General features: G+C 57.6%; 5 protein-coding genes across 7 annotated transcripts in view; 3 read left to right on the forward strand and 2 right to left on the reverse strand.

Annotated features, from left to right (window-relative positions):
- Positions 1–738: 738 nt before the first annotated feature.
- Positions 739–14990, reverse strand: MAU2 (MAU2 sister chromatid cohesion factor). The gene is made up of 19 exons (XM_032712031.1): positions 14804–14990; positions 14541–14558; positions 14043–14108; positions 13352–13447; positions 12059–12153; positions 11451–11478; positions 9696–9851; positions 9130–9276; positions 8412–8502; positions 7903–8006; positions 6977–7054; positions 6203–6268; positions 5849–5932; positions 4741–4790; positions 4440–4517; positions 3686–3797; positions 3116–3206; positions 2260–2387; positions 739–879 (listed from the first exon to the last, which is right to left on the reverse strand). Exons 1-19 carry the CDS (start codon positions 14891–14893, stop codon positions 805–807), a joined length of 1653 nt encoding a protein of 550 aa, XP_032567922.1. The 5' UTR covers positions 14894–14990; the 3' UTR covers positions 739–804.
- Positions 14991–16352: 1362 nt separating this feature from the next.
- On the forward strand, positions 16353–42646 carry SUGP1 (SURP and G-patch domain containing 1). Its single transcript, XM_032712032.1, has 15 exons — positions 16353–16409; positions 17936–18107; positions 20226–20329; positions 21562–21783; positions 25172–25295; positions 26654–26757; positions 29047–29173; positions 31825–32074; positions 32226–32334; positions 36795–36901; positions 37881–38058; positions 38243–38349; positions 39237–39382; positions 40481–40610; positions 41602–42646. Exons 1-15 carry the CDS (start codon positions 16385–16387, stop codon positions 41626–41628), a joined length of 1932 nt encoding a protein of 643 aa, XP_032567923.1. The 5' UTR covers positions 16353–16384; the 3' UTR covers positions 41629–42646.
- Positions 42647–44712: 2066 nt separating this feature from the next.
- On the forward strand, positions 44713–49726 carry TM6SF2 (transmembrane 6 superfamily member 2; the record flags this gene model as incomplete). Its single annotated transcript, XM_032711664.1, is given in 14 exon segments — positions 44713–44819; positions 46757–46863; positions 46985–47079; positions 47397–47500; positions 48022–48104; positions 48238–48346; positions 48348–48363; positions 48455–48556; positions 48663–48689; positions 48691–48756; positions 48844–48963; positions 49294–49332; positions 49335–49532; positions 49595–49726. Coding segments are annotated over 14 exon segments (1290 nt in total), but the record flags the coding sequence as incomplete, so codon positions are not given.
- A 2827-nt stretch (positions 49727–52553) lies between these two features.
- On the forward strand, positions 52554–58553 carry HAPLN4 (hyaluronan and proteoglycan link protein 4). Its single transcript, XM_032712285.1, is given in 5 exon segments — positions 52554–52635; positions 52638–52670; positions 53612–53974; positions 55680–55982; positions 58160–58553. Coding segments are annotated over 5 exon segments (1128 nt in total). The 3' UTR covers positions 58507–58553.
- A 1329-nt stretch (positions 58554–59882) lies between these two features.
- Positions 59883–67324, reverse strand: part of NCAN (neurocan) — a 17616-nt gene continuing 10174 nt past the window's right edge. The window contains exons 6-16 of one of the 3 annotated variants that reach the window (XM_032712283.1): positions 66431–66724; positions 65468–66135; positions 65224–65431; positions 63968–65146; positions 63601–63717; positions 63013–63126; positions 62653–62811; positions 62475–62557; positions 62251–62395; positions 61002–61184; positions 59883–60749 (exon numbers count right to left, since the gene is read on the reverse strand). In XM_032712283.1, coding sequence (XP_032568174.1) covers positions 60559–60749; positions 61002–61184; positions 62251–62395; positions 62475–62557; positions 62653–62811; positions 63013–63126; positions 63601–63717; positions 63968–65146; positions 65224–65431; positions 65468–66135; positions 66431–66724 — 3341 coding nt within the window. In that variant the 3' untranslated portion in view covers positions 59883–60558. Of the gene's footprint in view, positions 60754–61001; positions 61185–62250; positions 62396–62474; positions 62558–62652; positions 62812–63012; positions 63127–63600; positions 63718–63967; positions 65147–65223; positions 66136–66430; positions 66725–67324 lie in introns of all 3 variants that reach the window. The other 2 variants (XM_032712282.1, XM_032712284.1) reach the window with 2 other exon arrangements.

Consider the following 67324-nt stretch of genomic DNA (forward strand, 5'->3'; position numbering starts at 1 on the left):
TCTGTAAATCCTTAAGGCACAGGTGCCTTCACTGCCAGGCTGCAGCAAAGATGCAAAAGGCTGGGGTTTTTTTCCCAGCTGTTTGGCCCATGAAGGGATCAGACAGGAGGAGAGGAACGTTCCTGCTTCCACAAAACCCACAAAGCCACGGAGAGAGCTGTGGTTCCAGGCCAGGGAGAGGGAAGGGAGGCCCTCACAGGGACACAGTGGTGGTGGGACCTGCCCCAGCTCCTCCTTCCCCAACAACAGCACAAAAAAAAAAAAACCCCAGGAGAATTATTCCACCTCAGAAACTACACTGGGAACTTCGGGGCACCCCAAAAATCCATCATGATTTCACCCCATCACCCCCAGGGAGGGCACAAGAGCAGGATCACACTCCAGGGGAAGGGGGGAGTGGATCCAACGTGGATCCAAGTCGAGTCCTCTTCGCTTCCCGGGAGCTCCCAACCAGGAGGGATCTGAACAGAGTGAAGGAACACGAGTCCTTTGGACTAAAAACCTCAATTCTCAGCCAGAGGGGGAGCAGCTCAAACCAGCAGCTCTACACACACACACACCAGGACATTCCCACCTGGAAGGAGCAGCTCCTGCTGCCCTTCCCACCAAGGGCTCCTTGTCCTTCTGCCACCTCTCTCCTGCCACCCCTCTCCTAGCAAGGCCTCCCTCCCAGAGGAATCTGCTGCCTTTTCATGGATTTTTTTTTTTTTGTGTGTGTGTGTGTGTCTTTTTTCTCCTTTTTTTTTTGTTTGTTTGTTTTTTGGCTTTGTTTGGTGGAGGTTTGTCCTGAATAGTTACTGTGGTTCACAGGAGGCTGGCCAGGCTGGTGGTGGGGCCGTTCTGGGCCTGGAACTGCACGGGGGGGGGTCCATCTGTCCACTGCAAGAAGAACACACACCGTGAAAATCCCGGGAAAAGCCTCCCTGGGAAAAGCAGGGCTGGCCACCCAGAGCTTCCCTGAAACTTGGGGGATCCCACGTTTCACCCCCCCACATGCCAGGTTTGGGTTTTCCACATCCCTGGAACTGGTGTTTCTTTGGGAGCCCCTCCACACACCCACCATTCCCAACCCAGGGGAAGCAATTCCTGCTCTTCCCGGGACAAACTGGACCCCTGAACACAGGAAAGCACAAGCAGGGACCCACCTGGATGTGCCAGAGGCTCCCAGGGCAAGGCAAAGGGTGCTCATTTCGTTGCTTATTTCCCCTCTCACCTCGGCCAAAAATCTTCCCAAATTGGGTATTTATTTATTTCTTAATCCTTTTTTTTTTTCCCCCCTCCAGGTTTTTAATCCAGGGCATCTCTGTGCCTGGCTCAGGATGGATGGGGGCTCAGGGAGGCACCTGGCTCTGGGATCCCCCAAAACTGCTGCTCACAAAGCTCTCAGGCTCCCTCTGTGAGCAAAGCCAGCAAACTGCACCTCCCCACTGGCCTTTCCCTCTCCCCTTTTCCTCCCCAAAGATGCCCAATTCCTCACATCCCACGTTCCCCCTTGGATGTTCTCTCAGTTATTTCAGAACAGAATCACCTCCTGCTGTTGCTGAGGGAACTATTCTACATTTTTAAACCTGTGTTAAAATGCTTCTGACAGGAAAAACAGATAAATAAGAAGGATATTTATAGATAAACGGGGGGAGGAAAAAACCCCACTTGGGAATGCTGAAGTCCCAGTGCAAACTGCCTGGGACTGGGTTCCCAAGCCCCTCTTTTCCAGTTGCTCCTCGTTCAGGAGCTCAGGGCACTGCCAAGGGCAGGGAAAAGCATTTGGGGGCTTAAAAACTGAGTTGTTGCAACTCAGTGACTTCCAGAGGGGAGGAAAAACCCACTTGGGAATGCTGAGGTCCCAGTGCAAACTGCCCTTTGAGCTGTGTCCAGCAAAGCATTCTCAGGACAGGGCAGAGGGGATGGCCCAGAGCCTCCAATTAAGTTTAGATCAAAAGCAACAGCTGTCCCCCAAAACAAGAGGCCACTTGATCACATCCAATGGCCACAAAAGCCATTTCCAAAAACCAAACAGGAGCTCTGGGGTGGCAAGAAAACACTTTCAAGAAGCAAAACCCAGAGCCACCAACCAACCTGCACGAGAATGAACTCTCTGGGTCACCTCTCCTGCTGTCAGTGCCACCAACCAACCCTCACAAAAATCACTTTTTTGTCCATTTTCCTGCTCTCAGAGCAGTTTAAACTGCAGGGAGTTGACTGAATTTTGGGGAGCTGAGTGGGAAGGGGGCAGAGAGGGGGCAGGGGTTGTGCCCTCACCGTGATCAGGTTGTGCTCAGGGAGGCTGCAGGCCTCGATGTGGTCCTGGAGCAGCTGCTGGGAGAAGTTCTGGTGCATCTGAGCTGCCTCGTGAGCATCCATGGCATTCCCACAGGCCTTGTTGAGGTCTGGAAGGCACCAGGGGAGAGAAATAACCCCACTGCTTTGCACCCCAGTGCCGAGGGAGCAGCTCCCTTTATCCCCAAACCCCGATCCCTGGGTGGGATGGGGATCATTCCAACACCAAATCACGTCGCTCTAGAGCAAAAACCTCCCGAGGAAACCCCAACCCTTCCCTTTTCCTGCAGGATTTGCTGCTGTTTCAGCTTCCAGCTATCCAAAGGAACATCAAAGTAGGAGGAAGGAAACTCCTGACACCACTGGAAGCCCCTGAGCAGCCTGGGCTGGGATTTTCTGCCTTCCAGCCCCATCTAGTGGGACCGGGACAGACCCGCTGCTTCCAGCACACACATTCCAGGGACCAAGCATCCATCCTGGCCTTGGACACTTCCAGGGATGGGGCAGCCACAGCTGCTCTGGGAATTCCATCCCAGCCCCTCCCTACCCTCACAGCCAGGAATCCCTTCCCAATATCCCATCTCTCCCTGCCCTCTGGCACTGGGAAGCCATTCCCTGTGTCCTGTCCCTCCATCCCTTGTCCCCAGTCCCTCTCCAGCTCTCCTGGAGCCCCTTCAGGCCCTGCAAGGGGCTCTCAGCTCTCCCTGGATCCTTCCCTTCTCCAGGTGAACCCCCCCAGCTCTCCCAGCCTGGCTCCAGAGCAGAGGGGACTCTGGGTTATCCCATTCCACCTCTGGGCATTCCCAGCCATCCCCAGGAAGGCCCTTTTCCCCCTCACCTCTGAGCAGGGCTGAGGACCAGAGCTGCACAGACATGTCTGGGATCTTGCTGGCCAACTGCATGGCTGGGACCACCATGTTGTTGCTTTCCTGGGGGAGAGCAGAGGGCAAAGCAAACAAAATAAATGGGATATTTGGGGGTTTTTTTTCCACCCCTTTCACACAGGTGTCAAATCTGCCAGGAAAAATTTGCCTCCTTTAACTTGTGCCATGTTCTGTCACTCCCAGCTGGGAGCCTTTGATGGGACAACTGCCCCCAAAAAACTCATCCCAGAGCTGCCTGGGATTTGCTCCATCCTGGGAATTCCAGTGCAGCACAGCAGAAATATTCCCTGTGCTCCAGCACAACGGTGAGATTTCAGGATTGTATCCACAATTCCTCCCTGAACAATCCAGTGGAATGGTGCCACTTGTCCTTTTCCAGACCCTTTTCCTCAGGCATCATGGAACAGACACTTCAAACACCTGATTAAAGTTATTAAACGTGCAAATCCCAGATCCAAGGCAATAAAATGCCAACTATTTGTGGGGCAGCAATAAAAAAAACCCCTCTAAGGTTTATTTCTCACCCTGTGGTTGCCCAGCACGTAGAAGATGTGCCCCAGCAGCACCAGGGAACAGGCTGTGAGCCGGTTCAGATCCTCTGCATTGGACATCTTCAGGGTCTCCCTCAGGAACCGCCTGGAAAACAGGGAAAAAAAGGGGGTTGGACAACATCCCTTCCCTCCCAGCAGAGAAAAACCATCCTTGGAAAGCTGAATCAAGAGCTGAAGTAACTGGAAAACATCAGGAGTCGGGAATGAACGGGCTGCAGGTGATCTTAAAGCACTGAATTCCCAAAGCTCGGCTGCCACTTGGCAAAAAAAGGCTGTGGCAGAGCTCCCCCCTTTGGAAAACTGCACCAAGGACACGAGATTCCAAAGGATCCCACAGGAAAGAGATCCGGATTTTCAGTGGGACAGACCCAACACAGGCTGAAGTACATTAAAACTACTTTAAAACTTCAGAAGGGGGGGGGGAAACACGCAATAAATGATGGAAAAGCACAACCCTTAACTAAATTTCCTGGGAGGGAGTTGTGAATTCAGCTGATAGCTCCAACTCCGAGAGGCCTGGGGTTCTCCATGAGTTCTGGGTTCAGTTTTTGTGGGATGGGTGGGCAGGGATTAGGGGAAAGGAGGAATTAATTCAGCTTTTGGGGATCGGAGTGGAAACCCCGAGGCCTCACTTCTGCCTCTTCTCCCTGTGGGTTTCTCCTGCTTGATTCAGGGGAGGAACAGCAGGAAGCTGCTGGGTTTGGATCCCCAAGGGGTTTGTACTCACTTTGCCTCGTTGTATCTTCCCTGGAAGAAGGAGAAGAGCCCTCGGATGTAAAAAGCTGCAGCTCGGAGACAGTGGGAGCTGGGGAGGAAAACACAGGTTGGGATCTCAGCCCCGGGCAGGGATCAGGGAATCACACACGGATTGCTGGGAATCCCAACCCCCTCCCCAAAAAAATCCAGCTTCCCAACTCATTATTACACTTCAGGTCAGAACTTCTGCCCTGGAAACGAGTGGAGTGTTCTGCTCCCTCTTCCAAACCCTGCCACAAATCCCCTGTCCCTGGAGCCGCCGGAATTCTCACCTCACGGGGAAATTGTGGTCTGGATTTATCCTTTCCAATAGGCTGTAGAGCTGCAGAGTGGGAGAGGAGAGGGAATAATCAGCGTTTCTCACATGCACCCCAACAGAAAGTGCTTTTTTTTTTGAAGTGCAAGTCGAACCAGAAGGGTGCAAATGGTCCCAAACACACCCGAGTTCCCTCCCTCCGGGAGGGAATCCCTGTGGGATCAGGGCACACACACATTCCAACACTTGGGAGTTTTTGTGCCTGTTTTGATCCCCAAAATCAAGTTTTGGATAAAATATCCTCCCTCAGACCTCGGGGGATTTTCTGGATAACGATTTTATTTCCCCAGGAAACTCGTGGCTGTCGTGTCTCAGCTGTCCAACAACCCCAAACCAGTGCTGGGTCAGACCTGGTGTTTGATTCCAACCAGGATTCCACTCAGCCAAGGAAAAAATGGTCCATTTTTAATTATCATTTTTCTCTCTCTCTGAGCCTCTTCCCCCCTCCCCAAAAGTCCTTTTGTGGGTTGTGGCAAAGTTCACGTGGAGCCTCTTCACCAGACCCCTGCAAACACACCTCTGAGTGCTCCTCACACCCCTGAGAGGGTGGAAATGGGGGATTTTGGGGGGAAATTTGGGGACTGGAACGGCCTCAGGGTGAACACAACACCTGCAGGGACCTGTTTGTGGCTGCCCAGTTATTGATGGAACCTCCCCAAACCCCCGAGCAGAGAGACAGGGGAGCCAAAAGGTTGGGGGGGGGAAGGTGGGAGTAAAGCCATGATTCCCATGGGAAGCTGGGAAGAATCCTGGGGATGAGCCAGAATTCTGGGGATGAGCCAGAACACCCTGAGACCCACAACACCCTGAGACCCACAACACCCTGAGACCCACAACACCCTGAGACCCACAACACCCCGAGACCCACAACACCCTGAGACCCACAACACCCTGAGACCCAGAACATTCTGACCCAGCTGATTCCTCTCCAACTGCCTGGTGAAGGAGCTGCTGCCAGGCAAGGCTCCCACTGCAAAAACACCCAGGGAAAAGCAGAATTCCAAGGCCAGGAGGGGTTTTCCCTGCAGGGAAGGTGGTTCTGGGGGCAGGCAGGGCCCATTTACCTCCTGGTGCCTGTTGCCCTCCCGGATGTACACGCTGGCCAAGTTGGTGACAATAAATGCCCAGAGCTCCTGATGCGTCGTGAGCTGGGAGGGACAGAACAACAACAGCACAGTCACAAATTCCACATGTTCCAGAGCTTCCCCTGGCATCTGCCCATCCCATAAAAATCCCACGTTTTACACCTGATGTTGTGATGCCATAAAACCCTCCAGGCTGGGAGCACAGGAAAAATTAACACAGCAGTGAAGTTAAATACAGATTATTGCCAGGTTTCCCTTCTGTTCCCACACAATCCCAACAGCCCCACTCCCACCTGGAGCATCCACAGGAAAGCCTGGGAACAGAAATCTCACCCTCAGTGCTGTAGTGAATTGTGCTTCTGCGTTGTCCATGCAGTTAACAGAGATGCAGTAGAGGCCCTGGAGGAGAAGAAATGTAAATTATGATCCTCACAGCGAAGAAAAGCAACCCCCAAACCCACAGAAATCCCGGGATATCGCCAGGGAAAAGCCACCAACAAGCCCTGGATGTGCTTGGCTCTGGGAAAAACAAGGAATTCTTACAGAAAGCCCTTTAAAATAAGTTCATTCATGTAAAAAAAGCTTTATTTAGCTGAGGAAACCTTCATAAATGTCACGTAATGCTCAAAATTTCCTACGTGACAATTCCCATAAAAAACCACCTCCAGCTGTTTTAAACCTCCTGAATTTACCTCACTGACTATTTGTGATACAAAACCCAACATAAATTCTTTCCCAGAAAACCTGTGGATTCCCCATCCCTGGAAGTGTCCAAGGCCAGGCTGGAGCAACCTGGGATAGCGGGAGGTGGGATGGGATGGGGTGGGATGGGGTGGGATGGGATAGGATGGGGTGGATGGGATGGGATAGGATGGGGTGGATGGGATGGGATAGGATGGGATTTAAGGTCCTTCCAACCCAAACCCACTCCAGGATTCCCCAACACTTATTTCCAAAGGGTTTTAAAAGCCTCTGACAGGTGGGAGTCCCACCAGGGGTGAGTCCCCACAGGAAAGGATTCCTGCTCCTCCATTCCCTGTTTGTCCTGAGTTCCTGGGGATGATCTGGTGCTCCCAGGAGCTCCCAGGGCTAATTCCAGGCACTCACCAGGAGCGTGTGGAGCTGGGCAGCGTGGTTGGAGAAGAGCCTGGGTGACTGCTGGCACAGCTGGCACACCTGGGAGATCTGGGACAAGCACAGAGAAGCCCATTTTAGGACACTTTTCCTCCATTTCCTGCTCCAGATCCACCTCCTCCCACCCCCCCACGTGTGTCCAGGTTTCAGTGATTATCCCAAGGATCCCAAATTACGCTCCTGGGTAAAAGCTGGAGGCTGGATGTGCCCCCAGCCCAGGGACAGGCACTGCCCCACACCCCAGCTGCTTTGGAATGGTTTGCTCCAGCAGCTCCACCCCCTGCACACCAAGTCACAGATCCCTCCTGACAGACCCCAAACCTGAGATTCTGCAGGAAAACTGGGATAAAAATATTCCAGGGAACGGGTTTGGGATTGGTTTCACGAGCCAGGAGCAATGACCAGTTCTGAACCTCCCTGCTTGGGATGATCCAGCACCTCCCATCAACAGGATGAGCAGGATTTGGAAATGACTGGAAAATTGGGAAAAGGCTCAGTCCTTTCTTGCACCAAACAACACAAACCCTCCCTTGCTCTCCTTCCACTGTGCAGGAGGAAAGCACAGGAAGGCAGGAGGTCTGAAAGCTGGGAAATGCTTGGACAAGGAAGAGGAAGGAGCCACTCTGGGAAGGGGAAAGACACCTGAGTCAGGCTGTAAATACAGCAGGAGGGTGTCAGCTGCACCAACAACCACTGTTCAACTCCAAAGTGTCCTGAAAATACTGCAGAGGAGCCAATCCCACAGCTCCTGAGCTCCATCCATCCATCCTGGCTGCACCCATCAATAACTCAGCAGGAATTCCTGTCTGGGCCCAAATATCTCCCCCCAAACAGGAATTCCCACGTTTTAAAGGCCACCCCCATCCCCAGGGAATGCTGGAATCCCACCCCACCCTCACCTCCTGCAGGGCTGTGGCTTTGTGTCCCGTGACCAGCCGGCACATGATGATGTGTTCCAACAAAATCACTTGGAATGAGGACAGGATGGGGCTGCAGTCCAGCACTGGAGAGGGAGGGAAAGGAGCACAGCAAGTGGAGTTACCTCAGGAATTTACAACCCAGCTCACTGACTCACAGCAAAACCCCCCAAACTTGACACTTTAACAGTAACAATATCATTAACAATATTACTAATAATAAACAAACTACTGATTTTTGCATTCAAAGCAGTCAGCTAAAAGAATAAGAGTGGAAGCAGTGAAACAAACAGTGGGAACAAACAGTGGGAAAGGTTGTTATTCTCAGTAGTATTTCTGTATTTAAAGCAACCACCCAGCCTTAAAACAGAACAAAAGTCTCAGTCTGGTCTTTGACTGACCAGGGAGCCAAAAAAGGCTGTGTTTGGTTTAAATTAGCAACAAATACTGCAGGTTTGCAGCATCAGCTGAATTCCAAGCCTTCTCCTTACTTTTTAGCTTCTCCAGCTGCATGAGGGCTTTGTCTGTGTACTTCTGGGCCTTCTCCAGGTACCCTGCCTGCATGGAATGCATCACTGTCACCTGCAGGGAGACACAGCACGGCTCACTCACCTTCCTCAGCCTTCCCAGGAGCACTGGGATGCAATTCCCAGACAAACTGGGCACGTCCCAGTCCCTGGAAGTGTCCAAGGGCAGGTTGGAGCAGCCTGGGACAGCAGGAGGGGTCCCTGCCCGGGGCAGGGGGTGGCACTGGATGAGCTTTGAGGTCCTTCCAACCCAAATTGTTCCAGGATTATCTAAAAATTCCTCTGTGCCAAGAGGGAAGGGCTGGCAGTTCCCACGAGGCCTGGGAGTCCTCACAACTGAGCTTTTTTAGCTCACTCTTGACAACATTTAGGATTTTGAGTCACATTCAAGTAGTGGAACAACCAGTTCCAGAGGCCTGGAGTCCAACTGTCACAACACTGGTAAAACTGAGCCAAGGTGGCTCCTCTTCCACAGATTAATCTCTTTTTCTTTGAGTTGGATATTAATAGAGTTTAATTTCAGTTTTTGGGCTTCTTTCCCCTCTTTCCCCACGCTGGTGGTGCCAGGGATGCCGTGGCAGGATCCAGCTGCTGGTGCAGCACCGAGGATCCACCCCAGCCAACCCCAGTTTTTACCCAAGCCCTCGTTAATTAGCAACTAATTAGCAACCAGAGCTCTCACCAGGTAGACCAGCACACACATGTGCTCCTTGGGCAGCCAGTGGAAGAGGTCAGCGGGGTTGCTGGGCAGGATCTCGTCGTCGTGGAGCGTGGAGATGGTCTGGATGCACTGCTGGAGCTGCTTCAGGCAGGGCTTCACACTCTTCACCTGGCAAAGCACACGTTCCAGAGGCACCATTCCAGGGGGGAAAACCTCCCAGGTCACAAATAACCCCCCTCCACCAAGTCAGGGAATTACTTCGTGCCCAAAGCGTAACAGGGATGAACAACACTCTGCCATTTGTGGGTGAAAATCTGAGCAAAGTGTTCCCCAAAATTACAGTTTTTTGGCTGGTGGGTGTTAGCCCCCCCACCCCAACAGCACAACACGGAAGCAAGAGAGGCCAAAGAGTCCAAAAACATCCCAGAAAACCTTCCCTGGAGGAAGAAATTCAAGTAGTTTTCCCCCTCGTTTCCCTTGTGACGAAAATCGACAGAAATTCAGTTTTGCTCCCCAAAAACCCCCCCCAGAGGTGTTTGTGGAAGCAGTGCTGCTCTTCCCAGTGTTCCCTGGGATCTCCCACCTACCTGCCCAGCATCCAGGTAGTGTGTGACCTGCAGGACCAGGAAGAACACCCGCAGGGATTCCTTCTGGATGGGGTTCCCCTGCCAGTTCTCCACGATCTGCCCGCACAGGGTCAGCAGAGGGTGAACCTCCTGCAGCTTCCGCTCCATCAGGAGCAGCTGCAATTCCAGAGGGAAAAGAAGGAAAACGTGGCTTTGGTGCTGAACAGTCTGAACACCCGGAGAACCACGGCACTGGGAGGAAGTGGGATGGAATTCCCAGGGAAGCTGTGGCTGCCCCGTCCCTGGAGAAACCTGGGATAGTGGGAGGTGTCCCTGCCCGTGGCACTGGATGGGCTTTGAGCCCCTTCCAACCCAAACCACTCCAGGATTCTCATTCCAGGCACATTCAGCTCATTGCCAGAGCCCTTTCCCACAGCCACAGCTTCCCCTCCCTCCAGTGACAGTTTCCAGTCGCCCTTTTCCCACTTCCAGTCGCCCTTTTCCCACTTCCAGTCGCCCTTTTCCCACTTCCAGTCGCCCTTTTCCCACTTCCAGTCGCCCTTTTCCCGCTTCCAGTCGCCCTTTTCCCGCTTCCAGTCGCCCTTTTCCCGCTTCCAGTCGCCCTTTTCCCGCTTCCAGTCGCCCTTTTCCCGCTTCCAGTCGCCCTTTTCCCGCTTCCAGTCGCCCTTTTCCCGCTTCCAGTCGCCCTTTTCCCGCTTCCAGTCGCCCTTTTCCAACTTCCAGTCGCCCTTTTCCAACTTCCAGTCGCCCTTTTCCCGCTTCCAGTCGCCCTTTTCCCGCTTCCAGTCGCCCTTTTCCCGCTTCCAGTCGCCCTTTTCCCGCTTCCAGTCGCCCTTTTCCCGCTTCCAGTCGCCCTTTTCCCGCTTCCAGTCGCCCTTTTCCCGCTTCCAGTCGCCCTTTTCCCGCTTCCAGTCGCCCTTTTCCAACTTCCAGTCGCCCTTTTCCCACTTCCAGTCGCCCTTTTCCCACTTCCAGTCGCCCTTTTCCCACTTCCAGTCGCCCTTTTCCAACTTCCAGTCGCCCTTTTCCCACTTCCAGTCGCCCTTTTCCAACTTCCAGTCGCCCTTTTCCCTCCCAGAAATCCTTTCACAATCCTTTTACAATTCCCAATTATCCTTTCCCCCCCCAGAAATCCTTTCACAATTCCCAATTATCCTTTCCCCCCCCAGAAATCCTTTCACAATTCCCAGTTATCCTTTTCCCTCCCAGAAATCCTTTCACCATTCCCAGTTATCCTTTTCCCTCCCAGAAATCCTTTCACAATTCCCAATTATCCTTTCCCCCCCCAGAAATCCTTTCACAATTCCCAGTTATCCTTTTCCCTCCCAGAAATCCTTTTACCATTCCCAGTTATCCTTTTCCCTCCCAGAAATCCTTTTACCATTCCCAGTTATCCTTTTCCCTCCCAGAAATCCTTTCACAATTCCCAGTTATCCTTTCCCCCCCCAGAAATCCTTTCACAATTCCAAATTATCCTTTTCCCTCCCAGAAAATCATGTCACACTCCAGCAGGAAAACCAAAACCCCTCAAACCTATTCATGAGGATTCCACACCAACCCTGCAGACTCAAAGCTTATCCCAAATATATTTTAGTGCCCTGCTTGCTCACAGGGCAAACAAGAAGATAAAAAAGCACAAAAAAAGGCACACAAGGCACCTTAAAAATCAGTTTATGGCCAGGCAAGTCTTGTTCATTTGCTCTGGAACTTGCATTAAATGAGTGAGGAGGTTATTTAAAAGAACATCCAACTCACCATCCCCTTGCTGAGCAGGAACAACGCTCTGAAATGGAACAAAACAAAGTTATGCTCACAGAGAGTTGCTCAAATCACAATTATACAGTAAAAAACAAAGAGGAAAAAATAAGGATATGCTTTTCTCCCCCCTGAAGAGCAGAAGGAAAAGAGTATTAAGGGACCTGCCACAGGAAACCTGTTTAAGAGCTAAGTGGAACAGGTCAATTAGAGCTGCAGGAATCAGAATTCCAGCCTCAGCTTTGGGCAGTTCCAGCTCCAAAAGTTTCTGAGCTCAAACCAGACAAAATTCAGTTTAAAAAGCTCCTCCAGAGTCTTAAAAGGACATGATTGGGTTTAATGGTTTTAATGGTGTGGTGGAAGGTTAGAACTGGAGGATCTTTAAGGCCCTTCCAACCCAAACCATTCTGGGATCCCGTGAGCAGGGAAAGGAAAGAGCTGGAAAAACCCCCCCCAGAGCTGGAGAAACCAACTCAGAGACGTGATTTCCAGGTGGGTTTTAGAGGCAAACCAACACCTTCAGATAAAAACCAGGGCAGCTCTACCTAAAAGAGTAGAGGAAACTGGGATTTTTTCCGTGGGGAGGGAGGGGATCCCAGGGATCTCACCTGGTGTACTCGGAGCCCACCACCCTGGCATACTCTGCTCCCACCCCCAGCAGGTCACAGGCAGACACCAAGTCCTTCTCCAGGGTGTGGAGTTGCTGCAATGACAAAAAAAAAAAACCCACCCAAAAGGTCAGTGTTTGCTCCATGAAACCCATTCCTGAGCTCTCCCAGTGTCACTATCCCTGGGCTTCCCATGTGCCAAAACATGAAACCATAAACTTTACATCCACACTTCATAATCTACTTATACATTCAATTTATATATATTTTTATACAAATACACTTTATATATATATTCATTTTATACACACTTGTGAGCATACCCCAGAGCAGGAATTCAATTTATATATATTTTTATATAAATACACTCATATATATATATATATATATTTATTTTATACACACTTGTGAGCATGTTCCAGAACAGGAACAGTAACTTTCCCTGGACACCTTTCACCTGCTCCTTTCCCCCCTCCCACATCTCCCAAGGCAGCAGAAAAGTTTAAAAGGGCGTTTAAAAAGAATTTTAAAAAGGCATTTAAAAAGAATTTTAAAAAGGCATTTAAAAAGAATTTTAAAAAGGCATTTAAAAAGAATTTTTAAAAGACATTTTAAAATACACCTTTGAGAAATTTTAAAAGACATTATTTAGAGACATCTTAAAAGCTATTTAAAAACCCCAACAAACCCTCAGAGCCTGGCAAACCCCAATTCCAGGAGGATTTCAGACCATTCCCTGGCAAACCCCAATTCCAGCAGGATTTTGGGCCATTCCCTGGCAACCCCAATTCCAGCAGGATTTTGGGCCATTCCCTGGCAAACCCCAATTCCAGCAGGATTTCAGGCCATTCATTCCCTGGCAAACCCCAATTCCAGCAGGATTTCAGACCATTCCCTGGCAAACCCCAATTCCAGCAGGATTTCAGGTCATTCATTCCCTGGCAAACCCCAATTCCAGCAGGATTTCAGGCCATCCATTCCCTGGCAAACCCCAACTCCAGCAGGATTTCAGACCATTCCCTGCATGCCACAAAATTCCTCCTTTTATCTTTTTTCCTGCTCCACCTCTGCACCTGTGTGTTCCTGCTTCCCATGGGATGATCCCTGCTGCTTCCTCCCCCCCCTGCCCTCGTTCCAGCCCCAGCAAACCACGGATCTGTGGCCCCGATTTCTCTTTTCCCTCCCCGTTAACAGCCACAGCTGAGGGGTGAGGGGGGGGTGAAAAAGGGCATCCAAAGGGAATGCAGGGCTTTCCCAGGCCTTTTTCCTGCTGCAGGGGCAGGGATCACTTACTGCCAGCTGGAAGAGCAGGCGGCAGTGCCAGTAGGGAGTCTGCTGGGAGATCTGGATGGCTTTTCGCAGCAGGGGCTTCGCCGTGTCCACGGAATTCTGCAACACAAAGCCGGGACACTGGGAACCCAACCCCTCACAAGGAGCTGCAAAGCAGCTCTGCAGGGTGCTGGGTGGTGGAGGTGAGGGATTTAAAAGCAGGGAAAGCAACAGAACCAAGAGGGGAGAGCTTGGAAGAGGATTCCCGGAGAAGCTGCGGCTGCCCCATCCCTGGGAGTGTCCGAGGCCAGGCTGGAACAACCTGGGATAGTGGGATGTGTCCCTGCCCGTGGAGGGGCTTTAATGCCCTTCCAGCCCAACCCCATTCCATGATTCCAAACCCCCCTGAGGAAAAACCCTCTGCTCCCCTCCCACCCCCCAAAATCGACCTTTGCCAAAGCGAGGCCTCACTCTGGCCAAGGAAAACTCCCTTTGGAAAACCCACGTTGCAATTCCAGCAGCAGCTTCCAGAATAATAAAAAAAAAAAGACAAAAAGCCCTTCATGCCTTTTTTTTTTTTTCTTTTTTTTTTTTTCTTTTTTTTTTAACTACTCCGTATTTACACCCCGACCCTAAAAATCCCATAAAATTGCCCCATTAATTGGAATCAACTGCTCCAGGGTCTGGAAAGGCAGCTCCTGGTGGTGCCACTCACCTCCTGGCAGTAGAGCTCCGACAGCAAACTGGCTGCCTCGAACTTCACATCTTCAAACTGGGGGATCTGGCGCCAGAGTTAAGGAATAAAGGACACAGGGTGGAAGACAGCACCAGCCTGGCCCCCAAAAGCTCTGAACCCCTCAGGAAAGCTGGGATTAGATGGGCCTTAAAGTCCCTTCCAAGCCAAATCATCCTGGGGTTCAATGAAAAGAGGCCCCCAGCGATGAAAGAGTTTAACAATAGATTTAAAATAGATTAAAAGCATCAGTTAAACCCCCACCCCCGGCCCTTGAAGGTGCTTAAGGAGTTTCCATGGAGGTGTTTTGTGCTCAGCACCTGGAAAGGACAATTAACTCTCCCTTCAAACACCTCAAGGCTCTTTGGGAGGGAATTCCTCAGCTCTTCCCAGTGATCCACCCGCTCCCTGGATGTGCTCCCACCCAACCCAGCAGGAGCAGGCAGGAGGAGCAGCAGTGCTGGGCCAGGAGAAGGATACCTGCTGGGATATCAGCCACTGCAAGGGAACACAGGGGGTTAGTCTGGGACCAGCACCCACCGGGACCCCTCCACCAGCCCCTCCCTCACCCCCTCCATCCCACTCACCGCCTTCTCCAGGTGCTGGGACACCCCCATCGCCTCCCTCCCTTACTCCAGGCCTCCCCCGTGCCCCCCAAACCCCACTCACCGCCTTCTCCAGGTGCCGGGACACCCCCATCACCTCCCTCCTCTACTCCCCCGTGCCCCCCAAACCCCGCTCACCGCCTTCTCCAGGTGCCCGCGGGCCTGGTCGCCGTTGCGGGTGTGGTGGTAGAGGACGGAGCCGAGCTGGAGGTGCGTGCGGGCCTCCATTCTGGCGGGGGGCTTGCGGGGCAGCACGGCCTGCAGGCAGTGCACGCAGAGCCGCACCTTGGGCGGGCTGGACGTGCGGAAGTGCTCGGCCAGGCCCAGCAGCGCCAGGTACCACGACTCGCCCGCGGCCGCGCCGCCGCCCGACCCCGAGCCCGGCGCGGGCCCGGCCGCGCCGCCGCCGCCTCCGCCCGCGCCGCCGCCGCCCCCGGCGCCACCAGCGGCTCCCGCGGCGTCCCCGGAGCCCGTCCCGCCGCCTCCCGCCGGCTGCGGCGGCTGCTGAGGCGGCGGCGGCTGCTGAGGGGCCGCCGCGCCCGCCGCCACCGCCGCCATCTTGGGGCCGCCGACAACACGGGCGGGGAGCGCGGGGCAGGCCGGGAGGTGTAGTCCGCGCGCGGGGGCTCATGGGAGTTGTAGTCCCGCGCTTCGGGCTTAGGCGCGGCCTAAAGAGCGGGGTCGGGGCCTGTTCGGCCCCGTTTAAAAGTTCTCTTTCTTTAAAACTCCTTTTAAAATATCGCTAAAATGTCTTTGAAAATTTCTCTAAAACCTCTTTTAAAATATCTTTTAAAATGTTTTTTTAAAACGCCTTTTAAAACTCCTTTAGAACGTCTATTAAAAAAACTCTCTAAAACGCCTTTTAAAACGCCCTTTAGAATTTCTTTTAAATTTTTTTTTTAAAAATATATTTTCTAGGCGTTTGAAAAGTTTTTTTAAATATATAAACCCCTTTTTAAACGGAAAGCCCTTTGAAAATTCAAAAATGGCATTTAATAGACGGTGTTTAATATATAATACGTAATATATAATACGTGATATGCAAGATATATAAATTATATGTAATATGTAATATAGTATATTATATATTCTAATATATATTATATATTATATATTATATATTATACATTATATATACTAAATTATATATAGTATATATAATACAACTATGTGATATATATATAGCATATATAATATACATACAGTATATATAGCATATATAGTATATATAGCATATATAGTATATATAGTATATATAATACAACTATGTAATATATAATATGTAATACTACATATATAGTATATATATACACTATATATATAACATGTAATACACAATATATGATAGATAAAATTTTTATATAATATAAAATATATAATATCACACATAATATACAATACACTGATATATAATATGTAATATATGTTACATAAAATATAGTACATAATATATAATATTTCTCTCTCATGCTTTGCTCACTGTAGCACCTCAACGTCGATTCAGCAAAACTTAAAGTTCTCCGAATTTTCCCAAATTTCCCCCGAAACGCCTCGCTCCGGCCGGCGATTAATTACGCAATTAACCGCCAGACTTAATTAACCGGCGTCCTTCGCTGCCCCCCCCTCCACTTAGAGACTACAACTCCCAGCAGCCCTTGCGGCGGCGCGGCCCTGGCGCGGTGCGCCCGGCGCGGGGCACGCTGGGAAGGGGACTCCAAAATGGACAACCACCGGGATGCTCCAGGTACGGCCCGGCCCCGCCGCCCTCCCCGGGCCCGCCGCGCTCCCGCCGCCCCGGCCCTTCCCTCCCGCCTCCCTCCCGACGCTCCGGGAGCCGCGCGTGGCTGCCCGTGCCCCAAAGGGGGGCTGTGTGCCCGTGGGGTGCCGTGGCTTCGCTCCCACCCCCACCCCCCTTCCTCCTCCTCCGTTGATTTCCTTCTCCCCCCTCCCCGGTTTTCCCGCTGGGAAGGCGGGACGCCGGTTTGCGAGGGTCCCTCCGTTAAGATTCCCCTCGGCTTTTCCTGCAGGGCAGGCGAGGCGGTGGTTTGGGATGACCCCTTCCCTCCCGCTCCGTTAGTGTTCTCCTCCCTTTTCCCATAGGGAAGGCGAGCCGGGGATTTGGGAGACCCCGCTGTTGATTTTTTTTCCCCCATTGAAGACAAGCTGAAGTTTCGGGGTGACCCTCCCCAGGTTAATTCCTCCCCCTTTTCCCCGGGGAAGCCCAGTCAGTGATTTGGGATTACCCCCATTAATTCCCCCTGTTTTTCCCCAGGAAATCTCAACCAGTGATTTGGGATTTACCCCCATTAATTCCCCCTATTTTTCCCCAGGGAAGCCCAACCAGTGTTCCAGGATGATCCCCATTAATTTCCTCTCTTTTCCCTAGGGAATCCAGCCCGTGTTCCAGGACGATCCCCATTAATTCCCCCTGTTTTTCCCCAGGAAAGCCCAGCCAGTGATTTGGGATTAGCCCCATTAATTCCCCCTCTTTTTCCCCAGGAAAGTCCAGCTGGTGTTCCAGGACAATCCCCAATAATTCCCTCCCTTTCCCCAGGGAAGGCCAAAGTGTTCCAGGCCAATCCCCAATAATTCCCCCTGTTTTCCCCCAGGGAAGGCCAGAGTGTTCCAGGCCAATCCCCAATAATTCCTGCTGTTTTCCCCCAGGAAATCCCAGCCAGTGATTTGGGATTTACCCCCATTAATTCCCGTTGTTTTCCCCAGGAAAGTCCAGCTGGTGTTCCAGGCTAATCCCCAATAATTCCCACTGTTTTCCCCCAGGGAAGGCCAGAATGTTCCAGGCCAATCCCCAATAATTCCCTCTGTTTCCCCAGGGAAGGCCAGAGTGTTCCAGGACAATCCCCAATAATTCCCTCTCTTTTCCCCAGGAAAGTCCAGAGTGTTCCAGGCCAATCCCCAGTAATTCCCACTGTTTTTCCCTAGGGAAGTCCAGAGTGTTCCAGGCCAATCCCCAGTAATTCCCATTGTTTTTCCCTAGGGAAGGCCAGAGTGTTCCAGGCCAATCCCCAGTAATTCCCGCTGTTTTTCCCCAGGAAAGTCCAGAGTGTTCCAGGACAATCCCCAGTAATTCCCACTGTTTTTCCCTAGGGAAGGCCAGGGTGTTCCAGGCCAATCCCCAGTAATTCCCACTGTTTTTCCCTAGGGAAGGCCAGGGTGTTCCAGGCCAATCCCCAGTAATTCCCACTGTTTTTCCCTAGGGAAGTCCAGAGTGTTCCAGGCCAATCCCCAGTAATTCCCGCTGTTTTTCCCTAGGGAAGGCCAGCCGCTGGTTCGGGGTGTCCCAGTCCAAGGCAGCCAAGACGAGTGTGAACATCCTGCAGCAGGAGGAGCTCATTGCCCAGAAAAAGCGGGAGATCGAGGCCCGGCTGGAGCAGCAGGCGAGGCAGAATTCCCTGAGCATCCCCAGGCTCCCCCTGCTTGGAGAGTACGTGGAGCCCCCAGGGGCATTTGGGAAGGGAGGAGGGAAAGGAGGAGCTCTGCACCTGGAGGGAATTCCTGGGAATGTTGTAGCAAGGGGTGGTCACGGGGGCATCGGGGGTTTTCAGGCTTTAATTTAATTCAATTTAATTTAATTTAATTCAATTTAATTTAATTTATTGGAATTAAAATAACTCTTAATTCTGATAATTTAACTTAATAGAAATGCTTCTCAGAAATTGATTTATATGTATATATAAACACCTATATATATATCATTTACAACTTTATATATTATGGTTTACAGTCATCGTGTTCTATATATGATTTATTAACACATGATTTATTTATGATAGGAACTATATGTTGATATATTGATTACAGTAATTATGTGTGATTTATTAATGTATTGGTATATTTATGCTATATTTAGCTTATAAATTATATATATGGTGTATTAACATTGTTATGTTAGTGATAGAAATTATATATTGGCATACTCTAGAATGATATATAAATTTACTAATAGATTGATATATTATGGTTTATCTATTATAGAATTTATATATGGATAGGTATTTATAAGTTTATCAGAAATTATGAGTACAACCTATTAATGTATTTATTAATGTATTGATATATTATGAGATATATTATGATATATCTATGATAGAAATTATGGATGTGATTTATTAATGCATTTATTAAGGTATTGATATATTATGAGATATATTATGATATGTCTATGATGGGGATTATATATGGATATATTTATCATAGGGATTAGGGATGTGATTTATCAATATATTGATATATTACATATCTATGATAGGAATTATATATGGATATATTTATCATAGGGATTAGAGATGTGATTTATTAATGTATTGATATAATTATGATACATTTGTGATAGAAGTTATATATGGATTTAATATCCCCAGGGGCTGGGGAGGCTCCTGAGCTCCATCTCCCCCTTTCATTAATAATTCCTGGGGGTTTTATCCTGTTTTCTGCCCCCAAATCCCCACATGGGATGGGCTGGGGAGGCTCCTGAGCTCCATCTCCCCCTTTTATTAATAATTCCTGGGGGTTTTATCCTGTTTTCTGCTCCCAAATCCCCATGTGGGAGGAGCTGGAAGGCCCCTGAGCTCCATCTCCCCCTTTCATTAATAATTCCTGGAGGTTTTATCCTGTTTTCTGCCCCCCAAATCCCCATCTGGGATGGGCTGGGGAGGCTCCTGAGCTCCATCTCCCCCTTTCATTAATAATTCTTGGAGGTTTTATCCTGTTTTCTGCCCCCAAATCCCCATCAGGGAGGGGCTGGGGAACCTCCTGAGCTCCATCTCCCCCTTTTATTAATAATTCCTGGGGGTTTTATCCTGTTTTCTGCCCCCCAAATCCCCATCAGGGATGGGCTGAGGAACCTCCTGAGCTCCATCTCCCCCTTTCATTAATAATTCCTGGAGGTTTTATCCTGTTTTCTGCCCCCAAATCCCCACATGGGATGGGCTGGGGAGGCTCCTGAGCTCCATCTCCCCCTTTTATTAATAATTCCTGGGGGTTTTATCCTGTTTTCTGCCCCCAAATCCCCATCAGGGAGGGGCTGAGGAACCTCCTGAGCTCCATCTCCCCCTTTTATTAATAATTCCTGGGGGTTTTATCCTGTTTTCTGCCCCCAAATCCTGGTATGGGAGGGGCTGAGGAACCTCCTGAGCTCCATCTCCCCCTTTCATTAATAATTCCTGGGGGTTTTATCTTGTTTTCTGCCCCCAAATCCCCATCTGGGAGGGGCTGGGGAGGCTCCTGAGCTCCATCTCCCCCTTTTATTAATAATTCCTGGGGGTTTTATCCTGTTTTCTGCCCCCAAATCCTTGCATGGGATGGGCTGAGGAGCCTCCTGAGCTCCATCTCCCCCTTTTATTAATAATTCTTGGAGGTTTTATCCTGTTTTCTGCCCCCAAATCCCCATCTGGGAGGGGCTGAGGAACCTCCTGAGCTCCATCTCCCCCTTTTATTAATAATTCCTGGGGGTTTTATCCTGTTTTCTGCCCCCAAATCCCCATCTGGGAGGGGCTGGGAGGCTCCTGAGCTCCATCTCCCCCTTTTTTTCTCTCCCAACCAGCGAGGATGGATCCGAAGGCGACGCCTCCGTGTCCAACAAGTTCGTGAACGACGGGAGTTTCCTGCAGCAGTTCCTCAAGCTCCAGAAGGAAAAGTCGAGTGCTGGTAGGTCCATCCCGAGCTCCAGGCTCTGGGAAAAGTCCCTGCTCCTGCCTAAACCCCTGCTAGGAGGTTCTGAGGCGATGATTATCCCTGAAAATTGGGGTTAAAGTCTGGGTTTGGGATGCTCCGGGAAGGTTTTTCTCCTCTTTCTTTTCACCTTCCCTGTGCTGTGAGGTCGAGCAGTTCTGTTCTGGCTTGAATCTCACTTTGTGGAAAGTCATCAGCAGGTTTTTTTTTGGCTTCTATTTTAAATTAAATTAAATTTAAATTAAATGAATAATAACAGATCGCTTGAATTTTAATGTATTTAATTTAAGTATATTTATTTAAGATTTCTTAACATTTCTTAAAGCCCAGTTCCTTGGGGTCCAGTTCCTTGGGGTCCAGTTCCTTGGGGTCCAGTTCCTTGGGGTCCAATTCCTGTCCAGTTCCTTGAAGTCCAATTCTTTTCCAGTTCCTTGGAGTCCAGTTCCTTTCCAAGAATTTTGACTGGAAGAAATTTTCCTCCCAATGTTTCCTCCCAATGTTTGTTTCCTCCCAGTGTTTGTTTCCTCCCAGTGTTTGTTTCCTCCCAGTGTTTGTTTCCTCCCAGTGTTTGTTTCCTCCCAATGTTTGTTTCCTCCCAATGTTTGTTTCCTCCCAATGTTTGTTTCCTCCCAATGTTTGTTTCCTCCCAATGTTTGTTTCCTCCCAATGTTTCTTTCCTCCCAGTGTTTCTTTCCTCCCAGTGTTTCTTTCCTCCCAATGTTGTTTCCTTCCAAATTTCCCTCAAATTTCCCTCAAATTTCCCTCAAATTCCCCTCAAATTCCCCTCAAATTCCCCTCAAATTCCCCTCAAATTCCCCTCAAATTCCCCTCAAATTCCCCTCAAATTCCCCTCAAAGTCCCCTCAAAGTCCCCTCAAAGTCCCCTCAAAGTCCCCTCAAATTCCCCTCAAATGTCCATCAAATGTCCATCAAATGTCCATCAAATGTCCATCAAATGTCCATCAAATGTCCATCAAATGTCCATCAAATGTCCATCAAATGTCCATCAAATGTCCCTCAAATTCCCCTCAAATTCCCCTCACTAAATTTACCTAATAATAATTTTAATTAATCAACTTAATTAAACCCCAAACTCCGCTACTTTTACGCCGCTTTCCCCCTCAGCACCTCACATCCCCCCCCCCCCCCCGATTTCTCCCCTGAAGCATTCCCGGATCCCAGGAATCCTCTCCCTTTGCTCCCCCTCAGAGCCCCCCCCGAGCTCCAGCAGCAGCAGCAATCCCGGCCACGCTCCGGCCCCGAGCTCTGGGAAGCGGCTCCCCGGGAAGCGGCAGCTCCTGAGCCGGATGCTGCACCAGGCCCGGAGCCTCCCCCAGCCCCGGCCCGGCCCCGGCCTGGCCCTGGACAGCGTCTTCCAGGGCCCCGACGAGGACGACGACGAGGACTACGAGCAGTGGCTGGAGATCAAAGGTCAGTGATTCCCTGGGATCCATCGGTTTGGGATGCAGGAACACCCATCCTGAGATAAGGGGCAGTGTAGGGGCAGGGCTATGAGCAGTGGCTGGAGATCAAAGGTCAGTGATTCCCTGGGATCCATCAGTTTGGGATGCAGGAACACCCATCCTGGAATAGGGACTCAGTACAGGGACCTGTGCTCGAGAGCTTTGGGGTACAGGAACACCCATCCTGGGACAGGGTTTTAGTGTAGGGACAGGATTATGAGCAGTGGCTGGAGATCAAAGGTCAGTGATTCCCTGGGATCCATCAGTTTGGGATGCAGGAGCACCCATCCTGGGATAAGGGGCAGTGTAGGGGCAGGACTACGAGCAGTGGCTGGAGATCAAAGGTCAGTGATTCCCTGTGTTCCATTTGGGATGCAGGAACACCCATCCTGGGATAAGGGGCAGTGTAGGGGCAGGGCTACGAGCAGTGGCTGGAGATCAAAGGTCAGTGTTCCCTCTGCTCCAGAGCTTTGGGATGCAGGAACACCCATCCTGGGATAAGGGGCAGTGTAGGGGCAGGGCTATGAGCAGTGGCTGGAGATCAAAGGTCAGTGATTCCCTGTGTTCCATCAGTTTGGGATGCAGGAACACCCATCCTGGGATAGGGACTCAGTACAGGGACCTGTGCTCGAGAGCTTTGGGGTACAGGAACACCCATCCTGGGATAGGGTTTTAGTGTAGGGACAGGATTATGAGCAGTGGCTGGAGATCAAAGGTCAGTGATTCCCTGTGTTCCATCAGTTTGGGATGCAGGAGCACCCATCCTGGGATAAGGGGCAGTGTAGGGGCAGGACTGTGAGCAGTGGCTGGAGATCAAAGGTCAGTGATTCCCTGTGCTCTATTTGGGATGCAGGAACACCCATCCTGGGATAAGGGGCAGTGTAGGGGCAGGGCTACGAGCAGTGGCTGGAGATCAAAGGTCAGTGTTCCCTCTGCTCCAGAGCTTTGGGATGCAGGAACACCCATCCTGGGATAAGGGGCAGTGTAGGGACAGGACTATGAGCAGTGGCTGGAGATCAAAGGTCAGTGATTCCCTGGGCTCCATCAGTTTGGGATGCAGGAGCACCCATCCTGGGATAGGGGTTCAGTGTAGGAACCTGTGTTCCATCAGTTTGGGATGCAGGAACACCCATCCTGGGATAGAGTTCAGTTTAGGGACTTGTGTTCCATTTGGGATGCAGGAGCACCAATCCTGGGAAAAGGGTCAGTGTAGGGACCTGTGTTCCATTTGGGATGCAGGAACACCCATCCTGGGATAGAGGTTCAGTTTAGGGACAGGATAATGAGCAGTGGCTGGAGGTCAAAGGTCAGTGATTCCCTGTGCTCCATCAGTTTGGGATGCTGGGCTTCACTGTCAAGACAGAATTCCCTCAGGGCTCATCCCCAGTGGAGGGCTGGAGTTTTTTATTCCCTGGATTGATACTTCAGCACAGTTTTGGGGCAGATTTGGGTGTTGTGGAGTGTAAACTACACCAATTAATGCTTGGGGGGCCCCTCCAAATCCAACTTCAGCAGAGAAACCAAGGTCTGAAGGATGATATTCCTGATTTAGGGGAAATTTAGACCACATTTATCTCTACATCATTACCTATATAACAGACATGATTCTCAACAGCAACCCTATTTTTATATATTTTAATAACAGCTTGTTATTCTGTTTTTCCTCTGCTTGCTGCTTGTTCCCTGATTTATAATCCTGCCCATGGCAGGGGGTGGAACTGGAGGATCTTTAAGGTCTCTCCCAACCCAATACTGATATTTCAGGTATTTCTGACCCAACCTGAGCTCAGTGTCACTCTCAGTAGTTAGACCAGACCTAGAAATATTTGTTATTATTATTATTATTATTTATAATATTTATTATTAATTTATCAACCCAGGTGCTTGACCAGCCCATAATCTGTGAAAATAAATTGCAGAGAATAAAAATTACCTGCTCCTCATGGCCCTGGGTGGTTTGTTAGTCATAAGAATTCTGAGTTTGGCTGTTTGAATGTGTCGGGCCAAGGGCTGAGTTCTCCAGAAAATCCTGATGTTTGTGTTTAAAATGGGATTTTAGTGGTTTTAAGTGGTAAAAAAGTGAGAAATTGTGGGTTTGGGATCATAAAGGGGAAATGGTGGCTGTTAATAAATATATCATTTATCCTGCAGGGAGGTGGGACCAGGTAAAACCCAAATTCCTGCCTCTTTTCCCGAGTTTCAGTAAAAAAAATCTCACCTCAGGGTCCTGAGTGCAGGAAGTGGGGTAGAAACCCAAGGAATAGGATAGAAAAACAGGGATATTACAGTACTTATCCAAGTTTATCTGGATAACCCAGGGCAGATTTGCCTTGTGATCTGAATTTCATGGGGGGGTGTGTTAATTAATCGAGCCTGAAACGAGCTTGGAGTTGCCCAATAAGTCACAATGAGCTTTGTGCCATCCTTTATTTCGTGACACTTCTCCAAAACCCTATTCCTGGGGGGATTTGGAGAAGCAGGATCCTGGGAATTCTGAGCTGGAGCACGAAAGGCACCGGGATGAACTGGGAGAAGGGGCTGTGGGGAGCAGAGGGGGGGTCATGGAGCCCAAATTTAAGGGTTGTGGGGCTGATCCCATGGGCTCAGTGGGGCTGACTCTGCTCTTCCCACTGCCCTTCCCGAAAAATACTCTCTCCTGGACGAAAGGCCGTGTTTGGTTCCCACTGAACATCATCCCTGTTGGAGTTCCTGGGCTTTTTCCTTGGCCCAGAAGCCAAAATCCAGTTTTTTGGAAGCAGGCAGTGCCAGCAGGAAGAGCTGCTGCTCCAGCCACACAGTGGCTGTGCCCACGAGCTGGGGACAGGGAATGTCTTGGGAACTGGAATCTGGAATCTCCAGTGAGTAACGTGGCGGTTCAGCCCAAATTCCTGGCCCTCCCTGGTGTGTTTTTTATGGAATATAAACGGGCAGGAGCCAGTTATGCCACGGCTGGAGGGGGTTTGGGTTCAGCTGGGTTGAGTTGAACCTCCCCAGGGGGATGGAGCCGTGGATTCCCCACCCCTGGAAGTGCCCAGGGCCGGGTTGGAGCAGCCTGGGATAACTGGGAGAGGCGTCCCTGCCCCTGGCAGGGGGTGGCACTGGGCGAGCTCTGAGCTCCCTCCCGACCCAAACCCAGTCTGGGATCCGCATTTCGGGCTTTTCCTGGCGGGAACAACCCAGCCTGTTCCCTGCCACGGGGGGCCCAGAGCCCACCAGAGAGCTGGGAATGGGGATTCCACGCCCGTGCCCGATGGCTGCCCCATTCCCTGCTCCCTGCTCCCGCTCCAGGGGTGTGGCAGAGGTTGCTGTTCCTGTGTGGTTGTGGGTTGGCCCCAGTACTGACAGCCTGCTTAAAGTTCTGCCCCCAGAGGACGTGGAGACCCGGGAGGTGGTGGAAAAGCTGGCCAGGTTCGTGGCTGAAGGGGGCCCCGAGTTAGAGAAGGTCGCTATGGAGGACTACAAGGATAATCCGGCTTTTTCGTAAGTCCGGGATGAGCGTTCCCAGCGGAAACCTTTGCCTCTCCCCAGGGAGGAAACGGCGGCCTTGGGGTGAATCGTTGGGTCCTGGGAGGGTGGGGAGGCCCTGGAGCTTCAAACGTGGGTTTGGCATCTGTGGGCAGAGCTCTGATCCAAGGGTTTGTGTCCGAGTTTGTGTCCGGCCGGGATGGAGGGGGGATTCCCCGGCCCTGGAAGTGTCCAAGGCCAGGTTGGAGCAGCCTTGGGGTGGTGGAAGGTGCCCCTGCCCGTTGGGATTTGGTGGAACTGGATGATCCTTCAGATCCTTCCCAACCCAAACCAGTCTGGGATCTTCATTCCAGAGGGTTTTTTAAGCCTCTGATGGGTGGAAATGACACTGGGAGTGAGTGCCCCCTGAAGGGGATGATCCATCCAACCCAAAGCATTCCAGGATTCTGCATCACTTATTTCCAAAGGGTTTTAAACCTCTGACAGGCTAAGTGACACCAGGGGTGAATCCCCCAGGGATGGATGATCCTTCAGATCCCTCCCATTCCAAACCATTCCGGGATTCTGGGATCTTTTTCAATCCTCTGACAGGGTAAGTGACACGAGGGGTGAGTCCCCCCTTCAGGGATGGATGATCCTTCAGATCCCTTCCATCCCAAACCATTCTGGGATCATTTTCAATCCTCTGACAGGTGTAAATGACCCCAGGGGTGAGTGTCCCCCTCCCAGGGATGGATGATCCTTCAGATCCCTCCCATCCCAAACCATTCTGGGATTCTGGGATCTTTTTCAATCCTCTGACAGGGTAAAAGATACCAGGGGTGAGTCCCCCAGGGATGGATGATCCTTCAGATCCCTCCCATCCCAGACTATTCTGGGATCTTTTTCAATCCTCTGACAGGTGTAAATGACCCCAGGGGTGAGTGTCCCCCTCCCAGGGATGGATGATCCTTCAGATCCCTCCCATCCCAAACCATTCCAGGATTCCTTGGTGGATTTAAGCTCTGTTGGGAGTCACTGTTTTGTGGCTGAGGCAGAAGGTGCCCCCGTGGTGGTGCTGAGGAGGGAACAGAGCTCCTGTGGCACTTCCAGCACGTGGGAATGCTGGATGGGATCCCAGGAGTGGTGGGCAGAGGGTTCCCTCCCATATCAGCACAGATTGTTCCTTATTTCCCTTCAAATGAATCTGGATGCAAGTCCTTGGATCAGAGCTCTGTGTGTCCACAAATGCTAAATCCACCTTTTATTCTGAGTGATTTCCCTGTTTTTCCTTTGGGATTTGAGCTGTTTCTTTACCCCAGAGTATCAATATTTAGGAATTGCTGATCCATGGGGGTGTTTTTTTTAGCTGGTTTTTTCCCCTCCATCTCCAGGTTTTTGCACGATAAGAACAGCAGAGAATTCCTTTACTACAGGAAGAAAGTGGCTGAGATAAGAAAAGAGACTCAAAGCTCTCAGGCATCCTCTTCCCAGAAAGGTAATTCCCACTGGGAGCTGGGGGAGATGAACTTCATGGGCTCAGCTGGGTTGGTTTTGCTGCCTTGTGACCATGTCTGGGAACACTTGGGGTGGATATTTGGCTGTTAATGTGCTGCCTGGAAACCCTATTTTAACGTGGCAGGAGATGGTGACCAAACCACCACCAGGGAGTCAATTTTTGGGGCCCAAAAAGTGGTTGTTTCCCAAGCCCACAGCAAGATGTTCCACGCTCCAAAGGGGTTTTTTGGAAGAGATTTTTCCTTGCACTTCTCCAAAACCCTTGAACTGAACTCAAATAATTCTCCCCATGGGTGTTTCAGCCCTGAAAATACATTTAGGAAAAGGTGATTTGTTTTTTTTTCCCCCAGTTATTTGATTTGTTCCAAATGGAAATGATTTGGTTGCGTTTTGACCCCAATCCCCCTTTCTGCTGCTGTTTCCTTCTCTGAAACTTGGATTTTTCCCACTTGGGACGTAAATCCTTGCAAGGAAGGGAATGTTTCCAGGTGGGAAAACAGCAGGATTGGGTGATGTCTGCAGCAAATGTCACAGGAGGCTGTCCTGGATCCTTAAATTATTCCCTAACTCCTTATAAACACTGGATTTATCCTGGAAATCTCCATGGCTGGAGCCTTCTCCATGCCTTGGGAAGAGCCACCTCTTCCAGGGGAGGATTGGGATGGTTCCATGGGGAATTCCCTCTGCCTTCCAGGCGTGGAGGGACAGGTGGGATTGTTGGGAATATGGAGTTGGCCACTTCTCCAAAGGTTTTCCCGCTGCTCCTGGGCACTTCTGTGGGAAAAATCCTGAACCAGGGATCGTCCTGAGGGGTGCAAGCCTGTGGAAAAGTGCCTGGCATGGGGAAAAATGGGAACCAGGGATAATTCTGAGGGGTGTGACCCTATGGAAAAGTGCCTGGCATGGGGAAAAATGGGAACCAGGGATAATTCTGAGGGGTGTGACCCTATGGAAAAGTGCCTGACATGGGGAAAAATGGGAACCAGGGATAATTCTGAGGGGGTAACCCTATGGAAAAGTGCCTGGCATAGGGAAAAATGGACACTAGGGATAATTCTGAGGGGTATGACCCTATGGAAAAGTGCCTGGCATGGGGAAAAATGGACACTAGGGATAATTCTGAATGTTGTAACCCCATGGAAGAGTGCCTGGCATGGGGAAAAATGGAAACCAGGGATAATTCTGAGGGGGTGACCCTATGGAAAAGTGCCTGGCATAGGGAAAAATAGACACTAGGGATAATCCTGAGGGGTGTAATCTTATGGAAAAGTGCCTGGCATGGGGAAGAATAGACACTAGGGATAATCCTGAGGGGTGTGACCCTATGGAAAAGTGCCTAGTGTGGGGAAAATGGAAACCAGGGATGACTTTTGAGAGTTGTAAGCCCATGGAAATGTGCCTGGTCAGGGAGAAAAAATGGACACTAGGGATAATTCTGAGGGGTGTAACCCTGTGGAAAGGTGCCTGGCATGGGGAAAAATGGAAACCAGGGATAGTTCTGAGGGGTGTAACTCTGTGGAAAAGTGCCTGCCACAGGGAAAAATGGACACTAGGGATAATTCTGAGGAGTGTGACCCTATGGAAAAGTGCCTGGCATGGGGAAAAATGGACACTAGGGATAATTCTGAATGTTGTAACCCCATGGAAGAGTGCCTGGCATGGGGAAAAATGGAAACCAGAGATAATTCTGAGGGGGTGACCCTATGGAAAAGGCTGGCATGGGGAAAAAATAGACACTAGGATAATCCTGAGGGGTGTAATCTTATGGAAAAGTGTCTGGCATGGGGGAAAATGGACGCTAGGGATAATTCTGAGGGGTGTAACTGTATGGAAGAGTGCCTGGCATGGGGGGAAAATGGAAACCAGGATAGTTCTGAGGGGTGTAACTCTGTGGAAAAGTGCCTCGCCACAGGGAAAAATGGAAACCAGGGATAATTCTGTGGAATAATGCCTGGCATGGGGAAAAATGGACACTAGGGATAATTCTGAGGGGGGGTAACCCTATGGAAAATTGCTGGCATAGGGAAAAATGGCATCCCAGCAGGGAGGACCGAGTGCCCACCCTGGAAGGTGGCCTGGGTGCCCCCTGCCCCGGTGCCATGGGCCGTGCTGTTTGTGCTGTTTGTGCTGTGAAACTGTTTCTGTGCTGCCGTTTTCTCCCGATTAACTCCAATTTTTGCCCTTATTCTGCTCTTGGGGTCCTTAGAACCAGGTAGGCTTTGACTGTTGCTTGTTGAGTTGGGGCCCAGTACTCACGGCCTGCTTAAAGTTTCACCCCCAGACGACGAAGAGACGAGGAATTCGGCGGAAAAGGCTGGCCAAGTTTGTGGCAGCCGGGGGGGCCCGAGGCGGAGGCAATTGCCCTGCAGAACACACAGAGAGAACCCTGCTTTCAGGTACAGCAGAACCCTGCTCTTTTATCCCCCCCCCTTGTGGCTTTTGGGAAGGGGGGGAAGGACAGCAGGGTCGTGGCAAGCTCTGAAATTACAGGGGGGTGGTGGTGGTCGCGGCTCGTGCTGTAATTTGAAGTGGCGCTTTGATTTTTAAGCTGGTGCTTTAATTCTGAATGATTTTTGTGTGCTGCCCCTGGAAATGCCATTTTTTTAACGTGGCAGGAGATGGGGACTGAACCACCACCAGGGAGTCCCGTTTTGGGGCCCAAAAAAACCAGTCGTTTCCCAAGCCCACAGCGAGATGTTCCACGCTCCAAAGGGGTTTTTGGAAGGGATTTTTCCCTTGCGCTTCTCCAAAACCCTTGAACTGAACTCAAATAATTCTCCCTGTGGGTGTTTCAGCCCTGAAAATACATTTAGGAAAAGGTGGTTTGTTTTTTTTTTCCCCCAGTTATTTGATTTGTCCAAATGACAATTGATTGGTGGTTTTTGACCCCAATCCCCCTTTCTGCTGCTGTTCCTTCTCTGAAACTTGGATTTTTCCCACTTGGAACGTAAATCCTTGTAAGGAAGGGAATGTTTCCAGGTGGGAAAACAGCAGGATTGGGTGATGTCTGCAGCAAATGTCACAGGAGGCTGTCCTGGATCCTTAAATTATTCCCTGGCTCCTTATAACACCGGATTTATCCTGGAAATCTCCCTGGTCGGTGCCTTCTCCGTGCCTTGGGAAGAGCCACCTCTTCCCGAGCTTGGATTTGGGGTTCAGAGGAGCTTCCCCAAAAGGGAAGGCTGGGGGAATTGGGATTGTTCAGCTCAGGGAGGAAGAAGCTTTTGGGGTTGGCCTGACTGTGGACCCCAAAGAGCCAACGAAAGGTGGAAAGACTTTGGACAAGGGACGGAGGGACAGGACACAGGGAATGGCTTGGGTTGGATGGGATCTTGGGAAGAAATTCCTCCCCAGGAGGGTGGGGAGGGGCTGGGTTGGATCCCTGGGAGTTCCAAGGCCACAGGTCCAGGGGGAGCTGTCCCCTGCCCAGGGGGTGGGACTGGATGGTCCCCGAGGTCCCCAAACCATCCCAGGATTCCGAGATCACCAATTTAAAGCGAGGCATGAGAGAAAGAAACTTGCTTTCCCCCAAAATAAACACACAACTTGCACCCCTGCCCAGTTCCCTGCTGCACTGGGACAGCTGGAACCTTCACACTGCTCCCCATAACTGGTTTCCTGGGGGCTCCATCCACAACTCCTGTCTATTAATTAATTAATTCATCTCCTGCCTTGCTCCTTCCAGCGCCCTCACTAAGTGCAGGTAGAATTCCATCCCCCTTTAATGGGAAGAGCCTTTAGATCCCCCTTTGAGTGTCTTTTCCAGCCTTCCAGGGGAGGTTGTTCCCTCCAGTGCTCGCTGGCAGCTGGTTGATGCCTCCCCTTGGTCTCATCCCACGTCTGGTTTTGTGCCCTCCCAACACTTTGGAGCATTCCCTGGCAGGGGAAGGCAACCCTGGGTTTGTTGCTGATGTTTTTGGCATTTTATTGGCTTCCTCCTTGGCCCTCTGGAACCCTCCCCTGGGGCTGGGAATTGCCCTGGGCAGATGTGCTCGTGCCTAGAGCTGCCTCAGTGTTGGCTCCAAAACAACCTCTGTGGTCCCAGCTGAGCAGGGTCAGGTTAAACACCACCCCCCTCTGGTGGGATTCCAGCGGGATTTCCACAGGGAAAGGCCCCATCCTGCCCTCTGGAGCAGTCCTTGGGGGTGGTGTTCAAACAGAGGGGTGAGAAACCACGTTTAGGGAATTTTTGCAGCCCCTCAGAGAGCTGGTTTTGCTGCCTCTGCACGTTGTGTGGCCACAGGTGGGAAGGGTCTGTCATCCCTCGTGTTTTCCTCGGGCAGGAGGATCCCAGTGTTAAACCCATGGAGTGTTAGACTGATCCCACCAAAAGGGAGGATTTTAGGGGAGTTGGGAACAGGCAGGTTTCCCGTGTGGAGGATTTGGGGTGAGCCCAAAAACCAACCTGTTTGTAACAAACGTGTTGATTTCTCTTCCCTCGCCTGGCTGCTGGATTGAGGATCCTTCCTGCTCTTCCCACAGACCCCCAGGAGCTCTGCTTTCCCCAAAAAGCTCGGAGGTGTACCTATTTCTGGCAGGGCTGGCAAATAAATCCATGCTTTTTTTGTGGACGAGGGAACAGAGGGAGCAGTTGTGGTGTAATTAAGCAGGCTGGTAATGGCAACGCTTCCAGCTTTAACAGAGGGCTTGGGAGCAGTTTCCTCAGGCAGGGATTTGACTTTCCCACTGGTAAAATGTTTGTTTTCTCCTGTGAGCTGAAACCCAACGCTCCGGAAAACCTGGCAGGTTTTCCAGGCAGGTGGATTCTGGGGGAGGGCTTTGCCTTCCCACGAACCTTTGCAGAACCCCGGGTTCGTTTGGCACCAGAAACAGGGAACCGACCCACGGGATATGTGGGATCAGGGGGTGGGAAAAGCCCTGCACTGGCCGCGGGTGCACACGGGGAGGTGCTGGAGAGCCGGGAATTGTGTGGGAAGGCTCCGGGCACTGCGGGAAGGGAGAGCCCCGAGCACAGTGCTGGAGCCCGGCCCCGTGTGTGGCTGCCACGGCTCAACTCTTGTTTCTTTTTGGGGTCTTTTTTTTTTAGGTTTTTGTACGAGCCAAACAGCAAAGGCTACAAGTATTACAGGCAGAAGCTGGAGGAGTTCCGGAAGGCCAAGGCCAGCCCTGGCTGTGCCCCTTTCCCTGGAGAGCCCAGCCTGAAAAGGAAAACCAGCCCCGAGGCCTCGCCCTCCCCTCTGTGCTTCCCCTCCCTGCCCCTGCCCCTTCCCTCCCCGCTGCCTCTGCCCCTCCCCTGGCCCCGTCCCCTTCCCCTCTGCCCCTGCCCCTGCCCGTGCCCTCCCCTCTGCCCGTGCCCTTGGCAGTGCCCCCAGCCCTCCCCGTGCCCTCCTGCCCCTCACCATCACCATCCTCCTCCTCCACAACCCCCCCTGAGCAGACAACCCCAAACCTGGCCCCAAACCCGACCACCCCCACGGCCACTTCCGGGCACACACCAAGAAGAAGCGGAAGAGCCGGTGGGGGCCGGAGGAGGACAAGGTGGAGCTGCCCCTGCCACAGCTGGTGCAGCAGCTGGACTCTCCCTCCCCTCTCTCAGGTCAGTGGGGCCGGGGGATGCTCCTGGATTTACCCTCCTTGTCCCTCTGCCCGAGCTCTGGGTGTGGGGGAGTCCCTCTCCTGGTGGATCTCCTTGGTTGCAAGCTCTTCCCTGGGGGGGATCCAGATAACCCACCTCGCCTCCCCGGCACCATGGGCTTGATCCCATCGGATCCCATCGTTCCCCTGCTGTCTGGAAGCCCTGCTGTGCTCTCACAGCCACTGCTTGGGGCTGTTCCACTTCCAGGAGGAGGGATCTGTCAGGAACCAGCGGTCAGAGCTTGTTCCCTGTGCTGGGATGGATGGAATCCCTGGGCAGCACTTCCACCCCTCACTGCTGGGCTGGAATGGCTGTTCCCAGGGATGGAATCCACTGGGCAGCATTTCCATCCCTTGCTGCTGGCTGGGAATGGCTGTTCCTGGGATGGAATCCTTGGCAGCACTTCCACCCCTCACTGTTGGCTGGGATGGCTGTTCCATGGGATGGGATCCCTGGGATGGAATCCCTGGAAGCACTCCACCCCTCACTGCTGGCTGGGAATGGCTGTTCCCTGGAATGGAATCCTTGGGCAGCATTCCCACCCCTCACTGCTGACTGGGAATAGCTGTTCCCTGGGATGGAATCCCTGGGCAGCACTTCCACCCCTCACTACTCCCTGGGAATGCCCTGTTCCCGGGTGAGGCTGGACTCGAGCAGAACTTGGGTTTTTGACCTGTTTGGCTCATTGAGGCTCACAGGCCTTACCCAGCTCGTGCTGCTCCCCCTGCCCAAGTCCAGTCCCACTCTTTCCAAGTGCTGGAATATCATCCCTCCAGCTGAGGCACTTCTGGGGAGCTCTGGAGGCTGCAGCTCCACCTGGGCCTGGCAGAGAGTAATTGGTGTTGGGGAGGGCAACAAACCCAGTCACCGGTGAACACAGACACTTCAACGGCATCTTTGCCCAATTAGCCTGGAATGGGAAGGCAGATGGGAGAAGAAAGGGAAGCCATGAGGCAAATTAAGAGGATTGATGGCCCCGGGGTGGAGCCACAGTAAGAGCAAGAAGGACCTTTTGAAAGAGCAGTAGCAGAACTGCTGGAGTAGGACAAGGGATGGGAAAAGCTCTAATTTTCAGATAATTTGCAGTTCGTTCTCTCCAGCAAGTCCCTGGCACTGCTCCTGGGGGCTGGAACTGCTGCTCAGCATTAATCCTGGGATCAGGCTGGCTGGCTCTGCTGGCCCTGGTCCTGCTCAGGGAGGAAAAAGGAGGGATCCTGCCCCTTATCCAGCACTCCCAAAGCAGGTGGAGGGGAGTTCCTGATCCCTCTGATCACAGCCCTGCACAGAAACCCTGGCTGTGCCTCTCCCACGGTGCAGTCACTGGCCTGGGGTTGCTGCTCCTTGCAGGGCAGAATCACATGCAGAAATCTCTCCTGGTGGTTGTATTTCCAGTAATTTTCCCTCTCAGACGTGGCTGAAGCTGAGCAGGGGCTCTCAGAGCTGCAGTGGGGGGGGGCGCAGGGGTATCCATGTGCTGGAATTCCCCTGGCTCCCTCAGCACCCCCCCTGATGGGACAGGGACATGCTCCTGGTGCTGCTGCTGCCTTTGCTCAGGGCTTTGTGTCAGGCAGGAGAAAAGGACAGCAGCCACTTTGCCAGGCAGAACAAATCAGCCCTTATGCTCTGCAGGGGAAGGATTAATTCCTGCTATCAGTTCAGCTGGACTAATCCCTTTGGAATTAACAACCTGGACCTGACAGGTGAAAGGGAGCTGCCAAATTGCTGCCTCCTGTGGAAGGGGAGAGCTGCTCTGGTACCTAAATGTCCGTGTCTTAGTCCTTTATCCTTAGCAATTGTTTTGGATTTGGGGGAGGATTCTCTTCCTGGTCCTCCCTCGGTGATAAATCAGGATGTGGAGAGGAGAAAGTGTGGCCCTTTCTGGAGAGAGAGAGAGACAAGGCTCCTCTTCAATAATATTGATACCCACACACTTCCCTGGCTCCCTGCAGGGTCTGAGGGATCCCAAAAGCTGAGGCCAGAGGTGTGTGATTGGTGAACTCTGGGGGTCAGTGACAAATCACAGGCTGTCACTGGAACCTCCCAAACCCCGGGTTTGGGTCTGATTATCCTGGATTCAGGTCTCCAGGCTGGGAAGGAGGGAAGCCTCTGAGCTGGGGTTTCTCCTGCTGGTCCTCCAAGGACGTTGTTCCCTTCTCCTGTAACAAGCTGCTGCTCCTCAGGCATCTGGGAGAGGGATAAAGCTTCGGGTGCTGCTCTGCCAACGCTGCCAGACACACTGCACCATTAACCCGTGGGCAAGCTGATGTCACTCCAGGCAAGAAAAGCGATTTTTTCCCCCAAACCCTGCTGAACCTGAGGCTGAGCACCAGCACCCTCGTCTTCTGCATAGTATTTACCTGGTGCCAGAAAGCTTGGGGGAGCTTATAGAACCTTATCTATCTTTCCATGCAATTCCTTGGTGCTGTTTATGACACTTTCCATCTGCAGACGGAGCTTGGGGTGGAGCTTTTCCCTTTTTTTTTTTTCCCCCAACTTTGCCCATGGTGATCCTTTGGGCCAAGGCCACAAAAAAACCACCTCTCAGGGCTGAATTCCTGCAGTCCTGCAGCCCGGGGGGGGGGGGTGGTTTTGGGAAGGGGAGGAGTGGCAGGATCTCATTCCTGGCAGGGGGAGGAGGATGCTCAGCCTCACCTTTAAGGTTTGCTGGGAAGGCACTGGAGCCTCTGGAGCTCCCAGCTGGGTGTTCCTGCAGCTCACAGGGAGCTGCTGTGACCTCTGTGAAGGGCAGAGCTTTCCTTGGAGCACTCAGGGAGAGCTTTCCCGTGCCCTGAGCAGGGGGGGTGATGCCAGAGTGCCCACACATCACATGTGGGGCCAGATCCTTTCCCTGGATCAGCCCTGGTGTGTCCATTAAACCCATTCCCAGCTCCCCCTGCTCCCCCAGGCAGGAACCAGGCTGGCTATCAGCGAGAAATAGGTTTATTCTCCTGTTTGCTCCCGTTCCTGGGGAGCTGACAGTGCACTTCCCAACGCCACACTCCATCCCCTGCTCCTGGAAAACCTCTTTATGTAAAGAGGGGTGAGTCTGCAGGGCCTGGAGCTTGGGAGGGGGGAGTTCAGGAACTCCTGGAGTTCAGGAAACCTCCTGGAGATCTGTGGGGAAGGGGAGGGGGCTCAGAGTGCTCAGAGGGAGGGAGACACCGACCACCCCCCCACGGGGCAGTGAACAACGATCCTCTTCTAATTGGGGCTTCATAATTAATAGATCATGAATAATGAATGAAGCATCACTTAACTGGAGGCTGGCCCCAGCTCACACACACACACAGGGGGCTTGGCAGGTCGTTAGGAAGAAGAAATCCTTCCCCTTGTATTGAAAAATGCAGCTCTGAGGCTTCTTTTAAGCCTTTAAATATTTTAACCGGTGGCATCTGAGCTCTGAGGTGCTTTGGAGAGGAGCTGCCAGCCCTGCTGGAGATGCATGAACCAAGTTTGCAAGGCAATCTCTCCTGGAAATCTCTTTTTTTTGCAGCCCCAGCAGTGTTTTTATTACTTCCCTTCACGCTGCAGCCCTTTATAAATAGGATTCTTTTCCTTTCCCCCCTCCTCTCTTCCCTTTAACTTGCCCTCTGAACCTGATATGGTCACCTCAAATCACTGAGTGCCCTGCCCAGGTAATGAGAAGATTAATTTCGGGGGTTCAGCTGATGAAACAGCAGAAATAATTCCAGGGGGGGAGCTTCCAACGGGAGATGCTGCAGGGAAAAAGTGCCCCTCTCTGGGAGCAGGGGTGACATCCCTGGGGGTGCTGCTGCTGCTGAGCCTGGACATGGACACTGAAACCTCCCTGGGGGATGGCACCTTCCAAGGGCAGGATAATGTGGGAGTTTTGTTCTGATGTGGGAATTTTGTTCTGATGTGGGAATTTTGTTCTGATGTGGGAGTTTTGTCCTGATGTGGGAATTTGCTTTTCATCTGGGGAGGAGCTGCTGTTGGGAGTCCTGGGCTGGTGGCTCCACTTGGATGATGAATTATCACTTTTTGGCATGGTTGGGGTTCACCAGGAGCCTTCTGGGGAGAAGGATCTTAAGGAGAAGGGATTTTTAAAGCAAATTTCCATGCACTGTGACCCTCCTGGGAGTCTCCCAACACCTCTGGGCAGAGCTGTGGGCTGGAGTGAGGGAGGCAAAGGAGCTGCTGCCCAGTGACTTCCCTGCTCCTGTGATTCCCAAATCCCTCTGGATCGAGCCTCTCCAATGCTGGAACCACGAAATGAGTGTAAAAACTTGGGAACACCCCCATCCCTGGGCGACCTGCTCTGGTGGGAGCTGTCCCTGCCTGGGGCAGGGGGTGGCACTGGGTGATCCTTCGGGTCCCTTCCAGCCCAAACCAGGCTTTGGGATTTGCTCTCCCTGGTCTCTCGGGTCTCTAACGAGCCTTTTAACCCCTGTTTGTCACAGTTCAGGACCTGAAGGGCCTTGGCTACGAGAAGGGGAAGCCCGTGGGGCTGGTGGGGGTGACTGAGCTCTCCGAGGCCCAGAAGAAGCAGCTGAAGGAGCAGCAGGAGGTGAAGCCCCGAAACGGTTCCCAACATTCACGGGAGGTGGAGGGGGGAGCGAAAAGGAACCTTTTGCAGCGGCCACAAATAAATCTGTGGGATTTGTGCTGGATGCCTGGGAAGCACGGGATGCTGCAGTCAGCAGGAACAGCCCTGGGGCTTTGGGGAATAAGGGTGGAAGCAGCCAATTGCTGCCCTCCCCACCTAAACCCAAAATCTATAAGGTCTGTGGTGTCACAGCTGCAGCTGGATCAGGGCTGCTCGGCACTGGAGGGGGGGAGCTGAGGGGGTTCCTGCAGGATTTGGGGGGGGATGGGAGCAGAACTGGCTCTTGGGGATGCTCAGGGGAACAGTGGGAACATCCCAGGGCTCTGCTGGAGGAACCAGCCCGGGAATGTGCTGTCTGAGGGGAGGGGGAGCAGCAGCTCTGCCCTGGGGGGTGTGAGGCTGCCCTGGGCTGTGTTTTGGGGAGCAGGGCAGGGCTCTGAGCAGGACAGGGCAGGGCTCTGGGCAGGGCTCTGGGCAGGGCTTTGGGCAGGACAGGGCAGGGCAGGGCAGGGCTCTGAGCAGGACAGGGCAGGGCTCTGGGCAGGGCTCTGAGCAGGACAGGGCAGGGCTCTGGGCAGGGCAGGGCTCTGGGCAGGGCAGGGCTCTGGACAGGACTCAGGGCAGGGCTCTGGGCAGGGCAGGGCTCAGGGCAGGGCAGGGCTCAGGACAGGGCTCTGGGCAGGGCTCTGAGCAGGGCAGGGCAGGGCTTTGGGCAGGACAGGGCAGGGCAGGGCTCTGGGCAGGACAGGGCTCTGAGCAGGACAGGGCAGGGCTCTGGGCAGGGCAGGGCTCAGGACAGGGCTCTGAGCAGGACAGGGCAGGGCTCTGGGCAGGGCAGGGCTCAGGACAGGGCTCTGGGCAGGACTCAGGGCAGGGCTCTGAGCAGGACAGGGCAGGGCAGGGCTCTGGGCAGGGCTCTGAGCTCTCGGTGCCCCCGCAGATGCAGCAGATGTACGACATGATCATGAAGCACAAACGGGCCATGCAGGAGATGCAGCTGATGTGGGAGAAGGCCATCCAGCAGCACCAGCATGGCTACGACAGCGACGAGGAGGTGGACAGCGAGCTGGGCACCTGGGAGCACCAGCTGAGGCGCATGGAGATGGACAAGACACGAGGTGGGTGGGTCAGGACCCTCCCCGGGGAGAGCTCCGGCTTCCCACGGCGGGATCGGGAGCTGCGGGGTCACCTTTCCCTGAGTGGGGGTGACAAATGTCCATCCCTGTGCTCCACAGCCCCCCTGAGACCCCAAAGAACGCCCTGCTATCCCTGCTATCCCTGTTTCCTCTCGTCTCTTGGCAGAGTGGGCCGAGCAGCTGACCCAGATGGGCAGAGGGAAACATTTCATCGGGGATTTCCTCCCGCCCGACGAGCTGGAGAAGTTCATGGAGACCTTCAAGGCGCTGAAGGTGACACAGCAGAGGCTTCCTGGGGTGGTGGCAGCACTTCCAAGGCCAGGTTGGAGAAGGGAAGGCTCCAGGGAGACCTTGGAGCCCCTTCCAGTGCCTGAAGGGGCTCTGGGAGAGCTGGAGAGGGATGTGAGACAAGGACCTGGAGGGCTCCAGAGGGCAAGATTAGATGGGATAGTGGGAAGAAATCCTTCCCTGTGAGGGTGAGGAGACCTTGGAATGGATTTCCCAGAGGATTCCCCATCCCTGGAAGTGTCCAAGGCCAGGTTGGAGCACCCCTGCTCCAGTGGAAGGTGTCCCTGCCCCTGGCAGGAGGTGGAACTGGGTGGGCTTTAAGGTCCCTCCCAACCCAAACCATTCCACGATCCGACAGTTTTTGGGGGTCTCTGGAATTCCAGACAAAAGCTCTCAGACCACCCTCCTGCAGTTCCTGTTTGGGATAAGTGGCTGCTGATGCCAAGCCAAGGGAAATTTGAATTTTTATCCAGATGATTGCAGCAAAGTGGAAAATACAAAGCCTGCAAAGAGCTTATGCAAAGCACTCCAGTACCTGCCAATTCTTCCCAAAGCCCAGAACTCCTTGATGTTGGCACATCCCTCCCCGTTTCCCTGCATCCTGGAGGGTTCAGGCTTAAATAAGAACTGGATCTGCAACTTGATCCATCGAGCAACTTAAAATTCAGGAGCTAATTGTTCCCCAGCCTGATATCCCAGCAGCTCCGGGCAGGGCCTGGTTCCCTCCCCTGTGCTGCTGCAGAGCCAGAATCCCAAGGAATCCCGGGGGTTATTGGCCAAAACCAGCCTGGCTTTGGGTGCCTGGAGCTGCTTTTCCTCCCCTGGAGTGGGAAATGACCCCCAGGAAAACTGCTCCCTCTGTGCCCCTGCAGGAGGGCCGGGAGCCGGATTACTCGGAGTACAAGGAGTTCAAGCTGACCGTGGAGAACATCGGCTACCAGATGCTCATGAAGATGGGCTGGAAGGAAGGAGAGGGGCTGGGATCAGAGGGGCAGGGCATCAAGAACCCCGTCAGCAAGTAAGCACAGCTCTGCTCTCCTCTCCTCCTGTCCCTTCCCTCCTTCCCTCCCCAGGACTGGGTCGGTGCTTCTTGCCCTGGGGTGCATCACGTGGGGATTCTTGGGCACAGGAGGGAATTCCTGCTGTTTTCTGGGCTCTCTTTCCCCCCACGGAACCTGGCTTTGCTGCTGGAGCTGTGGGCTGAGCCACAGAGGCTGAGTTCCCCATCCCAGCCTGCACAGGGAGGTGCCTCCCCCAGCTGGAAAGAGAATAGAACACCTTTTATAAAGATAACACTTGTCTACACCTCCCATCCCTCCAGGGTTAAGTCTTTAAAGGCATACATTTCCTGAGGTATTAAAGAGCAGTGGCAGACCCAGCCAGAGCTGTGTGTGAGGGGTCTCAGCCCAGCTCAGAGCTCTGTGGGGTCCTGACAAACCTTGACACTGCTCTTTGTGCCCAGAAATGTCCTGGTTTGATCACACTCTGTGTGTTACACAGCTCTGGGAGTGGCAGAGTGTCCCCTTTTTGGGTGGAATCATCTGCTGGTGACATATGTTGGGCTTCAAAGCTGAGCACTGGGGAGGGGGAACACTCCTTGAGTTGGTTTTTAGGGATGGATCCCGGTGGGAATAAGTTCCCTGTTTGCTGCACGGCAGGAAACGTCTGTGCAAAGCTCTGGGGATGTGGTTGTTGGTTCAGAGGTGTTGCCTGGGGTAAAAGGTGGGAAAAGCCAGGCTCAGATTCCTGGAGGGAAGGCAGGATGTGGCCGTGGACCGTGTCAGAATTGCTGGGGAGGGAAGGGATCAATCCCACTGGAGTGACAGAGCAGGAGGCAGGAATGTGGCTTCCCCATCCCTGCACCTCCAGGGAGGGAGGTGTTCCTGCTCCTGCTCCCCTGTGGGCATTCCTGCTTCCCTGTGACAACAGGAGACCTCCTGGATCTGGGCAGGGGATCTGGGAATGTGGCAGCGGCCAGAGCAGCTCCGTGTGGGATGAACCCCACGGCAGCAGGATGAAATCCCACAGCAGCAGGATGAACCCCACAGCAACAGGCTGTTCCTGGGGGAAGGAGCTCTCTCTCACCTGCTTCCCTTCCTTCCCCCTTCCCACCCAGGGGAACCACGGCTGTGGATGGGGCTGGATTCGGGATCGACCGCCCTGCTGAGCTCACCAAGGAGGACGACGAGTACGAGGCCTTCCGCAAGAGGATGATGTTGGCCTATCGCTTCCGACCCAACCCCCTGGTGAGGGGGCACCCAACTGGGGGTGGGAGAGAGCCAGGGGCTGCCAGGGACCAGGGACAGGGCTGGGAGAGACCAGGGACGGGGCTGGGAGAGAGCCAGGGGTGAGGGAGAGACCAGGAACAGGGCTGGGAGAGATCCAGAGGTGAAGGAGAGACCAGGGATAGGGCTGGGAGAGATCCAGAGGTGAAGGAGAGACCAAAAACAGGACTGGGAGAGATCCAAGGGGTGAGGGAGAGACCAGGAACAGGACTGGGAGAGATCCAGGGGTGAAGGAGAGACCAGGGATAGGGCTGGGAGAGATCCAGGGGTGAGGGAGAGACCAGGAACAGGACTGGGAGAGATCCAGGGGTGAGGGAGAGACCAGGAACAGGACTGGGAGAGATCCAAGGGTGACGGAGAGACCAGGGATACTGGGAGAGATCCAGGGGGCAGGGAGAGACCAGGAACAGGACTGGGAGAGATCCAGGGGAGGGAGAGACCAGGAACAGGACTGGGAGAGATCCAGGGTGTGGGAGAACCAGGAACAGGACTGGGAGAGATCCAGGGGTGAGGGAGAGACCAGGAACAGGACTGGGAGAGATCCAGGGGTGAGGGAGAGACCAGGAACAGGACTGGGAGAGATCCAGGGGTGAGGAAGACCAAAAACAGGACTGGGAGAGATCCAAGGGGACGGAGAGACCAGGGATAGGACTGGGAGAGATCCAGGGGCAGGGAGTCCCAAAACCAGGACAGGAATAGGGACAGATCCACTGGTGGGGGAGAGTGCAGGGAACAGGGAAAGGACAGGGAGAGATCCACTGGTGAGGGAGGGTCCCAAAAACAGGGCAGGGGCAGGGACAGGGACACCTTTTGAGCTGTAATTTTGGGGCAAAGCTCAGGTTTGCAGCGCGGAAATGACACATTTTCAGCGGCTTTTTTGGGGGCAGTCGAGCTCAGCTGCTGGGCAGAAACCCCCACTTGAGATGGTTTTTCTCCTCCTGCTTCCCCACAGAACAACCCACGGCGACCTTATTACTGAGGAGGCTCCAGGGCCGGGCTCTGGGAGAGGAGTTTTGCTCCCTGACTGTGAAATGTTACGGAACCGCTTCATCCATCCCTTCCTTCCCGGTATTGTCCCAACTCCCCGAGGCCACAGCACCCCCCTCATCCCAGGGGAAAGGCCTGGGAGCCCTCCCAGGTGCCCCCACAGGGGACAGGGACGGGGGTTTTCGGGGAGGGAACGTGGCAGGGCAGCACCAAAGATCCCACAGGAGGAGTTCAGGGGACTCCCCCATCCGTGCTCCCGCCTCCCCAAGGAGCGTGGGGGTGGTTTTTTTGGGATAACAGCTGGTCTTTCATTGTCCAGACTCGAAGCTTGTGCTGCTCTGGGGTTGTTTTTCTGTTCTCCCCCTGGATTTTATGTTTAAATTTCCCACCCAAGGGACTGTGTCCTCCCCCCAGAGCAGGGTCAGGACGTTGTTCAGACGGTGCCAGAGGTCTGACCTCCAGCTGACATTGCACCCCAGTGCCTCTGTTTTCCCTCTGCATGGGGTGGATCATGGATTCCAGGATTTTAAAGGGGGTGCAGGGGGAGTTCACTCCACCCCAGGGGTCCCAACCCCCTCGTTTTCTGAGCACTACCAGAGACTTGCCAACAACACACCTCCCGTGCTCTGGAGGGGGAGGAAGAGGAACCAAACCCTCAACCACAGTTTGTCAAAGGCCATTAATTTGGGTTTTGTTGTCGTTTAAAAGAAAAAACACAAAAAAACCAAAAGGAACCTCTGAACTAACGAATTTTCTTCGTCGAGTCTGTAAATAAAATAAAACTTGTTTGTTCCTTACTTTTAATGGGAGGATTTTCGGGAAGAGAGGGGCTCCTGTGGGTTTTCTCAGGTCGGGAGGTTGCTCTGGAGCTCTTTGTTCCAAGGATTTTGGGGAAAACCAAGTTGGAGTGGGTCGATTTGGCTCCTTCTCTGAACACTTTGGGGGGTGATTCTGTTTGACTTCCCTTAACGACCTCCAGTTAGCTCTCAATAAAAACACCCCGAGTGGTCCATTCAGTGGGTTCAAGGGGGTTTTATTCAGAGAGAATCCGAGGTGTGGGCACCTGGAACTGGACCTGGTGGTGTTCCAGTCAGGAATTTGGGAAGACTGGGAAATCCAGGTGGGAAATCTGCCAGGGATTGAGGTCGCTGTGCCAACCTGGGGGGGCTGGGACACCCCTGTGCTCTGTGCCCTGGCACAAGCTGTTTTTCCAGGGTGACCAGAAGCTGGAGAAACCCCAGGGCTCTCCTGAGCTTTCTGTGGGAGCCTGGAGGTGTTTTGCAGAACCACTTTTCATGCCAAGTGTCCTCAGCACAGCAGGATTCTGGCACCAGGGGCGTGGAATCACTGGGAATTCCTGCTGCTCCTGGTGGGCATTTAAAGCTGACTGGACACTTCAGCCAGCCCCGTGCATCCCATGGATGTCCCGTTGGCAAAAGTGGTTTGATTCCTTTATTTCCCCAGACTGGGCCCCCCCAGCCCCCTCTCCCCACCCCTGCAGGGAGAGTTCGGTGTTTGGGAGGAGCTGAAGGTGATTGCAGCAAAACACCTCCAATTGCCCACTTTGACCCCTCTTCTCATCCTCATCACGGGCTGTTGTGCTGCTCTTTGTGCCTTTTTCCTGCGCTGCTGGGTGGTTTCTTCAGCCCAAGCCCCGAGTCTGACCCCCCCCTCCGCTCCCGGGCGTGTTCCCTGCTGGAATTCCCGGGTCATTCCCCTCTCCCTGTGCTGTCCCAGCTCCTCCCCGGGGGAACCGGCACCGAGCCCGGGGCAAAGTGCAGGTTCAGCCCCCGGCCTGTGGGGCACGAGGGCGCAGCAGTGACCCGGTGACACGTTCGGTGACAGTTTTATGAGGGAGGGGAAAGGTTCAGCGGCCGCCTCGGGGGGGGGGGGTTGATAAAAGTGCTCCGGGAGGTTTTCCCCCTGTTCCCAGCTCAGCCGGGCTCCCCCAGCGCTGCCGGGGGGTCAGTGGTGGGGGTGAGCAGAGGGGGGCCGGGGCAGCGCAGAGACCTCGGGCTGCAGCTCCTGCTCCTGCTCCTGCTCCTGCTCCTGCTCCTGCTCCCTCGTTCCGGGCGGGGATGAAGCGCTGCCTCTCATCGGCTCCGTTCCCTCCTCTCCCCCTCCCGCAGCTCTGAGCAGCCGCCGCGTCCTCTCGGCTCTTTTTTTTAAGATTTCCAAGGTGAATTGGAAAAGCGAAAAAGAAGAAGAAAAAAAAAAAAAAACACAAACAAAAAAACCCCACCAAAAAACCAACAACCTCCCCCCGAAACCTGCAGTTCTGAAGCTTTCAGAGCCCCCTCGGAGTGGTTTTCTCCTTCCCCGCAGCCCTTGGAGCTGTTTCTCGAGGCAGCCCCTGAGTGCAGAGACAGCGACCCCCCCACGGAGCCGCGCGCGCTCAGCCGGGGGGTTCCCCTCCTCAGGACCCCCTGTCCTCCCCCAGGACTCTCATCCTTCCCCCTGAGCCCTCCAGTCCCAAAATCCTGTCCTTCCCCCTGGGACCCCTTGTCCTTTCTTCCCTCCAGGACCCCCCGCCCTTCCTCTGGGGCCCCCCTTTCCTTTACCCCGGGACTCCCATCCCTCCCCCTGGGACCCCTGACCTTCATTTCTCCCAGGACCTCCTGTCCTTCCCACGACCCCTGTCCTTCCCTCCAGAGCCCCTGTCCTTCCCCAGCCCCCCGTCCTTCCCCCTGTGACCCCCAATCCTTCCCCAGCTCCCCTGTCCTTCCCTCCAGAGCCCCTGTCCTTCCCCAGACCCCCTGTCCTTCTCCACGACACCCTGTCCTTCCCCAGAGCCCCTGTCCTTCCCCTGTGACCCCCAGTCCTTCCCCAGCCCCCCTGTCCTTCTCCAGACCCCCTGTCCTTCTCCAGACCCCCCGTCCTCCCCCTGTGATCCCCTGTCCTTCCCCAGAGCCTCTGTCCTTCCCTCCAGAGCCCCTGTCCTTCTCCAGCCACCCCGTCCTCCCCCTGTCCCCCCCTCCCCGGTCCCCGCTGTCCCCCCGGGGCGGCTCTGGCTCTTTAAGGGCGCTGCCCGGGCTCGGTCCCCGCCGTCGGGGCGAAGTCCGCGGGCTCCGTTGCGGCGGCGGGGCCGGGGATGCAGCTCCCGGCGGGGCCGGGCGCCCTGGCCGCCCCCCTGCTCTCCATCCCCGTGGCCTTCGGCATCACCGGCGCCACCGCCCTGGCGGAGTGAGTGCGGACCCCCGGGGACCCCCGGGCTCGGGGTTTTGGGGTTCTGCTCGGGGAGGGGTGACGGGACCAGTCCGGGAGCGGGGGGAGAGTCCGGGCTGTCCCGGGACACGGCTCCGTCCGGGGCTGGTGGGATCCAATCCCGCCCGGGACAGGGGGCCCGTCCCGGGGTCCCACCCGGACCTGGAGAACAGGGAGCGTGTCCTGGGCGGGGGGCTGGGGCTGTCCCGGGACAGGGGGGCCATCCCGGATCGCGGGGTCCACCCCGGACAGGGGGCTGGACCTGCCCGAGATCTGGGGGGGTCCTGTCTGGGACAGGGGGCTGGATCGGGGCTGGATCTGTCCGAGATCTGGGGGGGTCCTGTCTGGGACAGGGGGCTGGATCGGGGCTGAATCTGTCCTGGATCTGGGCTGGATCTGTCCTGGATCAGGGCTGGATCTGTCCTGGATCTAGGGGGGGTCCTGTCTGAGACAGGGGGCTGGATCCGTCCTGGATCGGGGCTCAATCCCGGGGGGATTTCCCGGCGTGTTCCGTGGCTACCTCGCTGCCTTTCCAACCCCGCTCGGGCTGGTCGGGCCCAGCGGGGCTCTTTGGGGAGCAGAACGGGGCTGCTCGCCCCCCAGACCCCCTGGAACTGGGGTGATCCCGACTCTGGAGACCCCTCCACGCCCCGCTCCCCTCCCGGAGCGTCCCCGCTGCCTCCTCGGCCGCTGACGTGTCCCGGCGCGGCCGATGTCACCCCCGCACCCTCCCGGTCACCGCCGCTGTCACAACGACCGAGAACGGCCCCCTTTCGGTTTTCCTGCCCAGCGACACCCCCGTGAGCTCGGCCGGGCATCCAGGGCATATGGAACCGGCTCCCTGGGGATCCAGGAGCTCCACCATCCCTTCCTCACCCACTTTATTCCTTTTCCGTGCATCCCCTGACTGGTTCATTCTCCTCTAATTTCCAGTCCCAGCCTCCCTCCAGCTCAGGGCTTTCCCCTTGTGTTCCTTCATCCCTTTCTCCCCTTTCCGTCCTTCCCTTCCCTCCAGGCCCCTTCACCCTCCTTTTCCCATTCCTTAGGTATTTATTTCCACCAGGAGGAAGAGCTTTTAACCCAACTCCTCACCACAGAGCTGGGGGCTCTCCTGGTCACCCTCTAAAGCTCTCCCCATTTTCATTCCCAAACTTTTCCATCTCCTCCCATCCCTGCTGCAGCCCAGATCTCCAGGATCCATCCCTGGGCATCCTGCAGCTGGAGGAGCCCCCGTGCCGTGCTGCTCCACGGCGTTTGAACCCTGAATTAATCATTCCATGGGAGTAATTAGTTGTGTAGTAATTAATTATACAGTGGCAATAATGCACTGGGGCGGCCACACTTCGGTGATTTGATTGGTTTGGGGGTTTTTTCCAAGAGCATCTGGGCTGGTTTGGGTGTTTCAGGAAGGTTTGGATGTTGGGTTTTTTTTGGGGGGACACACACACTGAGCCCTGCTCAGCCACTGTCCCAATTCCTGGCTCTGGGAGAGCAATTCCAGCTGCCCAGGATGGTTTTCCCTACAGCTTCTTCGCTCTCTCAGGACACTTTTTCAGTCTCTCTCTCTCTCTCCTTGATTTTGGTTTATTATGGATTTCCCTGCTCTGGACACAGATTGGAGAGGGGAGGGCCCTGCTGGAGCTGCTCCCTGCCCTGGCACAGGAGCCTTGCCAAGGCAGCCCCTTCCCCACCCTGCTGGAATGTCAGGTTCCTCCCTTCCTTTGGGATTCACCCCCCCGGGGTTGTTTTAGACCCCAGAGGAGCCGTTTTCCCCTCTCAGAGTTTGGGCAGCGCCAGGACCCCCCTGGGGTGCGGGGCCTGATCCTGACCCTAAAGACTGGGGGGGGTGAGGAGCATTTCCCGTGGGCAGGGGGGAAATGGGGCTTGGTGCTGGACCCCCCCCCTCTGCTCCACAGCAACCCCCCACTGCTGGTGCTGACGGTGACCCTGGTGCTCCTTGGCCTCTTCTCCATCATCCTCCTCGTCAGCGGCGTGAGCCACTTCCAGGACCCCCTGTTCTGTGGTGAGAGCCCCCCCAGGCTGTGGGGGTTGGTTCTGTGTTGGGGTAGGGGGTGAGGGTTTGGGATTTGGGATCTGGGGGGAGCCCTGAGCCCCTGGCAGAGCTGCCCTGGCTCCCCCCCGCATGTTCGTGGTGTTCTCCTTCGTCTCTGGCGTCGACCTCATCATCGCCCTGGAGGATGGGTTCATCTCTGGCTTCATGGAGGTCTATGTCAGAGAGGTACTGCCCTGTCCCACCCCATCCTGGCCCCCTCCTCCCCCTGCCTGTGTGGGATTGGATGGAGCTCTCCCTGCTGGAGCTGCTCCTGCAACACCGGGATCACACACTGGGATCACACACCGGGATCACACACTGGGATCACACACCGGGATCACACATCAGGATCACACACTGGGATCACACACTGGGATCCCACACTGGGATCCCACACTGGGATCCCACCTGGAGCAGCTCCAGTTCCCGTGGAGTGCCCCGGGGAGGGGGTGGGAAGGCAGCTGCCCCCTCCCTGCCTGACCCAGTCCCTCCCCCACGGGCAGGGCGAGCCCTACCTGCGCACGGCCCACGGGATCATGATCTGTTACTGGGATGGCGTCGTCCACTACGGGCTCTACCTCACCATGGTCATGGCCATCGGCCACAGGTGAGTGGGGACCTGGGGGCTGGAGGGGCTCGGGGGGTTTGGAGCATCCCAAACTCCGTGGGGAGGGAGCCACAAGTCTGGCAGAGGTGCCAGAGGAGCTCATGAGGGTTGAAGCATCCCACACACCATGGGAAGGGAGCTCTGAGCTTGGCAGAGGTGTCAGAGGAGCTCATGAGGGTTGGAGCATCCCAAATTCCATGAGGAGGGAGCCCCAAGTCTGGCAAAGGTGCCAGAGGAGCTCACGAGGGTTGGAGCATCCCAAATTCCATGAGGAGGGAGCTCTGAGCCTGGCAGAGGTGCCAGAGGAGCTCAGAGGGGTTGGAGGATCCCAAATTCCACGAGGAGGGAACTCCAAGTCTGGCAGAGGTGCCAGAGGAGCTCAGGGGGGTTGGAGGATCCCAAATTCCACGGGGAGGGAACTCCAAGTCTGGCAGAGGTGCCAGAGGAGCTCAGAGGGTTGGAAGATCCCCAAATTCCATGAGGAGGGAGCTCCGAGGTGCCTGTTCCCGGTGTCTCTGCAGGAAGAACTACAGGAACCTGGGGCTCTTCTGGCTGGGCTCGCTGCTGATGAGTGTCGTGGTTTTCCTGCTGGGGAACATGATCGGTACGGGGGGGAGGAGGGGGCTCGTGCCCACCGCCCGTGTCCGGGGGTTTGCTGCGGGTTTGCTGCTCCCCGCGGGCACAGGAGGGAGGTGCCGGTGCTTCCTCCGTGTCCATCCCGCGCCCTCCTCCCCCAGGGAAATACAGCTCCGAGCTCAGCCCCTCCTTCCTGCTCAACCTGCCCTACATCCTCCTCCTCCTCTGGGCCGGGGCGAGGCTGTTCCAGCAGCCCAGGGAGCCGCTGCCTCCTCAGCCCCGAGAAGGTGAGTTGGGGCTGCCCCGGGTGCCCGGTGCCCCTCCCGGGGCTGGGCCGGGGGGTGGCAGAGCCCAAACCGGGGTGTTTCCCTCTCCCAGGTGGCGGAGGAGCAGCGCAAACCCCTGTACCGGCGGCCCCAGGACGCGGCCCTGGTGCTGGTGCTGCTGCTCATGGCCTCGTTCACCTTCTTCAGGGGGATGGTGAGTGCTGGGCCCCCACATGGGGGGGGCTGGAGGGGCCGGGGGGGGCTTGGGGAAGGTTCATCCGCCCCCCTACCCTCCTCCCCTCCTCTCTCCACCCCCCCAGGTGGTTCTGGACTGTCCTGCTGACTCGCTGCTTCGAGTACATCTACCAGCACGAGCCGTACCTGCGCGACCCCGTCGCCTACCCCAAAGTGCAGGTGAGTGTGGGGGGGTCCAGCTGGGGCCAGAGACCCCCCCCCCGGTGGCACCAGGGACGGGGTGACCTTCTCTCTGTCCCTCCCCAGATGCTGATCTACATGTTCTACGCCCTCCCCTTCTTCCTGCTCTGCATCTACGGGCTGGTGCTGCCCGGCTGCTCCTGGCTGCCCGACTGGAGCCTGGTGTTTGCCGGGGCCGTGGCACAGGTGAGGCCGTGCCAGCACCCGGGGGGGGCAACGCTGGGACCCCCAGGGCTGGGTTTTGGTCCCAACCAGGGGCAGGGGGGGTTGGGGCTGAGCTTGGGGGCTCAGCTCTGCGCCCGCACGTGGAGCAGCAGCTCTGCCGCTGCCTGGTAATTGCTTTGGCCCCGGTGGATTTTGCCGGGCCCGGGGATTCGCTGGCCAGAAATAGGCTGGGCCAGGGCTATAATAGGATGTGCCGCCCGTGCTGCTGCCACCACACACCCCTTTGGGGCCGGGGGGGCCGCATAAGACCCCTCCCCCTCCCCAGTTGCCACCCCTTCCCTCTGTCCCCAGGCTCAGTTCTCCCACCTGGGCTCGTCGCTGCACGCCCGGGACCCCCCTTCCCCTACCAGACCCCCGACGACGTCCTGTGGAGCTTCCTCCTGTCCAACATCCTCTACGCGCTGGGCCCGCAGCTCCTGGTGCTCCGCTGCCTGCGCTGCCCCGCCTTCTTCCAGCCCCCCGCTCCTGCCGGCCTGCTCCGGGCAAAGAACACCAGTGACGGGGCCTGCCCGGCCCGGGGGGCTGCTCTGCCCACCCTGGGGCTGCTGTTCCTGTTCTGGGGGCAGCTGTGCCCGCCCTGGGGATTGCTGTCCCCACCCTGGGGGCTGCTGTGCCCACTCTGGGGATTGCTGTGCCCACCCTGGGCGCTGCTCTCCCCACCCTGGGGGCTGATCTGCCCACCCCGGGGGGCTGCTGTTTCCAGCCTGGCAGCTGCTGTCCTCACCCTGGCAGCTGCTGTTCCTGTTCTGGGGGCTGCTGTGCCCACCCTGGGGGCTGCTGTGCCCACCCTGGGGGCTACTGTCCCCACCCTGGAGGCTGCTGTTCCTGTTCTGGGGGCTGCTGTGCCCACCCTGGGGATTGCTGTGCCCACCCTGGGGGCTGCTGTCCACACCCTGGGGATTGCTCTTCCCACCCTGGGGATTGCTGTCCCCGTTCTGGGGGCTTCTGTCTCCACCCTGGGGGCTGCTATCCCCGTTCTGGGGGCTACTGTGCCCACCCTGGGGGCTGCTGTCCCCAGCTTGGGAGTTGCTGTGCCCACCCTGGGGGCTGCTCTGCCTGGTGCCCCCCGTCCTGCTCGAAGAGCCACAGAGCAGTGGGACCCAGAGACGTCCCAGAGGGGCTGCCAGAGGTGTCCCCAGGGGTGCTCTCCTGGTCCCCTGGTGTCCCCAAAGGCTGTGGGGACCTCTGGACACTCTACAGGGACGTTGTGGCTGCAGCCACAGCCCTGCCCGTGCCCAGGGGCTCTCTCTGGTGGGGGTCTCCCCTCCCGGCGGGTCCCGGGGGGGCCGTGGGTGCCCTGTCCCACCCCGGCCACGCCGGGAGGACTCGGGAGGGAGGGAGGGGGGGCAGTGCCAGGAAAACGCTGTTTACAAAATAAAGGAGCGAAGGGTCGTTCCGGAGCCGTGTCCCTGCCGTGCCCGGGGATGTCCCTCCGTGCCAGCGGTGGGAGAACAGGGATGGGACAGCCCCCCCCCCCGGCACCCCCAGGGATGAAGAGCCCCCCGGCCGCTCCCCTGCGGCCCTTTGGGGTGGGGCCGGGGGGTCCCCGTGTGTACCCGCGGGTGGGTGCGATGGGCACGCGGGTGTGCGTGGGGGGGTTGTAGGAGGGTCTGTGAGGGTGGGCTGGGGGCGCGCGGGTGGGCGGTGGGCACACGGGTGGGCGGTGGGCACACGCTGCCCTTGCCGTGCCCGGGGCGGGGGATTTCCCCGACACAACCCCCCGTGCCCGGCGCGTCCCCCGGGGGTCCCGGCAGCACCGGGGGGTCCCGGGGATGGGGAGAAGCCGGGCGGGCCGGTGACCTTGGCGAGCCGCCGGCCCTGCGCAGCGCCGGGAGAGCCGGGGCAGGGCCGGGCCGAGCTCCCGGTGCCGCCCCCTCCCTCCCTGCGCGGAGCCGCACCGGCGGCACCGGCGGCACCGTCGCGCTGCTGCGGGCGGGCCCCTCCCGCCGCCGGCACCGGGGACACGGTGAGTGCGGGGCTGCGGCGGCTCCGCTCGCTGCGGGGCGGGCGCGGGGCGCCGGGACGGGACCCCCCCCGGGTGCCGGTGCCGGTACCGGGCGGGACGCGGCGGGCGGGGGGGTCTCTCCCGGCCCGGCGGGGCCGGTTTCCCGCCCCCCCCTCCCCGCGCTGCGCTGCCCGGGCCCCGGAGTCCCGCAGCCCCGGGGCCGCCGCCGCAGTGTCCCGCACTGCAACACCGCGCCGGGCCCGCGGCCGCGGGCGGGCACAGCCGGGGCTGCCGCATCCCCCCGCCCCGCCCGGGGCACCGCGACCCCCCGGAGGGGCTGCGCATCCCCCCCTGCCCCCGCGCTCGGCACCGGGACCCCCGGGAGGGGTTGTCCTGCTCTCACCGCCCCAGGGACGGGGCACCGGAGCCCCCCGAGGGTCTGCCCCGTTCTTTCTGCCCCCCGGAGGGAACACCGGAATCCTCGAAGGGGACTTTCCCGCTCCCCCTGCCCCGGCTGGGTACCGGGACCCCCGGGGGGGGCTGCCCCGCTCCACAACCCCGCGGACCGACCGGGGCTGCCCCGCTCCCCCTTACCCCGGACATGGCACCGGGACCACCGGGAGGGACTGCCCCGCTCCCCCTTACCCTACACTTGGCACCGGGACCACCGGGAGTGGCTGCCCCGCTCCCCCTGCCCCCGGACACGGCACCGGGACCACCGGGAGGGACTGCCCTGCTCCCCCTGCCCCCCGCTCGGGCACCGGGACCTCCAGGGGACACACACACACACGCTCCCCTCCCTACGCCCCCAGACAGAGCAGCGACCCCCCGGGGGGGTCTGTTCCTCTTCCCGTGCTCCCGGAGCGGGCACCAGGACCCCCGGGGGATGCCCCGCTCCCTCTTGCCCCGGACTTGGCACCGGGACCACCGGGAAGGGCCACCCCTCTCCCCCTGCCCCGATCAGGCACCGGCGCTCCCGGGGGGCTGCCCCGCTCCCCGCGCCCCACATCCAGCTCCCGGCGCCCCTTCCCCACCCTCCCCTGCGCTTGGTGGGGGGCTCATTCCCGCGGTGAGGGGGGACACGGAGCCGGGCTGGGATCTGGGGCACCCCCAGAACGCGGGGCTCGGGTTCGCAGCCCCCGGGGATCAGGAGGCTGTGCCCCGGGAAGGAAGGGGGGGGGCGCAGCCGGGGGTCTCGGGGGGCTCCGGCCGCCGCCGCCGCCGCTCCAGCCCCATCAGTTCGGTTTCCAGATGTGCCGGCGCTGCCATAAATAACTCAGGAGAAGCGGCCCGGCGCGCCTGCCATGAAATATTCATCGCGGCTGTAACCGAGCGGGGCAAGCCGAGTTCAGCGCCGGGGGCGCGGGGGTCCCTGGGGCACGGGGGGGGCGGCGCGGGGAGGCAACGAGAGACCCAGCGCTGCCGGTGCCCCCCCTCCGCTCGGGGCGGGTCAGGGGGCGGCGGTGGGTGATGGCACCACGGGGGGGGGGTCGGGGACCGGCGTCGCTCCTGGGGGGCTGCCGAGGCCGGGGGTCGGGCAGAGAGGGGTCTCCTCCCGGGGGGGGGGCTGGAGGGGGTGCTGAGGGGTCTGCTGTCCCCCCCCCAGATGCGTCCCCAAAGCCCCTGGGCCGCCGGCCCGGCAGCTCTGCTGCTCCTCGCGGGTATCCTCGGCTCCGAGGCGCTGCAGAGCCCCGGGGGAGGAAGAAGGTGGTTCATGTCATGGGTGAGTGGGAGGGGCCTCCCGGGGTGGGGTGGGGTGGGATGGGATGGAGTGGGTGGGATGGGTGGAATGGGGTGGGGTGGGATGGGATGGGATGGGATGGGGTGGAATGGGGTGGGATGGGATGGGGTGGGGTGGGATGAGATGGGATGGGATGGGATGGGATGGTTTGGGATGGGGTGGGTTAGGATTAGGCTTAGAGTGGTGACAGGGACAGGGCCAGTCCTGAGCTGGATGCCCCTTGTCCTGAGTGGGGTGTCCCTTGCAGAGGGTGACAGGACAGCCCTGAACTGAGTGTCCCTTGTCCTGATCTGGGTGTCCCTTACAAAGGATGACAGGGCCAGCCCTGACCTGGGTGTCCCTTGTCCTGAGCTGGGTGTCCCTTACAGAGAGTGACAGAACCAGTCCTGAGCAGGGTGTCCCTTGTCCTAATCTGAGTGTCCCTTGCAGAGGGTGACAGGGCCAGTCCTGAACTGAGTGTCCCTTGTCCTGATCTGGATGTCCCTTGCAGAGAGTGACAGGGTCAGCCCTGATCTGGGTGTCCCTTGTCCTGATCTGAGTGTCCCTTGTCCTGACCTGGGTGTCCCTTACAAAGGGTGACAGGGCCAGCCCTGAGCTGGATACCCCTTGTCCTGAGTGGGGTGTCCCTTGCAGAGGGTGACAGGTCCAGCCCTGACCTGGGTGTCCCTAGTCCTGAGCTGGGTGTCCCTTACAGAGAGTGACAGAACCAGCCCTGAGCAGGGTGTCCCTTGTCCTGACCTGGGTGTCCCCTGTCCTGACCTGGGTGTCCCTTGTCCTGACCTGGGTGTCCCTTGTCCTGACCTGGGTGTCCCTAGTCCTGACCTGGGTGTCCCTTGTCCTGACCTGGGTGTCCCTAGTCCTGACCTGGGTGTCCCTTGTCCTGACCTGGGTGTCCCTTGTCCTGACCTGGGTGTCCCTTGCAGAGGGTGACAGCGGTGCCGTGGTGGTGCAGACGGCTCCGGGCAAGGTGGTGACTCACCGGGGCGGGACCATCATCCTCCCCTGCCGCTACCACTACGACGTGTCCGCGCACGACCCGGCCGAGATCCGCCTCAAGTGGACCAAAGTGACGGAGCCCATGGCGTTCGTGGACGTGTTCGTGGCGCTGGGCGAGGCCCGGCGGGCGTTCGGGCCCTACCGCGGGCGCACGGCCCTGCAGGAGGACGGGGCGGGCGACGCCTCCCTCATCATCCGCAACGTGACCCTGCAGGACTACGGGCGCTACGAGTGCGAGGTCACCAACGAGCTCGAGGACGACACCGGCGTGGTCAAGCTGGACCTCGAAGGTACCGGCACGGGGGACAGTCCTGGGGGTTTGGGGAAGGGCTGGAGGACGCTGGGTGTAAAACCCGACGCCCAAAATGCCCGTAAAGGACCCTCCGAGGCTCTCTTTTGAGCGCCAGAAAGCAAAAGCCACTCGTTTATTTATTTATTTATTTATGTAATAAATAAAGGCCGGTGGGAGTTTCTCTCTCCTCGTAGCTGTAACTTCCCCCTGGAATGCAGGAGGAGAAACCACCCGGATTATCCAAATTATGCCCGAGCAAGGCGCTTCTCCCGAGGCGGGGCAGCATTCCCGAGCGGGACGAGCCCCATCCCCCTGGCCACGAATCCCTCCAGAAAGGATCTCCCCTTTCCTCCCCCCCTTCCCCCCCCGGCGTGGGATGGTTGGGATGCGGTTCCCGGTGCCCGTGTCCCGTTCACCCCCGGGGCCGGGCGCTTTTCCCGGCGCGTGCCGGTGGTTTATTGCCGCTGTCATTGGCTTTTCCTGTTGCTCCAGGTTTATGGGATGGCAGCTCGTAAACCCCGCGGGCAGACGGCGGCTCCGGGGCTCGTAAAGCACCCGGCTGGGGGGGATGAGGGGCTGGGAGCGGCTCCGGGGCTCGTAAAGCACCCGGCTCGGGGGAGATGCGGGGCTGGGAGTGACTCCGAGCCCGCCGGGACAGGATGCGGGGCTGGGAGCGGCTCCGAGCCCGCCAGGATGTCGGGAAAGGGGGAAAAAATCTTCTTTTTTGGGGCTGCCACGGCCTGGCTGGACACCACTGGTGTCCCCGTTCTCCCAGAGCCTGGGGGTGGAAGGGGGATCCCTAAAACCACAGCGTGGAGGGTCTGGGGGCTCTCAAATTCCTCCCCGGGCACAGGCAGGGCCAGCTCATGGTGACCGGGCTTTGCAGCCGTTTGTGGACAAATCTTGGGGGCAAGAAAGAAAGGAAAAAAAAGGGGAAAAAAGCCGAGAGGTTTAAGAAACGTTGGATCGCGACACGGAGTGAAAATTGAGCCTGAAAACGGCTTTTTCAGAAGGTGATGTTAAGGACTTTTACTGAAAGCAAACCGAACCGCAGCCGTCCCGACCCGGGGCGGTGCCGACTCCGTTTGTTGCGGGTTCAGGCAGGGGAGAACCTCCCGCCCCCAAATTCCTCCTCCCACTCCTCCTCTCCGTGGTGTCCCCGTTCTCCCGGAGCCTGGGGGTGGAAGGGAGATCCCTAAAACCACAGCGTGGAGGGTCTGGGGGCTCTCAACCCCCCTCCAGGGGAGAACCTCCCGCCCCCAAATTCCTCCTCCCACTCCTCCTCTCCGTGGTGTCCCCATTCTCCCAGAGCCTGGGGGTGGAACCACAGCGTGGAGGGTCTGGGGGCTCTCAACCTCCCTCCAGGGGAGAACCTCCCACCCCCAAAATTCCTCCTCCCACTCCTCTCCGCAGTGCCCTCGTTCTCCCGGAGCCTGGGGGTGGAAGGGGGATCCCTAAAATCACAGCGTGGAGGGTCTGGGACTCTCAACCCCCCTCCAGGGGAGAACCTCCCGCCCCAAAATTCCTCCTCCCACCCCTCCTCTCCGTGGTGTCTCTGTTCTCCCGGAGTCTGGGGGTGGAAGGGGGATCCCTAAAACCACAGCGTGGAGGGTCTGGGGGCTCTCAACCCCCCTCCAGGGGAGAACCTCCCGCCTCCAAATTCCTCCTCCCACCCCTCCTCTCCATTTCCCCCCCCCCTCCAGGCGTCATCTTCCCGTACCACCCTCGCCTGGGCCGCTACACCCTCAACTTCCACGAGGCTCAGCAGGCGTGCCTGGAGCAGGACGGGATCCTGGCGTCCCACGACCAGCTGCACCAGGCCTGGCTGGAGGGCATGGACTGGTGCAACGCGGGCTGGCTGGAGGACGGCTCGGTGCAATACCCCATCTCCCGGCCGCGGGAGGAGTGCGGCCGCAAGGACACGCCCGTGGGCGTGCGGAACTACGGCTACCGGCACAAGGAGAGCGAGCACTACGACGCCTTCTGCTTCACCTCCAACCTCAACGGTACCCGCGGAGGGGGCGCCGAGCCCCGCCCGGGAGGAGGGGAGGGATGGGGAGGGATGGGGAGGGAGGTTCCCATGGCGACCCGGGAGGATGCTCCGCCCTGGGAGGGGGGAGGTGGCCGCGGGTCCCTTCCCTGGATCCCTCGGCACGGCAGGAGAAGGGGGGGGTCGGTGGTGGGGACCCCCCACCTCCCAGCAGGGACCGGCCTCCACCCTTGTTGGTTCTGGGGCTGGAACACCCGGTTTTAGCAAAAGCCTCTCTCTTTTTTAGCAAAAAATTCTCTTTTTTTAGCAAATATCTCTTTTAGCAAAACCCTCTCTTGTTTAGCAAAACCTCTCTTCTTTAGCAAAGACCACTCTTTTTCAGCAAAACCCTCTCTTTTTTAGCAAAACCTCTCTTGTTTTTAGCAAAAACCTCTCTTCTTTTTTTGCAAAAACCTGCCTTTTTTTTTTAGCAAAATCCTCTCTTCTTTTTTTGCAAAAACCTGCCTTTTTTTTTTAGCAAAAACCTCTCTTTTTTAGCAAAACTTCTCTTAGTTTTAGCAAAAACCTCTCTTCTTTTTTTGCAAAAACCTGCCTTTTTTTTTTAGCAAAAACCTCTCCTTTTCTTAGCAAAAACCTCTCTTTTTTTAGCAAATCTCTCTCTTTTTTAGCAAACCCCTCTCTTTTAGCAAAACCCTCTCTTTTTTTGGGGAAGACCTCTCTTCTTTAGCAAAGACCACTCTTTTTTAGCAGAAACCTCTCCTTTTCAGCAAAAAACCTCTCTTGTTTTTAGCAAAAACCTTTCGCTTTTAACAAAAACCTCTTTTTTTTTTTTTTTTTCAAAAACCTCTTTTTTTTTTTTTTTTAGCAAAAACCTCTCACTTTTTTTTTTTTCCCTTTTTTTTTTTTTTTTGGCAAAAACCCTCTGTTGGTTTTTTTTCTTTTTTTTTTATCACAGCCATCTCTGCCAGGCAGGAGCAGGGGCTGGAGGTAATTGCAGCAGCAACGGGCCCCGGGTGATGGATGAGGCCGGGACCACGCGAGACAGATGGAGCCAGGAGGGCTCCCGGGCTCTGTAAATCCCTCCTGCCTGGCAGGGGGGGCCGGAGGGGGCCCTGCTGATGTTTGTTTAATGGTGGCAGGTGGGATAAATAGCGGGTGACACCAGCAGGAGGAGCTGGCACTGCCCACACAGCCCCTAAATCTGCCCACACTGCGGGTCCCCAGAGCCCACCCAGCCCCTCACCTCCTCCTGCCCCCCCCAAAATGTGTTGGTGGGGGGTCAACAGGGTTTGTGTCACGTGTTTTCTTCAGCCCACCCCCCAAAAAAATGCACTGGGGGGAGTCCACAGAATTGCACCACCCTTCCTCCAGCCCCCCAAAAATGTGGTGGGGGGAACCCTCCAGAGCTGGCATCACTCGCCTCCTCCAGCCCCCCCAAATGTGCTGGGGGGATCACCAGATGGGTACCACCCACCCTCCACCTCCAGCCCCCCCAAAAATGCATTGAGGTGGGTCCATAGGGTTTGTGCCCCTCACCACCTCCAGCCCCCCCCAAAATGCACTGAGGGGGCTCCAAAAATGCATTGAGGGGGCTCTACAGGGTTTGTGCCACTCACCACCTCCAGCCCCCCCAAAAGTGCACTGAGGGGGCTCCAGAAAATGCATTGAGGGGGCTCAAAAATGCACTGAGGGGGCTCCAAAAATCCGTGGAAGGGACTCCACAGGGTTTGTGCCACTGACCACCTCCAGCCCCCTCAAAAATGTACTGAGGGGCCTCCAAAAATGCACTGAGGGGGCTCTGCAGGGTTTGTACCACTGACCATCTCCAGCACCCCCAAAAATGCATTGAGGGGGCTCCACAGGGTTCGTGCCACTCACCACCTCCAGCCCCCCAAAAATACGCTGAGGGGGCTCCAAAAAATGCATTGAAGGGGCTCAAAAAATGCGTTGAGGGGGGGCTCCAAAAAATGCATTGAGGGGGCTCCAAAAATGCATTGAAGGGGCTCAAAAAATGCATTGAGGGGGCTCAAAAAATGCATTGAAGTGGCTCCAAAAATGCATTGAGGGGGCTCCAAAAATGCATTGAGGGGGCTCCACATGGCTTGTACCCCTCGCTCCAGCCCACCCCACCAATCCCACCGCGGCGGGCACAGGATGCTCCAGCCCTGACCTCTCCTCCCAACTCCTCCCCAGGCAAAGTTTACTTCCTGAAGACGTTCCGCAAGCTGAGCTACCCGGAGGCGGTGCAGGCCTGCAAGAACAACGGCGCGGCCGTGGCCAAGGTGGGGCAGCTCTACGCGGCCTGGAAGCTGCAGCTGCTGGACCGCTGCGAGGCGGGCTGGCTGGAGGACGGCAGCATCCGCTACCCCATCGTCAACCCCCGCGCCCGCTGCGGCGGCCGCGAGCCCGGCGTGCGGAACCTGGGCTTCCCCGACAAGAAGTACAAGCTCTTCGGCGTCTACTGCTTCAAAAAGGCCGGAGAGGCACCCCCGGAGAAGGCGGCGGCGGTGGGAGGGGGGGGGCACCCCAACCGCGTGTGAGGGAGCATCTCCCCAGGTTTGGCCGGGGAACGCTTAACACCCCCCCCCCCCCCAAAAAAAAACCGCGCCTGGGTGTGTGTTGTTGGGCTCCCCGGGGGTCGCGGTGGAGCTGCGGGCAGCCCCCGCCTCGGGCCGGAGAGGTGGAGGAGCCCGGTGGCACTCGGGGGGGGGGGGAAAACTTGAGGCAGCGGGAGGGGAAGGACTTCGGGAGCGCTGCCCCCGGGCCCGGGGCTGGCTCCCCGCTCATCGCAGCTCTTGCTTCTCGACCTGCCTGTTGCATGTGCTAAAGGCCCATCAGAGCCTCCATCCTCACCACCCCGGCGTCCCCCCCACAGCGCTGATACTCTCCCCCCCCCGCCCCAACCCCCGGGAGGTGCCGCGGGCCACCGGTGTCACGGCACCGTCAGGTCTCTGCAGGGGACTGACCTGCCGCGGGCTCCCCAAAACGCCTCTTCGGCGCTGGGCAAGGACTGGGGGCACTGGGCAGCCTGGGAGGGGGCACTGGGCAGCCTGGGAGGGGGCACCCACAGCCCCTCCAGCCCCCACTCCTTCGCTTGGCTTCGTGCGGATGAAGTGGGAGGGGCTGGGTGGGCACCGGCCCCCGTGCCCGCCCTGCCGGGCACCCCCCGAGGCTTTTGGCAGCCCTGGGCACCCCCCGAGGCTTTTGGCAGCCCTGGACGTAGTAGATGAAATAAAAGCTTCGGCCGCTTTCGAGAGCTGAGCCGGGCTCTGGTGTGTCCTTCGCCGGTGCCACCCCCGAGGGGTGTCTCGGGCACGACCCCAGCACTGCTCTGCCTCACCTTCCCTCCCTGTTCCCAGCACGTTCAGAGCATCCCAACAGCATCCTGCTTGGATTTGTTGGGACCAGATCCAAGGGATCCAGTGCCAGCAGAGCCACACAGGGGCATCCCCGTGGCTGGGCAGCGCCCAGGAGCCACCGTGGGGGTGGCAGGACATGGATGTGGACCCCGGGGTCCCCCAGAGGGGCTGGGGGCTTCCTCCCCCCACCCCGGCCCAGCTGAGCACGGCCCATCCATCACCTTCACCGGCTGATGGAAACAAAGAGCTGCTGGGGTGTGACAGCCCTGGCAGGGGACAGAAGGGTGGGTGACAGGGGGTGGGGTGCAGGGAGGACCCCAATAAATCCATCAGCGTCTCCCCAGCTCGAGGGGGATCCGTGGCCACGCTGGGGACACACGTGGCAGCCACCACTGGGGAACAGTTCCCCATTCATGAGGAACACCAGGAGCCCCAGGAGAGGGGTTGGGTTTGCTTTAAGTCCATGTGGTGAAAGGAGGTGGCAAAAAGGACACGGGGGGACCTTCTTGGGGGTCCCCACAGCCCCCGGGAGGGCACCAGGCTCGGGGAACTCGCTCAACTGTTAAAAAAATTTATTAAAATGTCCAGCAGTACAGAAAGGCAGAGTCAGAAACTGGGGGGAAGGGGAGGGGGCCGGGGCTGGGGAGGGGGTCAGGACACGGCAGTCACGTCGCAAACAGCAGAGATCAGGAAGCGCCGTACACACACACACACGCAACTCCAACGGGACCCGGGACAGCGGGAACGGGGCGGGAGGAACCAACACCGGCCCCAAAGCGGGTGTGGGGCGGGACCACGGCCCTGCTGGCACCTGCTGGCACCTGGTGGCACCTGGTGGCACTTGGTGGCACCGTGTCCCCGCCCCACAGGCAGGACCGGGGTGCCGGGGAAGGAAAAGGGGGGGGGCTGCTAAAAAAACCAGAGCCACCCAACTGGACGGCCGGGGTGGGTCACGGGGGGGGGTGTCCCACCTGGGTAACCCCCACTTTGGGGACGGGGCCAGAGCCCAGCCGGGGGGTGGGGGGGGTCCCTGTGCGGGGCTGGGGGCTCGACCCCGGGCCGGGGGGGGCTGAGCGTGGGGCATGCAGGGAGGGCTGGGGACGCACACGCAGCCGCCCCCTCCGGATCCTATTCCCTACGGGGCCGGGCATCCTAAGGAGCTAAAGCCAAAAGGGAGTTATAAAAGAGAGGGGGGGGGGGCAGGGAAAGGGGGTGGGAGGGGGGCGGGAAACGTCACCACACCCCGCGGGGGACCCTTGTGCTCGGCGGCCCCCCGGCTCTAGAAGTAGTGCCCCTCCTCCATCCAGTCCAGCCGGAGGTGCTTGCGGTGTTTTCGCCGCTCCTTGCGGGGTTTGTGGTGGTGGTGCTGGTGGTGGGGGTGGCTGTGCCGGTGCCGGCGGTGCCGCCGCGCTCGGTGCGACCGCCTGGCTAACGGGGGGGAAAAAGGGGGGGGGCAACCGGGGGAGAGGGGGGGTCAGGAACGGGCATCCACCCACCCGGGACCATCCCCTGCCCGCCCCGACCCGCTAACGTTTTGTGCAAAGGATTTTGGAACCCGCCCCCCCGGGACCGCCCCCTGCCCGTCCCGCCCCGTCCCCACTAACGTTTTGTGCAGAGGATTTTGGAATCCGCCCCCCGGGACCGCCCCCTGCCCGCCCCGCCCCGTCCCCACTAACGTTTTGTGCAGAGGATTTTGGGCCGGTCCCACTTGCCGGTGCTGTGGCACTTGATGGTGGGCACGTGGCGCTGGGTGAAGCCCTCCTGGCACTGGTAGCGCACGCTGGAGTGGATGTTGTACTTCTCCTTCCTCTTCCCCACCGGGAAGGCGTTGGCCACCTCCGGGGGGGGCCCACACAGCACTGGGGGGGGGGAAAGGACACACACACAGAGCCCTGTTACCCCCCTGTTGCTGGGAGGGGACAAGGGGACACTGCCACTGTCACTGGGTCTCTCCAGGAGCCCCCCATCACTCTGAGGGGACAAGGGGACACTGCCACTGTCACTGGGTCTCTCCAGAGCCCCCCATCACCCTGAGGGGACAAGGGGACACTGCCACTGTCACTGGTTCTCTCCAGGAGCCCCCCATCACTCTGAGGGGACAAGGGGACACACTGTCACTGTCACTGGTTCTCTCCAGGAGCCCCCCATCACTCTGAGGGGACAAGGGAACACCCTGCCACTGTCACTGGTTCTCTCCAGGAGCCCCTCATTCCCAGGAGGGGACAAGGGGACACTGCCACTGTCACTGGTTCTCTCCAGGAGCCCCCCCACCACTGTGAGGGAACAAGGGGACACCCTGCCACCAGCGGTGATGGCTTTAGGAGAGGCTCCTCCTCCATCAGGGTGGCACCAAGGTGTCCCCAGGATTTAATTTGTTAATTAACAGGTCCTATTGGGCCGTCATTAACACGCAGAGTGGGGAGGAGCTGGAGGTTAATAAAACTTCCAAGATAAGGGATTGGAACTTAATGGGTTTAATGGTGGCAAATTAAACGGATTCAAGTGGTGAGGGAGGAATTGATTGGGATAAAAAGAGGAAACACGGAGATTTAGGGGGAACCACTGGAGTTTGTCCAGGTAAAGGGCTGGGAGGGGTTTGCTGAGGCTGAGGAGGTTCCCGGAGAGAGACCGTGGGATGTGGGGACAGGGATGCTGGGAACTGTGGGGTGGGGGTTCTGCAGGATGGGAACACAGGATGGGGATGGGGAGCCCTGTGGGATGGGGCAGCAGGGACTGTGGGGTGGAGACACCAGGGACTGTGGGATGGGGACACCAGGGACTGTGGGATGGGGACAGCAGGGACTGTGGGATGGGGACAGCAGGGACTGTGGGATGGGGACACCAGGGACTGTGGGACAGGGACAGGGATGCTGGGGGCTGTGGGCTGGGGGTGCCCCAGGGTGAGGGCCCCGGGGCAGGTGGTACCTGTGCCTTTCTTGCAGATGTAGGGCAGGTTGTAGTTGCAGGGCACGTCGTTCCACTTGCCGATCTCGTGGGACACCAGCACCACGCAGTCCTCGCCCCCCGCGAAGAAGTTGTCGGGTTGGTTCTCCCGCCAGTTCTCGTATTGCTGCGGGACCCCAGCGAGGGTGAGACCCCTGCTGCCCCGCCCCAAGAGCCCCCCCTCTGCACCCCCAAAAGGCCCTCACCAAGCCCGTGTTGTCGGTCCACTGGAAGTCCTGCTCCACGATCCTGTCATTGAGCCCGATCCAGGTGTTCTCGTGCCCGAAACCTGCGGGGAGGGGCACGTCCGGCTCTCAGGGGGGGAGGGGAGGGGCGCCCAGGGGGGCGGGACGGGGTGTGACCCCCCCCCACACACACACCCACCGTTGATGAAGCCGTGCTCCTCCGGGGAGTGGATGCTGGTGAGGTGCCCGGCGCGGCGCCGGCAATCCCGCTCCGCGTCCTCCCAGGAGCGCCGGCGGGAGAAGTACCGGTAGCAGTGACCCTGGAACTTGTGCCAGTTGTGGTCACAGCCCTCCGTGTCTGCGGAGGGGACACGCGGACGGTGGGGACAGAGAAGGGGACCGGCAGCACGGAGAGGGACGCGGGGAGCGGCTCCTCATCCCGCGCCCCCTCCCGGCACCCCCAGAGCGGCAGAGGGTGCCCAGCACCCCGTGGGGGTCTCCCCCACCCCGTGGTGACCCACCCGGGGGGTTTGTGGGGACACCGGGGGCTGCTCCCCACCTTTCTCGCAGCGGCTGCCGCCGTAGCTGGGCAGGCAGAGGCACACGAAGGAGTTCACCTCGTCGATGCAGGTGCCGCCGTTCTGGCAGGGGCTGGACAGGCAGTCGTCGATGTCTGCGGGGACACCGCGGGGGGCTGTGGGCACGGGGAGACCCCTCTGACACCCCCACACCACCCACCCCGCCCATCGACCCCTCCAGTGCCGGCGGTGACCGAGGATGGGGGATTGGGCAGGACTTGGAGCCGCGGCCCCATTCCCGCGGCTGCTGCTCCGCGCTGTGCTGGGGCAGGGATTGGGATACTCCTGTGTGGGGCAGGGATTGGGATATTCCTGTGCCGGGGCAGGTTTGGGATGCTCCTGTTCTGGGGCAGGTTTGGGATGTTCCTCTGCCAGGGCAGGGTTTGGGATGCTCCTATTACGGGGCAAGTTTGGGATGCTCCCGTGCCGGATAAGGGCTCGGGATGCTCCTGTTCCGGGGCAGGTTTGAGATGTTCCTGTGCCGGGGCAGGGCTCAGGATGCTCCTGTTCCGGGGCAAGTTTGGGATGCTCCTGTTCCGGGGCAGGGCTCGGGACGCCCCGGCTCTCACCGATCTCGCAGTTCTCCCCGGTGAACCCGGGGGCGCAGCTGCAGCCGCAGACGGTGCCGTTGGCGCGGCAGGTCCCGCCGTGCAGGCAGGGGTTGTTCTCGCAGGGGTCCGACGGGGCTGGGGTGGGGGGGAACAGGAGCCCTGAGCCCGGGTGGGGGGACAGAGCAGCCCCCACCCCATCCCCGCTCCCATCCCGCCCGCGCCCAGTTGGCGGAAACTCCCCAGTGAGTGAATTGGTTTGGGTAAAAGGAGAGAAACCCCCCAAACCTCCCCCCCAAAACCCGCACGAAGCTCCCGCCCCCCCAGCCCGTCGTCCCTGTGCCCATCAGCCCCGGGGGACAAGGGGACACGCTGCCATGGTGCTCACCGTGCCGGGTGGCGTTGCCGGTGCCCCCCCAGGCCAGCAGCTCCCGCTCCTCCATTCCCGGCCCCTCGCCGCTCCCGCTGTCGGCGTCCAGCAGCGGGGACCCCCCCGGGCCCCCCGGCTCCGCTGCCACCGAGGGCTCGGAGAGCAGCCCCACGCCGGGGGACTCGGGGGTCCCCTCCACCCCCGGGTGGGGGGCAGTGGGTGGTGACCAGGGGCCGCGGGTGGCCGAGCCGAGGGGCGCGGGGGGCTCTTCCCTCCTCGCCTCCCCGGAGGAACCCTCCTGGCTGGGGGATGTTGGAGCATCCTCGTGGCTGGGGGGGGCTGGGGAGCCCAGGGGGGGCTGCCGAGGGCCCGGGCGGGGCAGGAGGAGCTGCTCCCCTGCCCCCAGCTCCGGCCCGGAGTGGCCGGTGGGGTGGGGGGCGAAGCCCGTGGACCCCTCCTCGGCCGCCGGCTCCAGCACCGCCGCCTCCACCGACCCCTCGGTGCTGGCCCACGGGGTCCCCGCGGTGGCCGCGGGGGGAGGTGACGGCGAGGGGACGTCCCAGCCCGGCGGGGACGAGGCCGCTTCACCGCTGGGCTCGGCTGAGCCTTTCCCATCATCTCTGGATTCCTCTGGCTGCTCCCGGCCGGGCTCAGCCGGCCCGTGGGGGGCCGTGGGGCTCAGCCCCCCCCGGGCATGGGGAGCAGCCCCCTCGGTGGGGCCGGGGGTGGCCGGGTGACCCGTGGAGGGGCCATCTGGGAGCAGGAAGGTCACCGCCTTCCTCTGCCTCTCCAGCGAGGCGTCACCCGGGGCCCCGCTGCCGTCACCGTCACCGCGGGGCTGCGGGGCCGGCTCGGGGCCCTCGCCCACCAGCGGGGCCGGGGGCAGCGGGGGCCAGGGTGGGACAGAGCCACCGTCCTCCTGGGGCACGGTGTCCCCGGAGAAGTCCTCGGTGGCCTCCGCGGGCGGCCGGGGGGAGTCCCCGCGGGCGCTGGGGACACGAGGCTGGGCCCCATCCGTGGGGATGTCCCGGTGGCCCAGAGCATCGTGGGGAGTCACAGAGACAGGCAGGGCTGGGGACGGCACGGGGGGTGTCCCCGCGGGCCCCCCAGGACTGCGGGGGCTCCACAATTCCTGCGGGGAATCCCTCGGGGCCGGCGGCGAGGGTGACGCCGGGGCGGTGGCCGGTGCCATCAGCTCTGCAAGAGATGGCACAGCCATGGGGTCCCCAACCCAGCACCGGGACCCCCCTCGGCCGTTCCTGGGTGTCACTTACCGGGGCCGATCTCCTCCTCCAGCGCGTTGGGGGACACGTCAGGGCCCTCCCGCCGCAGGCTCTCGGTGCCGGCTCGGGGGATGTTCCACAGCTCCACCGTGTTGGCCGCAGCTTCCTTCACCTCCAGGGCCAGGACGGGGGCCTGGGTGGCTGTCCCCACTGGGTCCCCAGCTGCCACCGTGGGGTCCCCAGCTGCCACCGTGGGGTCTCCAGCCACTGTGGGGTCTCCAGCCACCGTGGGGTCCCGGCTCTGCCTCTGGAGCTGGAAGTAGCGCCCGTTCAACCCGGCGTGGCTCTTCCTCAGGGGGTGGGAGCTGGTGGGGGGCAGGCCGGGGGTCTCTGCTGCCGTGCTGGGGACTGTCCCCAGCCCGGGTGGTGCCAGTGATGATCCGGTGCTGTGCTCCCGGGCTGGGCTTTGGGAAGGTGGCAGGAGGGTGACCGGGGGCTCCTCAGGGTCTTCTTGCACCGGCAGCGCTGGGCTGGCACCGGCTGGATCCCGCCAGGAGCTCTCCAGGGCCTGATCCACCACGTTCAGAGCCTCCTCCTCATGGGGCCACGCCAGCGAGGGGGCCGTGGGGGGTGGCAGGGGTGTCCCACCGTCCATCCCCAGCCCGGGAGCTGTCGGTGCCGGGGCGGCCCCCGGGAGGTCCCCGCGCTGTGCCGTGGCCACGGGGCTGCTGCTCGCTGGCCTCAGCTGCTCATCCTCCTCCTCCCCCTCCTCCTCCTCCTCCTCCTCCTCCTGGCCCGGCCCCGCAGGGTCTGGCTGTGGCAGGAGCTCGTAGTGGTCGCGGGGGGTGTCCCTGGTGTCCCCTGAGGTGCCCAGCTCCTCGCTGTGCTCCACCAGCACGTTGTCACTGCCCGGCGGGTCGGGCACCGGCGGCACCGGCTCCTCCACATCCCTCTGCCCCACGGCTGCAGGGACACCACGAGCATCAGAGGGGCAGGACGGGCACCCAGGTCGTGGGTGGGGTCCCACAGCCCCCCTCGGGTGTCCGTGCCAGGCACTGCACCCCCTCAGCCAGGGTGACACCAGGGGCTGGGCTCCCTCCCAGCGCCGCTCTCCTCATCCGTCCCGTTAATTCCCCAATTAAATAAATATTCATCCGCAGCAATTTTCCTGGCCACGCCCACTGATTCCCAAGGGCATCCCGGGGCCGGTGGGGGGTCAGGGGGGGAGCTGGGTGGCACCGTGGCTGGTCCCCCTTACCTTGGTAGCAGTAGGCGTCGAACCTGGAGGCGGCGGGGGGGAACCCGGTGCGGTTGGGGAACTGGTAGAGGGTCCTGACCCCCGGGGCCTCTCCCCCACACTTCCTGCGGGGCACCCTGATGGGGTAGCGGACGCTGCCGTCGGCCAACCAGCCCGGGTCACACTGGTCCAGCCCCTCCCGCCACGCCAGGTACAGCTGCCCCGTGGTGGCCAGCGAGGCCCCCCGGCTCCGGCAGTGCCGCCGGGCCCCCTGCCAGGTGAACCTCCCCGGCACTGTGGCGTAGAACACCGTCCCTGCGGGAGAGAGACAGACCTTGGGGACACGGGGACAGGAAGCCGTGGTGTCCCCACGGCCCCGAGCACAGCGACGGCTCCGTCACTTGGGCACCGTGGCCACGCTGTGCCAAGGATGGCACGGAGTGCTGGCACCGCCCTGGTACCCGGCCCTGCAGCCAAACCCCAGCAGGAAAGCCATGGATGGAGATGCCTGTGCTCCCAGCCATGCCATGGCCATGGAGGGACATCCCTGGGCATCCAGCCATGCCATGGCCATGGAGAGACATCCCTGGGCATCCAGCCCTGCTCCTGACCATACCATGGCCATGGAGGTCTCTGGGCATCCAGCCCTGCTCCCAGACATGCCACAGCCACAGAGGGACACCCCTGGGCATCCAGCTGTGTTCCTGACCATGCCGTGGCCATGGAGGGACACCCCTGGGCATCCAGCCCTGCTCCTGGCCATGGAGAGACATCCCTGGGCATCCAGCCCTGCTCCTGACCATACCATGGCCATGGAGGGACATCCCTGGGCATCCAGCCCTGCTCCCAGACATGCCACAGCCACAGAGGGACACCCCTGGGCATCCAGCTGTGCTCCCAGCCATGCCATGGCCA

This window comes from Chiroxiphia lanceolata, chromosome 27 (genome assembly GCF_009829145.1).
Source record: "Chiroxiphia lanceolata isolate bChiLan1 chromosome 27, bChiLan1.pri, whole genome shotgun sequence".
Lineage (NCBI taxonomy): Eukaryota > Metazoa > Chordata > Aves > Passeriformes > Pipridae > Chiroxiphia > Chiroxiphia lanceolata.

Excerpts from the sequence above, each read along its gene's own strand:
- SUGP1 (XM_032712032.1), top strand. The coding sequence starts at position 16,385 with ATGGACAACCACCGGGATGCTCCAG. Across the intron at positions 32,075-32,225 it reads GCCCCTGCCCCTGCCCGTGC|GCACACACCAAGAAGAAGCG; the intron begins CCTCCCCTCTGC and ends GGCCACTTCCGG. Across the intron at positions 36,902-37,880 it reads AGCTGAAGGAGCAGCAGGAG|ATGCAGCAGATGTACGACAT; the intron begins GTGAAGCCCCGA and ends GTGCCCCCGCAG.
- MAU2 (XM_032712031.1), bottom strand. The coding sequence starts at position 14,893 with ATGGAGGCCCGCACGCACCTCCAGCTCGGCTCCGTCCTCTACCACCAC. Across the intron at positions 4,791-5,848 it reads AGGGCAACAGGCACCAGGAG|CTCTACAGCCTATTGGAAAG; the intron begins GTAAATGGGCCC and ends CCCACTCTGCAG. Across the intron at positions 3,207-3,685 it reads ACGTGCTGGGCAACCACAGG|GAAAGCAACAACATGGTGGT; the intron begins GTGAGAAATAAA and ends GCTCTCCCCCAG.